The 71,739-nt window shown below is 44.8% G+C and overlaps 1 protein-coding gene across 1 annotated transcript; it reads right to left on the bottom strand.

Moving 5' to 3' along the window:
- Positions 1–45,874: 45,874 nt before the first annotated feature.
- GPR139 (G protein-coupled receptor 139) lies at positions 45,875–64,253 on the bottom strand. Its single transcript, XM_042798962.1, has 2 exons — positions 64,091–64,253; positions 45,875–50,329 (listed from the first exon to the last, which is right to left on the bottom strand). Exons 1-2 carry the CDS (start codon positions 64,209–64,211, stop codon positions 49,395–49,397), a joined length of 1,056 nt encoding a protein of 351 aa, XP_042654896.1. The 5' UTR covers positions 64,212–64,253; the 3' UTR covers positions 45,875–49,394.
- Between the last annotated feature and the right edge of the window lie 7,486 nt (positions 64,254–71,739).

Genomic DNA, 71,739 nt, shown 5'->3' with positions numbered 1-71,739 from the left:
TTCAGGTGGTTGCCTTCATTGGGGAAACACACATTTACCAGCTTTTGGTTGTAAACCACCAGGATGAACTGGGGCATCAGGGCTTCTGCCCCCAAACTGCCTGCTCATGTGTGTAAGCATGACACACAGTGTGTGTCATGAACTGCAGACTGGCCCGTTTTAATGCATTTCCAACAGATGGTGCTGCAATGCCACCTAAAGCTCAATTCATGCATGGTGGAGAGGTTTCAGAGGTGTTCCCTATTCCCGGTACTTTCCCTCAAGGTTTCCCAGTTGAATTGCAGTGGTTTCTGTTTTCCCCACAACAATCTGCACAGACTTTCCCTGCCTTCAGTGTTTATCCCCAACAGGACACTGCCTAGCAGGAGCCAGCTGGCAGATCTTCCGTCTTTCTGGTTACTCCATTTAATCCACCTGCTTTTGCAGATGAGCTGTGACCCACCACAGACTCATGGTGAGCTTGATGTGGACACCACTGCTGCAGTCTCCAGCCAGTGATGTGGGAACAGTTTGCCACATGCCATCAGCACGGGGCCTTCAGCTGGCACCTTGCCACACTGCGTGGCTGTGTTTTGGCATTGCCCTCCTTCTGTCTAAATGTTATTTATGTTGTTGAGTCTTTTCTTTCTTGAGATAGTTGCAGGGCTTTTGATGCCACAGGGCTTTGAAGTCTCATGGTTTTTAGGGCTGGCAGCAGTGGGGTCTTCTTATCAAGCTGTGATGGACAGTTATGTTGCCACAGGAGCCCCTCATATTGGAGGGGTGGCAAGATCCTGTTGCACGGACCTTCCCCAGGACACATTTCTCTAGCTCTGGAGCCACTGTGGAACAATAAAGATCACATACCACCTGCAGCCTGAGGGAAGGCTGCCTCTCCTGCCAGGTGCTTGTCAGGGCCTGAGCACACTAATAGGTCTTAACTGGCCCTGACCAGCCTCACCTGGGGTTTCTGCTGCACCAGCTGTGGCCTGGGAGCTATATTTAAGCTCAGCCCAGGAGGTTTAGCTCCTTCCTGAGTTATGTTGTAAGGATGGTGGTCTCTGGTTTGGCGACAGCCATACCCTGCCTGGCTAAGGAGCTTGTTTCATCTGGGTGAGCTTGTCTGGTGATCTCAGCTCTTGCTGGAACCTGGCTGTGGTCTCTGTGCCTGCCCTGCTTGCCGTGCTCAGGTACTGCGGGGTGGTCCCCTGCCCTGTTGGCTCCTAATGTGCTTGGTTATAGGGGTGCAGCTGGCCTTCTCTGTGCCCTGACATGGCTTGTGGTCTATTTCTGAACCCAAGAGATGCTGCAAATGCTTTAGGGAGGGAAGAAGCTGTTTATGTGGGGAGGACGGAGGACGTGGTTTGATTTCATCAATGCTTGGGGAAGGGAGAAAGGTATGTCCACATGTGTGCTGTTAGTACTTAGCTGCCAGATCCCTGCTGTTGTTACTTGTGGGAGCTGTGCTTGAGTGGCTTAGTGTCTCCTTGCTGTTGGCTTTGTTGGAGGTGCAGGGTGCCTGTCTGCTGCCCATATCTGAACCTGCTCCTGTTTCTTCAGGACTTTAGAAACTCAGTTCCCCTCTGATGTGATCTGGCAAATTTGTGCCAGGGAGAAAAGCTCATAAAGAATTTGTGAATGGTGGAGAGCTTCACCTTTGGCAGTGGGGGAGTTGCTTTAGGGATGTGTTCTGGGCTGAGCACCCAGCATTGCACCAGGCAGTTGCTGGGGCCCCACATGAAAGCTTTGGTGCAACATCAGCTGTTCACTTTGAAACACTGTTGGGGTCAACATGTGTAAGTTTGCTTCTTATCTTCTTAATTTAAAACTGATATCCTTCTTCTATTTCCTTTCCTTTGAAAGATTTCATACTTTCAAAGCACTTCACAAACAAATCATGTAATCTTTAGGGGCTGCCAAAGAATGATTCTGGGAAACTGAACTGAAACAGAGCTTTTTTTGATAAGAGCTGGAGATTCAGCTTCTTGCCTCGATCTCAGAGGGTGCACAGGTGAAGCCAGCAGTGCTTCAACATTGCTACATAACATTTCTGCAGCTTTGGCTCTCAGGAATTTGTGGCTGCACTTAGAGTTCCTGCTGGCTTTAGTGTAAGCAAGTAGGTACCTGTTAATCCCCACAGTCTTGCATAGAGCCTATGCTCTCATGCTTGAATTCGGAGACACATAGTCATGTGAAAGGTTATAAATGCTCCATATGTCACCAGCCCGGACCTCTTGGCTTGGCTGCAGAAGGGTCTGGGCTACGTGATCCTGTGTGGCAGTAAGCAAGGTAAGTGACATGCACTTTAAAGAGGAAGGGCTAGTTAAATAAAGAAGCCATTAAACTCTAAGCAACAAGAGTGGTTTTGCTGTGAAGTTTATAGCAAAGAGTTGCTGTGGGTGCAGGGCAAGGGACCGAAGGCTGGATCAGCGCCTGGCTGCCAAGAGGGTGGTGAAGGCCGCCTCGTGTCACGTGGCGGAGGGGACAAGGTGTCTTCAAGAGTGCAGTTAAACTACTATATCCCGGGGAATATAGTCATGTTGTGTTTAACACTTAATCACTGAGACTGCAGCCCAGCCAGGTAAAGCTGGCCCTGGTCTGAGAAGGGATGCATGGACCTTCCTGTCCTTGCTCGCCCCAGCCTGCCCTGGCAATGAGGTGCTCCCTTGCCTCGGCCTGGGATGGTGGGGACACCTGTCTCCCTGCACAGTGAAATCGTGCCTGCTTTTGGCACAGGCTTGCTCAGGAGTATCTGCAGCCTGATGAGGCCTTGGGGAAGAGGAGAGGAAGGTGTTTGCCCAGGGAGCACGCTGTAGACATGCTGTGTGTGATGTGGGAGAATCCCATGTCTAGAAGGGTCAGGAGCTGCTGGACAGGCTTGTGCTGTGACATCCACTGTCCCTAGAAGTACTCCTGGTCTTTCTGTGGGTGAGACTGACAAGTCTGTTTACCCCTTTCTAGTCCCAAACATGTGTCATGAGCATCTTGGTGTCTAGTCTTGCTGTGGGGTGATGCTGAGCTATGGTGACATTAATCCTGGAGAGGTGGTAATGCAGAGACAGCAGATGTGGCAGGGGTGGTGGTGGGAGCAGCAGCAGAGGGATGTTTTCTGCCTTGCTTGGGTTGCTGTTTGCCTGAGTGCAGACCTGCATAAACACTCTAACCTGCTCACATGGCTTCCTCATGCTCCCTGCGTGCCAGTTTATCTGGGCACAATGTCCTTGCATTCTGCCTGCACTGCACAATGAATTTGCTATTGAATAGTACTAGTGCTTAAAGAAGACAATAGGGAAAATATGAAAATACATCCAAATAAAGAACTGAACATTCAAATTCACTTTACAGTAGTTCATTATGTTGCTACCCAGACCCTTGCAAAGCCTGTGTGGCTCCTGTCACCAGGAAATATTGCTGAGATGAGGTGTGCTGGAGCCATGAACAGCCTCTCAAAGCATTGGTCAAATCCAGTTATTGAGATCCAAAAAGCAGCTTGGGCATTGATCTGTGAGCTGACAACACTGTACTGGTTGGCCAGGACTTGGAGCTAAATGAGCACCCTGTCTTTCAGATCCAATTTAATTCTCTTGTGAAAAACTGAAAGTGCCCTTTTGTATCTCCAGGCTATGAAATTAAGTGATTCCTTTTCAGCCCTGAAAAGAAGAGACTGGGTTGATTTTCCAGAAACCCAGAGGAACCCTTGAATAAATGCACAATCAGGTAACCAGTTCCCTTAACTAATGTTGACAGTAAAATGTGATCCCCACCTCTGTATATAGGAAATGATGTTGAGATCAGTCCACTCTAATTTAGTTGAAATTACCTGGATATATGTATGGTTGCAGTTTGGAATAAGAACAACATTCTGACTGTATTCTCATATGAATATTTTCCCAGTGGATGCAGTCTTGTTGCATTTAGAAAAAGACTTTTGAATACTCTATCCCTTTTAAACAAATGTCTGTTAAAATTATCCTTAATTTCTTGGGCTGAAGGACCATCCTGGAGGGAGAGCCCTGGTAGCGGTGATGGGGTTTTTCTGTATTTTTGTGGCAGGTAAAAAGCTCAGCAAGGTGGCGGTCTCATTTCTTCTGTTCTTCTGCCTTTGGCCTTTGAGCTCCAGCTTTGTAGCACAATGAGACCGGAGGAAAATACCTGCACAGCGGGGTATAGAGCAGTAATGTATGCCTAAGCCAGCTTTGTCACATACCGCAGCTTTCAGAAGAAGCAGGCTGCCTCATCTTAACTGTTTTCTTGCATCCTGCTGTTACAGCAGCATCAGTGGGTCATGGCTCTGGTCTCAGTGGGGCTGAGGTTTCAGTCTGCCTCCTGCTTTTCAGTATTTGGCCCCTGCCTGCACAGGGAAACACTGAAATCTGGCAGGTCTCTGCATAGGTCCTTGCTCACGCAAAGCACCAAAACTCTGGGGCTTGCTCACACACCTGGTGCTCTGTCAGACTTTGGTGGTTCGGATCCTGACTAATGCATCCAGGATTGATGTTGTTTGCACTCCTGGAGCAACTGTGTCATTATTCATGTGGCTCTGCTGCCCCAGTCATCGGAGCGGATGACTGTTTGTCATGCGTGGACCTCCCACGGATGGGCCCCTGCAAGACTTTCATCTCTGGTGTCACCATGAACTTGTCTCCTTTTGGCCCAGCATGTCTGCACTGGCCTTGAAATTCCAGTCCTGCAGCCTGTTAGAGATGTTAAACCTCTGATTCAGGGAGGTCCTGGTTTAGGCTGAGGTAGAGCTAACTTTTCTTCTTAGCAGATAGAATAGTTCTGTGTTTTGGATTCAGTATGGAATTTGGTATGAGAAGAATGTTGATAAATACACTGATGTTTTCAGTTCTTGCTAAGAAATCAAGGATTTTTCAATTTCCCATGTCCTGCTAGTGTGCAGATGTACAAGAACATGGGAGGGAGCAGAACCAGAGCACTAGACCCAAACTGGCCAATTAAATATTCCATATAATGTAATGTCATGCTCTGTATATAGATGAGGGTGGGCTGGGAAGCTTGGGCTCTTCCAGGAGTATGACTTTGAGATTTTATCCCTTCTGGGATCGCTATCCAGGAACAGACTAGGTATCAATTGGTGGGTAGTGAGCAATCATGTTGTGCATCACTTGTTTGTATATTCTATTATTACTATATTATTTTAATTTCATTTTATTTAAATTGTTTTTATCTCAACCTGTGAGTGTCCTTACCTTTACCACTCCAATTCTCTCCCCCATCCCCTGGTCAGAGGAGGGTGAGCGAATGGCTATGTGGTGTTTGGCTGAGGGCTGGGTTTAAACCACAACACAGCTAAATTACATTCTGCAGGTTTTCAGGCCTGCGAAGTGGAATTTTAGCCTGTTGCTTCTGTCTGATCTGATTTCTGGCTACTCCTGAGTTGTGATCCTCCTGGGGGGCTGGATGTGGTGGCTGGCCCTCCTGGGAGTGCAGGGTGTCTGCAGGGAGGAAGGTTGAGTTGTGTGATGGGAGGCTGAGTTGTAGTGATGAGACATGATCCCTTCCTCCTCCCCCAGGAAGGGCATGGGGAAGGCAGGCGGTGGGAAGCCAGGTTACAGTCGTTCCTCATGTGAGTAGAAGCATCTCCACAGCTGCACTCTCCAGAGCATGACCTGGGGCCCCACAGCTTGGAGGAGTTGTGGCTGAGGGATGGCTCCCCCACTTGAGCACCACCTTCACCAGCGTGACTGTGGGTGATAAACCCCAGCCCACCGTAGGCTGTTTGCAGAAGAACCATGCTAACAGTTGGCCTGGGCCGGATGCAGTTTGCCCAAGAGGATGCAAGTGGAGCATCACTTTGTAGCGAGACCAGGGCTGTCCCATGACAGGGCTGGTGGCACTAGGTGGCACCATTGAATTAGGAGTGAGGAGATGGGACAAGACTCAAAAAAAAAAAAAAAAAAAAAAAAAGGTACCCAGGGACAGCTGCTCAGGTGTATCTTCTGCCACAGCTTCAGTCTGTCTTTTCTTAGCACTGAGGATATGTGCACCCCTCATGCTCAGAATAACTGAATACTAGAGCTGCCTTGCACCCTGGCCTCCCTGTGCTGTTGGCCCTTGGCGCTTCCTTCTCTTCCCTGCCGAGCAATGTGGGGAGGAGCTCTGGGTTCATCTGAGTGGGAGCGAAACATGACTGCTGAATACTGCTGCTGCCTCTCCATCTCTCACCAGCACCCCTATGGTCTTGCTGGGTAATTAGCTATTCTGTCAGCAACTTGTGGCAGTGGAAAGGAGAGGTTTTTGCTTTTACCTCTTTTACTTTATCGTCTTTCCTTTTCTGGCCTTTTATCTTGTTCTCATCCAGCATTATAGGGTCTTTGCTATAAACTAGTGCTTTGCTCAAAGCTAACCTGTACTGAGAGAACTTGCCATGGGCATACTGACAGTGAAACAAGCAATAACCGTAGAAAGAGCTACTCCAAAAAGATTTTTTTCCTGCAAGATTTTTATTAAAATATAATTTTAATCAAAGCATTCACTGGAACATCTAGTTTTTGAAAGTGGAAACCAATAGTTTCTGGGGGTATTTTGGTTGTAAATATTTAATGTCACACTTCTGCTGTAGAACTCGTGTGAAGTAATGGCAAAATAGTGCTGAGTGTAGGAAGGGATAATAGACTACTCAGAAAATTTGAGACTAATTATCAAACCTAATTAAAATAAGTTGCTATAACTGAATAGTGATTGATTAAATGTTCTATTGTGTTATGGGAACACACATTTGTAAAACATTCATTTGTTGCAGGGAAAATGATTGTTGCCCACTTGTTCCCCCTTACTAACGCTGTGATGATCAGGAGCAAACCCAGTGTAGCAGGGCTGTACTAGCCTGCTGCTGGAGGGAAATGGGTCTTGTGTTTCTGGAGGATGCTAGTGCAGGGGATAGAATTAACTGTGCCTCCTTTGGGAAGTGCACACAGCCTGCGGTGAGCCCTGGGGCTGGTGGCAGCAGCAGTGTGTGGGGCAGTGTGGCCTTGCAGATCCACACACTGAGAATCCTTATTTGGGAGTCAGCTGCACCTTTTGTTGCTGTACACATGTTAAAAATGCTGCTCTTCAGTGCAGGCTCATCAAAGATTGTGCTGATGAGGCTCCTGTCAGGTGGTGGGGCTCAATGTCCTCTGATTTGTACTGCTGGAAACTAAGAAAAAACTTTCTAGGCCTGGTTATAATCCCAGCCTAAGAAGGGTGGGAGAGTAGGCAGCTTGTGCGGGGCCTAACAGCCAGTGAGCCTGTCCTGCTCTTTGCACTCAAGCTTGGGAATGCTTGTGCGGTGGCTCCGATGGGGGCCTCTAAGCTAGCGAGTACCTAAGTGCCCCTGGAGTGCAGGGGAGCTCTACACTGGCAACCTGGGTGGAAATGAGCTGCAAAGATTAGGGCTGAGCTTTTTCCAGTGCCTGGGTTTGTCCAAGTTGATGTTCTGGTTTGGATGAGAACCAAATGTTCACGCATGTGGCTGTGTTTCAGCAAGTATTGCTGTTGATCTGTACGGTGTGATCCACCTAGCAACGCATGGTATCTAATACAAAGTGCTGGTATCCAGTGTCACAGGACCTGTTAGACTGTCTCAGCTGGGAATAGTTTCCTTGCCGTGGATATTCAGGGTTTCTAAACCCTGGGGAGTCTGCCAGCTGCTCCCAGTGTCCTGGAGGTGGGAGGGGCTCTGGCAAAGGGGACCCACTGCAGCCATGTGGCAGATAGGAGTGTGGTGGCGGCAGGATTGGATATTTCCCTGATGGATCTAAATATCTGTGTTTGCCTAGCTGCCCCTGTAGATACTCTCTGCAGCTGTGCTGAGCAGACATCAAGCTGGGAATCCCAAGGTGACCTGAAGGGAGAGAGTATACATCTTCCCTTTCTGTGCTGCTGGCTGCAGCCTGAGCTGGACCAGTCCCAGAGCTGCCTGGGAAGGACCTTGGGCTGACTAAGAATGCAGTGTGAAAACCCTGTAGTTACTGCTAATGTATTATTCAAAGCTTAGGTGGTGGTTATATTTATTATATAAATACATAATCCTATTACCCATTATAATACTGTAAGCATATACTAATATCATTAGATGCTTAGGTGAGTGTTTCTACCCCTGATTCAAGCTTGTCCTTCTATGCAAAAATCACTCTGAGCTCTCCCCTCCTGGCCTGCCTGCTGTCTGCTCCTGCCTGCCCAGCACTGACCCCAGCCTTGCCTGACTGCCATCCTGCTTCCTTTCCTTGGGAAGGGCACTAGCTGACATAGAGTGCAAAAAAGCTAATTTCCCCCTAAAATATAAAACATGTGATTTAGAGCAGTTGCTGATGTTTCTGTAAGTGCATGATCATTTAGGTTAAAATGTGTTCAGCTTTTTGACTTCCTATTCAGAAAACGTGCGACAGACTAACAATTGATGAGTAAGCACAAGTTTTGGCAGCTGGAGTTAAAGATGTTGCTGGAGATTTGGCATCAGGAGCTTTTTAGAAAACTTATGTTATCTCTTTAATGCCATAAAGTATCAGTTAATGCATTGAATAGACTGTCATATAGGGTATCAGGACCATGATTAGGCAGTTTCTCAGACTTTGCCTGTCAGCAGGAAGGTATGCTCTTGGCATCTCTTCTGAAATAGTTCACTGAGACTTTGTTTCGGGAAGAGACAGATAAAGTTTTCACTGATTAGACAAGGAGGACGTAGAAACCAAATGGCAGGAGTGATAAAAAGTGATGCATGATGGTGAAGAAAAATGCTAGAAGCTGCAAGGGGTAGAGATAGAGACTCAGGTGGGGATGAAAAGAATCTGAAATGTGCTGAAAAAAATAATTGGCACTGTTTGTTCATCCTTTCTTCCCATTTTGCTCTTTGCCTAACCCCCAACTGATTAGACACTGACCCATCCTTATACTAAAAGATTATTTAATCTAGAAAGTGCAGAAGAGACACTGAAATCAGAACTCTGTGCAAGCTGGTGGCAGTATTTAGTGCTACCTGATGTCAGTGACACTGGCTGGAAAGTCTGTAGCTGCTACTTTCCAAGGGAATTTGAGCTTGCTGGGTGTTTTCTCCTTGTCCAACCTTGCCTGAGCTCTCCTGTCTGCTGTGCAGTTCCTCTCTTTACAAATGCATTGCTGGGTGTGACCCTTAGTTTTGGGGAAACCAGTGTTCAAATGAGTCCCTGGGGGAAAAACTTGGAAATACTTCCTTGTTGCTGTGTTTTGGGGGAACCAGGGTGAGCTTACCAGAGAATGGTTCTGTAACCTGTCCTCTTCCACACAGGTACCCGGGCTGTGTGTGTGCCTATCTTTAGTTCCTGAGCCTTCCGGACATTACCACGGCTGCATCAGTCATGGGCCAGTTTCACTTCATCTGCTCCTCAGGAGAAGCATGGGCAGTGAGTGTCTTCAAAGGTAAGTTGCCACTGGTTCTTATATATAATCCTTTATTAGCAGAGGCAAAGCCCTGACTCCTGGATTTCCTTGAATGAAAAGCTTTCTGCCAGTTCTATAGGCCAAGCAAATGTATCTCCCCATCTCAGCCTTCATCAAGGAGTGGAAGGTGATCTTTGAGCATGGTGAGGCATGGAGTGTATGAAAGATACTGTTCTTGAATGTCACTCTTAAGAAGCCAGTGTATGCTGGTGGACACTGGGTAGTGTTGCTGGAGAGGTGCACTGCAGTGGTCTGTAAAAAAGAGGCTTGAGTTAACCAAGGTGATCCTGAGGTCCCTGGGGACTTGCTTGAGGGTGGCAGGTTTGACAGCGGGTAGTACTTTACCAAAACCATACAAAGCACCAGGCACTTGTCCCAGTGTGGGAATGGAGGCTCCAAGGAGAGCACAGATGGCTCGGTTTCCCCATGGAATGCTGGTGTTGGTGTCTGACAGCTGCATTAGCCTCAGCAGGATGTTGCACAGCACATATGTCTTGGTGTTTCAGGATAAAGGAAAAAGAAATAATGGTCTTGTCAAGGCCACTGTCTTAAAAACATCCAGTCTTGTTCCACTTAGACTCTGATACGCTGAAATTGATAGCTCAGCAGCCACCCTGATCTACCCAGAAACAGCCTGTGCTGCTGAAAGCCTCTCCAATCTCATTTTATGCAAATATTCCCCATTCTCTGCATTAACATGCTGTCCCATTTTTACCTCTTGTCCTTTTGAATAGTGCCTGTTTTCAGATCATCAGAAAGATGGGAAATGGGTGAAAAGACCTTGAGATGTGTAAATGCTTCACTAAGGGCCTGTCAGTCTGGTCTGAACTAGGATGAATGCTCTGTGCTTGACATGTGAGATGGGCTGCTGGTTTCTGAGAGGATGATAGTTCATTGAGAGGCTGCACCTGATTCCATTGTAGCCTTGATTGGCACACCCTTCCCCCCCTCATTTTCTTGTCTAACTTGGTTAGACTTTTATTGTTACAGTGTGAACCAATTTGCTAAGTATTGTTCTGTGATGTACAGTCCATCGTTAGATTAATATTAACTGCAGTATTGTCTTCTCATTATTTTTTTTTATCCACTGAGATATCCTTTATAGGATGCTACAGTGCAAGTGATTTGATTCTGCTTTTTAAAATTTGGCCCTGACCCTCTATTCTGAAGTCAGTGGAAGCTTTGTTCCCCTAAGCCAATGTATATATGCAACAAATACTCTGAACGCAGTTTTCAGTACTGCTGGGTTTGGTCCCAGTACAGAGTGCCAGCCTCAGGTGCCTGGACTCTTTTTCCTGCTGTGATGTTGGGTCAATAACTAGCAAGTGTAAATGGTCTTCCCAGCGCAGCCCTCCCTGTGGCTGTGCTAACCTGCCCTGTTTCTACAAATCTGGGGCCAAGTGTGGTGCTTCAAGGTCAGCCTGTGCTGCCATGAAATGCTTCCAAAGAACAAATGGGGGCTGTTGCAGCCTGATGGGCCTTCCCTTACAGTACCTAGCCAAGGGTGTTTTCTTCAAGCTTCATTCAGGTGGGTATTTTATTCAGGGCTAATAACAAACTAAACTTACCTAAAGATGGCAATGACTAGAAGAGTGGTGAGGAATTGTCTAGAGTGAGGATGACAAAGGATTCTGTTGAAGAGATTGTGTACCGGAGGGCAGTTGATGGCAGAAATCATTAAAGGCTGATTTTGATGGCATTGAATTATACATTAATGAAGTGGCACAATGTTATGCTTACAAAGTTTCTTGATGGAACAAGAAACTGCTGCCTTCTGGAAAGGGGAGGGCACTATTCCTGCCTGCGCTGCCCTAAGCTGACCACCTGTGGACAGACATGTCAAAGACAATAGGTGACTTATCTCTAGAAACGGAGTCTGAGTCCCTCACTCTGAGTTCTCCAGGCCAGGTCTGGCATAGCTATGCAGCCATGTAACTCTCCTGATGTTTGCTTCTCTGCTTGGTCACAAATAGAAGAGCCAAATGGGGACCTGGCCCTGAGTGGGTGGATGGACCCATGGCGATGCAACTGTTGGTTCTGAGGCAAACCACTCCTCAGGTCTGTGGGTGTTGCACCGTGGAGCTGGAGGACTGAGTGGGATGTGGCAACTGGGGTTGGCCTGCGCTGGAGGAATGCAGCGGGAAGGTGGCCTGTAGAGCTGATCTCCGTTCTGCTGGAGGTGCAGGGAGGTATGCAGCAGCTCTTGCTATTGTGTGCAGGTCACCTCTGTGTCTCTATATCACTCTGCAGCCTGTAAGTTGCCCTTTAGTGTGTATCAATCCTATTCTCTCTGTCCTGGATCAGAGCACTTACCATGTGTTCCCAGGCTGCTGGAGGGCTTTTGGCAGTGGTGCCCCTTGCCCTGCCCTCTGAGGGCTGTGGGACTGCCCCACCAGCTCTGCTTCTTTCTCTATTCACTTTGTGCCATCAAATCACAAAGGGATGAGGGAAGCAGAGTCCTTTGTGCAAGTGGCTCACAAAGCCAGGACACCTGAAGTGTTTAAGAGTGGTTTAGAAGGGGACTAACCTTTAGACAGCAGGTTTGGGCTTTATTAGAACAGCTGGAGCTACTCTGGCAGTCAGCTTCCTGGGCACTGAAGATGGATGAAACAGATATGTGCCACTAATTGCAGATGCTCATCTTGCACTGTGAGCTGGTATCTTTTAAGTGATCAAGCCACCCCACTGCCTTCAGTGTGGGCAGGGCATAGCAGGTCACTACAGCACGGAGATGCAATTAAGCAGGAGGTTTCTGCATCCCTTGCTTAGCAAAAAGTGCTGGAGGAACTTTGGCTGTTACTACTTGTAATACGGCTTACTTTGTTATAGGAAGAGTTCAGTGCAAATGTAGAGAGGGTTTCGATGCTTCTGGCACTGTGATTGGGAAGTAGGGCACTCAGAGCTGCCAGGAAGAAGTTCAGCTCCATGTCCTGATGGTCCTTCTGAAACCGTGGGGAGGTGTATGTCTTATGGCTGATGGTGCCACATCAGACAAGTCTGGGTTACTTTGCAGAGGAATAGGTGAAACTATTTTCTGGATGTGCTTTGCTATGCTGATCTCAAGTGTGATACAAATAAAATATACTTATTTACTACTAATACTGTGTTTTCCCTACTCAGTCACCCTGCTGTAGTGTGAACCCCATCATGTTGTTAATTAGGAAGGGACTAGTGTGACTCCATTATTAAAATTCTTCCTACTTCTTGACTTTTAACTACAATGTCTTTGGGCTTGTACCAGCTTCAGTTTTAAACCTTTGAAAAATCTCTAATCTGCACAGTGTAGACCAGGCAATTATTTTTTTTTTCATTATAAACAGTAAATTTCCTTTGAACATAGATATTTTTGTTGCTTCTGAGGATGCCTTAAAATGAGATCCATTTTTCACTCTCCTGATAGGGTGAAAAATACTTAGGAGATGCACTTCAATCAGCCTTGTACTAAGTGAGTGGGAGAAAAGGTGGTAAAAGAGCTGCTATTTAAGACAGGCCTTTAGGCTGGATGCATCTAAGCTGGAGATTTATAGTGCATTCAAATTAGAAAAATTTTTCTGGAGAGGTCAGATGCTGTACATTGTTTTTCTGTTAATGCATATTGAAAATATAGAGCAGAGCCGGGTTGTGACTTTTTCAGGATGAGTATCCTTGTCAAAGCCTGATGCTGGGCTCTGGGGTCAGATGTGAGCCATGACATCTATTGAGAAACAGAACTCAGTGGAGTTACTAAACACAACAAATCCTACACTGCTTTGTTGTGTAGGATTTGGGTTTGTTGTAATTTTATAAGAGCTGAAACATTTTAAGTGAAACTTTCCATGTCACCTTTGCGTTTTGGGAGAGGAATTAATTTTATGCATTAGGGAGAAAGAACTGAGATTAAAGTAAAATCATGCATGTCCTGGATGTACACAACCACCTGATGGTATCTCACATCACTTTAAGTATTCTTTAAACTATAGCAGATACTACAACTTTGGTTCCAAATGTAGTCTTTCAGAAAGCTTTCTTAGCTGAAAAGGCAAGTTTTGTTCTCTTGCATTTTCTTATGTAAGCATTGCTACAGATTTGTTTTTATTTTATTCTTGGGGGATTTGTGCTGTAGCAAACATTAGTTGGGGAGTAGATTTGTACAGGTAAAGGACAGGAAGGCTCAGATGTAATGCAGTGGAAGGAGCAATGCTGAGCTGTGGAAAGGTATTTAAGCCATTCATGTCTGTTCTTGCTTTGTAATGTGTATGACTGGAAAGCAATGACCTAGCAAAACTCCTGAGGCTGGAGTCAGAAAAGCTCTGGTGACACTTCCCAAAACTGGTGCTGAGACCCTTTATAAAGGTGTGATAAATGTACCTTTCTCTGTTCTTCCCTCTGAATCTAACATTGCATCAAGAAACAGTGGTCAGCAACTGATCCACTTAAGATAAAGCTAAACTCAAGAAAATGCATTTTCACTTGTTAAATAAGAACTGTAAAGAGGAAGCCAAAGGAAGACTAACAGACTGTCGTGGTTTAGGCCTGATTGACAGCCAACCACAATGCAGCACCTCTCTCTCCCTTCCCCTCCGGCAATGAGAAGGGACAGAGAGCCAGGCTTGGGGTTCAAGATAGGACTGGGATGGGGGAAAATCCCCCTTTTATGATCATGAGCAAAAGGCAGACTCGTTAGGGGAAGAAAAAAAGAACATACATTTATTACAGACACTAACAACACATAACAGAATAGGACAGTGAGAAGCATTGCCACATCTTGAGAACACCTTCCCCCCACCCCTCCCTTCTTCCCGGGCTCAGCTCTGCTCCCGATATCTCTACCTCCTCCCCCAGTGGCGCAGGGGCAGGGAATGGGGGGTGCAGTCAGCGCTGCCACTTCCTTCATCTTCGGTGAGGGGAGTGTCCAAAACTTGTTACCCCCTGCTCCATCGTGGTCCCCCTCTCACAGGAGACAGTCCTCCACAAACCTTCTCTGACTTGAATTCCTCCCATGGGCCGCAGCGTTCCCCACACTGCTCCGTCATGGGTCACTAACTTCCTCTGACTGGATTCCCTCCCACGGCTGCAGCCTTTCCCGAGCTGCTCCGGCGCGGGACTCCCCTGCATGCTGCAATCCTCCCAGCACTGAATTACAGCAGCGGGGCTACCTTTTCCCATGAGACCCTGGCCTTCTTCGGGCACAGAACCTTGATCAGCCGAGCAGGAACAACAGGCTGTAAATCAATGTCTGCTCCACCGTAGATCTTCATGGGTGGCGGGGGGGGCCGCCCTGCCGTCTCCCCACAGGATACAGGAGGGTCTCTGCTCCGGCACACCTCCCCCCTCCTTTCTTCCTCCGTTCCTCCACTGACCTTGGTGTTCATGGAGCTGCAGCAACTCCTCCTCACAAGTCCCTCTGCCCATCACCACGTCCCTTCTTAAATACGTTATCGCAGAGGCGCAGCTGATTGGCTCAATTTCCCAAACAGAAGTGGAGCTGACGTGGAGCTGGGGGAGCTTCGAGAAGCTTCTCACAGGGGCCCGCCCCGATAGCCCCCTCCCCTGCCACCAAAAAACTCCACCACTCACTCAACCCAGGACACAGACCTGCTCTTCTCTGCCTGCTTTGAAACTAATGGCACTATATACTTTTCTCTACTTCTGCCATAGGACTGTAGCTCTGCGCTCTTAGAAGGATGTCAATCAAAATGCTTTGTTGAAATAAACAATAACTAATTATCTTGACAGCTGATGGCAAGAGTTAGGAGGCTCAAAACTTTCCCAGAGGAGTAGGTAAGATGAGAGCAAGCAAACAGAGGTAATAGTCTCCTGACCTTCTGCCTTGATGAATGGAGAACAGACATGATGAATCAGGATGGTGGGTCTGAGGGCAAATAAGAAATGATGCCATCATGGGACCTGCTGAGGCTGGCATCACAGGAGCGAGTGTGGCTTGTGCTGACCTCCCTGAGTGGGCTTTGTCAGGGCCAACTAATTTATTGCCAGCAGCATGGCTGCAGCAGGAAAGACCAACATAAGGTAACTTGTCAGGTACCTGCCCTGCTCACCAGATGGGCTTTGCCAGCCAGGCTCCCTCCTGTTCCGGCTGGCTTCTATTAATTCCAGCTCAAGATAGTTTAAAATTAGTTCAGGTACAATCTTGACTCTTACACCTGAGTCATGCATAGCACTTTCCTCGCTGTTAGGGAAGATGGTAAGGAGGTTAAGAAACCATGTTTGCAATATCAACTTGAGCATTTGCTGTTTATTTAGCCTGCCTTATCAACACAGGTGCTCACTGAGTCCTGAACCCCCAAATATATCCATGCTGATGTTAACACCATATGTAAAAAAGCATCAGGACTCAGTTCTGAGATGTTTGTTCTGCTAATCTTTTTTTTTGTATTGTGTGAATATCCACATAAACAATCAAATCCTTCCCCAAAGTGAAGTCATCCTCGGCAGTGGTCATCTGAGGAAGCCAAGAAGACACAATTAACAAGGTGACTTTAGTAGACTTAAAAATAGGTCTGTGAAAATGCTTTTAATGACCTGGAAAGACTTATGTCATCTTGGTGGGACACTGGGGGCTGTGTAGGGGAGAAAGCTATATGGAAAGGTAAAATGGGAAAGTAAAATGGAGGACAGTTCTTACTTAGCTGTTACTGATTGTTTTAAGTGTTTTGTGGTTAGCAGAGATCCGGGCTTTTAATTTGATTATAGCACTGAGCAGGTAGTTAATCACACAAATGAGAACTTTGTGATGCTTTTAAATAAACAATACATACAATTTAATGTTTGTGGCTTGTAAGCACTACAAGGTTTGTTACTGTCTTTAGAGTTTGGATGTGTGGTTTATAGATTGGTGGCCACTAGTGCTCTTAACTGAATGGGAGTTGCACTAATGAAACTTGGATGCTCCTATGTCATCGGGGCTGTTCTCCCCAAGAAGAAATTGTTCTGATGACTTTCTGGATCTTCAGAAGCTCTCTGTGTAAAGTCCTGGAAAAGTCAGGTTTGTAGTTAGATGTGTGTATGGACCCAAGTACTTTGAAAATAAGACACTTTAGGTTGTTTCTGAGCATGTGCTTTTGAGGGAAAGATCCTGTTTCTATAGCCTTAACATGCAAGTGACCACAGTTGGTGTCTCTGGTACAGGACAAATTTAATGTAGTTTAAGATACATGATATGCAGGTAAAATACTGACATGGAACTTTGTGGTGTATTGTATGTGCTCCATGAGCAACCGAAGAGCATGCAACTTGTACATGATTACTAATTCACCATCAAATGGAAAACATTGTATATATTCAATCTAGTGTGATGGTGTGCGTCAGCTCATTAAAGTGGCCATTTTCAGCTTGGAGACAAGCAATAGGACAGAAGCAGAGGCTGGATGTTGGTGGGTGGATCTGCAGGTATCTCTTTGCAATGTTTCCTGCCCTGTGTGTTAGTTGCCCTTGAAGCTGGGGCCATCAGTGAGGCTTCTGGCCTCACTAAGGCTTTCTGTGCATGATCTGTGGCCTCCTGCTCTTCCCATTCCCTTTTCTCTCCAATATGCTTTTTTTGTTTTTTTTTTTTTTTTTTAGGCCATCAGCAGGAACTAGATCATGCAAAGATAAGCTGAGACCTCCTTTGCCAAAGACCTGCTTTCTCATCTAACTTCTCCAAACTCAGCTGCTGTTCTCTGTAGCTTTTTACTTTCCCTTCTCTCCGGCTTTCAATTCAAATCTCTAAGATACTTTGTGAAGAGGTGGACTTTTGTTGCTTTGGCAACTGGAGCCAAAGTACTTAACCAATTGTGTTTTGTTTTGTTTTTTTTTGTCCCAAGCTTGCCATAGCTCTTGTGTGGGACTGCCTTCCCATCAGGTTCAGTGGCTCTGCAGGTTAAGACTAGCTGGTGATGGGGTCTGTGGGCAGAAGCTGAGCTTCAGGGCTCTTGTGTGCTTCACATGGCCAGCACAAAAGGAAGAATTTATGGAGCTGAAGATGGTGTCGCACAAAGTTTGGTCCCAGTTCTGTGTCTTGGTGGATCCTTGCTCTGCTGAGAACAGAAGGGGCACCTAGGCTGACCTCCTGCACTAATGCACCCTGTGCTGCTCTTGCCTGGCCTGTGCTGGAACTGCCACATCTCCTTTAGGCTAATGTCACTGTTGAGCTACTGGCTCTGGATGGTGAAGGATTTCTTCTTAAGCCAGTCACTTGTTAATTTTTCTTTGCTGATAGTCAATGATGCTCTGCTATGTCTTCAACTTGCTGAAGTAACCAGTCTTTCTTGCGGGCCAGATGCTGGTGGTTGGTATGTGTTGTCTGAGCACAGGCTTTCTTCCCAAGCTCTGTGAGAAACACTGCAAGTAGGAGTAACATCACTGAATGAGTTGGCGGGAGAGCTGGGTGTGCTGACTGTAATTTCCCAAGCCAGTAATAGTTAGGCAGCTTCAGCAGAGGTCTAACAAATTAGGTGAGTCTCTCCTTCTCTTTCTTTCCCCCCTCAGGCCCTTTTACAGTAGTTTGCAATTTATAGTGAAGACCAGAGCCTTTCACCTTGTGCATCATGAGGACGTCTTTGCCCAAGATGTATGGTACCCCATGTGCTTTGTCATCTGGCTGGTTTTACTGTATGAAACAGATCATAAGAATGGGGAGATATTCCAGCACAACGTTCTGTTTTCCCAGAGAAATGGAAGCTAGCAAATGAGATGATAAAACATGTTTCATACCAGCACAAAAAGAGTAAAATGGAGAAAAAAATTAAAGTGGCAGGAACAAAGTAGGAAATTAAATCAAAAAGCAATTGAAACCCAATTCCTCCGTAATGATTTAAATTAATGCAGTATTTATTTAGAGCAGTTAATGGTCTGAAGTCTGGGTCCTCATTCCCCTGGAGACAGGCAGTGGGTGGGAAGGTAGAGGAGGTCCCGGTATCCCCCAACAGCAGTAGTGTTAGTGAGAGGTGTGTAAGCAAGAAACTGAGCTGGGACCAGAAATGCCCTCGACTTCTGTTCGTCCAGCACTGTGAGTAACCTGTGACTGCTGCCCTGGTGTTGCAGGGCAAGCCTTTACCCAGAGGCAACAGTTTGTCCTATTCCCAGTCCCACAGAATCACTCAAGCCTCAGTTCTTCACTTTCACCTTTCTCTTGGGGTTAAACACAGCAACAGGAAACAAATTTACAACCCATGGTCCTAGTGCCAAGGTTCTTCCTCCATCTCTTGAGTGTTATCCTTTTACATTTGTTATCCTTGCTTTAGCCACTTTCTGCTGCCAGTAAATGTCAATGCCTAACTGTGCCAGATGTAGAATTATATTTCGAAAACTATTTTAAAACTTGGTTTATTTTAATCTCCATTAAAGAAGATTTTCCTTGAGAAAGAAGACACAATAAATTATGATCTGGGGATAAAGGTCATACAAAGAAAGGCAGCAGCTTTGAGTTTCCTGGTGAGTAACATCAAAGAGCAGCTAGCCCAGTGCTCTCTGTATTCCTGCTGTGCCACCACAGGACTAGCAGTCAGTCTCAGTAAGTCCCATGTTGCCTTGTTCTCTTGCCTCAATATCAGATCAATATGCCTTCTCTTGAGCTAGCTTTTGTTGATCTAGGGTATTTCCGCCACTCTAAACTCTGGGTTTAATGAGATGAGTCTGGAGGACTCCTAGCCTGAACTGTTTTAAGAAGAGCTGTATTCTCCCTGCTATGCTCAGCTGTCTCTGCCATGTCCTTTGAGTGGCTTAACAGATGGGATGGACAATGTCACCCTGGACCCTGCTATCCTGAAAGCTTACCTGGGCTATGAGATGGTTTCCAGAAGCCTGAATGTGTGAGTACCCTGCTAGATAGCTAAAGATCTAGTGCACTGCTGGGAAACATCACCATGAAGGTGGAAACCTGAGCAGTTCACCCCAGAAACACCAGGACACAAAATTTTCTGGATATTTTTTTTCCCAAGTAACTTGCAAGCACATAACTATTTTACATTGTTGAGAAACAGGCAGAACTTATGAGCAAATCTGAAGCAACCACTGGAGAGTTATCTTTTAGGGTTTTTCCTCCTCTTTATCAGTCAATTTTTCCATCAAAGTGGTCCTGTCTTATTCAAACTTGTAAGAAATATAACCATACATTTCATCTCCCTAGGACAGAACTGCAAATTGGGCGCATACAGCTGAATTAACATCCTGAGTAGAATCACGGGATAACTTTTCATTGGAAAGGGTGGCTTTGGTTGCTCTTTTATTAATTTATTTTTACAAGACAAGCCCAATTGTTGGTGTAAGTGAGGCTGACTTGCAGATGAAAACTGAGTGAAATTACTGTATTAATGAAAAAAATGTTACTAGCAAGTTGTGAAAAGTACTTTAATCATAATTAATAGGACAAAATTAGAACCAAACTTTAACTCTTCTTTGGTATTTTAATTAATAACAACATTTAATATTCATTATGGCACATCTTTGCATGCTCTGAAGTACCTGTGGCTGGGGACTCAGGAGAACATAGAAGTTCTAGAAACTTCTATGATGATACATTCATAAACTTTAGGCTGGAGGGACCTTTGATCTGCTTGTGCCATCCTGTGTAAATAACCAGTCCTATAAGGTCAGTGGACTGAGATAGTTGGTAGAAAGTGAGCTTTGAGTCTACAGATGCAAATATTCATCCTGGGATGGTGATTGTGTTATCTAGTCAGGGGGAAACCACTACTGAGTTACATGTCAAATGTAAATGGTGCACCAAAGATTTTGAATTTCAAATCTCAAACACTTGCAATCAGTGCTCATAAACAAGCTACGGATCAGGAATTAGTCACCAAACCCATTGTGACTAATTTAAATAACTAGTTATAATGGGGGGGTGGGAGGGTGGAGAAAAATCTGCTCAGATCTCACTTGCAAGCTGAAGAAAACAGTCTAAAAGTTATTCATCAGGCTTTATTCTTGAGTAATGTTGTGTCACTAGCAGGTGGTGGGAGAAATGGCACAGCATACCATAATTAGTAATAGCCATGTATTTTTGTTACTAGTTTATCTGTGATTTATGTCCAGATGGTTTTGAAAATGGAGTCAAAATAAAATACAACTTCCTGGATCAGAATTTGCTTTCCAGTTAATGAGTTAATTCAAAACTTGTTACTGTTTCACTTGTATTGGATCACTAAGGAATAGTATAAAATGTTGGGATCACTTGAGCTTTACCACTGGATTTTTTTTTTTTTTTTTTAGATCAGTATTGCACATGAGCACCACAACAGGGATGTGTTATGATACCATCTTTCTATCTGCCTGTATACAGAATTTTTTCTGCTTGGTGCAGATGATTACTGTGTAGCCTTGGCAAACTAACTGCTGACCCTCAAAAGTTACCAATGACTTATAAAGAAGACATTTGGCATGATTTATGATAGGAAGCACTAGCAACCTTGTTTCAAATGATGCATAAATAGCTGGTTTTCCATCAAGGATTGTTGGGTAGCATAGTAATGATCTGGAAACAGCAGGACCTTCTTCAAATGAGCCCAATCTTTACTAAAAGAAGCAATGCTTATTCATGAAGTATGCTTGATGGGTCACAGACTTCTCCTTTACATGTCTGTTAGCTTTTGCTGATACAATTTTGCTTTCAAGTAGCCTTCAGTTCCAGCAAACATCTCCAAGTTGTGTCTAAATCTCTTGACCTGGTATACTTGGACATCTTTTGCAGCAGTCACCCCAGATTTCCAGGTGACCACAGTTGGTGACTAGTTGGTATTTAAACACAGATATTAACCTGGATTTTTGATTAATGTACTACAGTGGTGAACTTTGAGTTTATATCAGAAACTAATGATGCTTTTCTTTGGGGGAATAAAGGGATGGGAACAGAAATCCTGTGTTGTCTGGGGTTCTCTGTTACTGTGTGCCAGCTAACAAAAGTGAGGAAACCTGCTGTTAGGCGATTTGGGTATTTGTCATGAAATGCTTGTTACTGGGAGACAGATCTTCCCTTGGTGCAGCTGAGGAATATCATGTCTCTTCTAACACTGGCAGGGAGGAAACACCGAGAAGCACTCTAGATAGATAGGACTCTTCAGACATTGTCCTTGAATGCAGACTGCTTGTTAGTCTGTTTTGAAAATTGGAGCTCTGTATTTTCAGAGTGATTCCACACACTTATTTCAGTGATTGTCACTTCAGCTTATCAAGAAATCCATAAGACTGAAGTGGGTTCCTGGCATGAGAAATGTTTCTGAATTTGCTATTGGAAACTTTTCTTCAGGTAGAACAGGTATTTCAGAAAGATCTATTTCCAGATAGGAGTATATTTGACTCTTAATCTTCCTTTCATGCCCAAAGTAATTTCAGTTGGCCATGTGGGACACAGTGCCTCTCACCAAGGAGCATGCTGTGAGTTGTTGGGTTGGTTCCTGGTGCTGACCTCCTTTTCTGTGCTGAGACCTACTTTATGGTCAGTCTCAGTGTGTGCAGCACCCAGCTGTACTACCCTAGGTAGCTGGTTCTTTGGAAGAAAATTAGAATAGCAGCATATATAGAAAATAATATATAGGGAATTGTAATGTAGATGTATGAGGAGGTTGATACTATGGGCACATTCTTCTGGAGAAGTGTCATTACAAAAAGAAATAACCTATTGCCAAAAATACAGTTACATTTTGGGTAAGAGTGCTTAAAAACAGTTTAGTGAGACAAAAATAGCCTTTGTATTTGGCTTAAACTGCAAAATGAATCCAGGTGAAAATGTTTTACAATGAATGATCAAATTTGTGTGGGTTGTGAAAGTTAGCATCCTTACTCAGTGAAGAAAGAGAAGGTATGCTTCAATTTGGCATCCCTGTAAGATGGTGTCTTTGGGCATAGGGCTGCTCTGATGCCATTGCTCAGCTCCGAGTGAGAGAAGAGGGACCTATGTAAAAGATGAGTGTTTGCAGCCCTTGGGGGTTATCCTTCTGCCTTGAGCTACTGGAAGAGAGACCAAGTAACAAACATGTACCCTTTCACAAATGAAGCTTGTGAAGTTTGTTCACAGGAATGCAAACCTCTGGTGAATAATTCGTTCCTGGGCAGAACAAGAACAAAGCAAAAATAACCTGTGGAAGGTGTCCTCCTGGGACACAGGGGAGGGAGCAAGACACCTCCCTGGAAACAACTGCTATTGTAGCAAAGGACATTGTACTGTCTGGTATTTTACAGGGTGAGCAAATGCCAGCTCACAAATCACATTAGTGGGCAGGGTGAAAAATGCCTCTCAGATTGAACTGTGATTGTGTGGATTTGTTTAATCCAGCTAATGTTCCTATTCCTGGAAATTTTGGTGCAAGAAATGTTGTAGCTTCTAGGAGAAGCACGAGTGGATGTGTTAAAACTAAACTTGGGTGAGATTGAGAGGCTAGAGACAGGAAACCAGGGAGAAGGAAATGACAGGGATATTTCTGAGAAAGTGGAGGGTGGGAGAAATCCCCGTATCTCTGGACCTGAATTTTGAAAGCCCACAACCTTCAGGTTCTCCTAAAGCTTTTTCAGTACCTGTTACTTTCAGCTGAACTAAGATGTGTCTTTGGAAACAGGTTAATACAAGTTAAAATAGATATGGCACAAGTCTCTGTAAAACATCTGCCTTATCTTTACACAACAAATTAACAAATATGAGCTTGAAAGAAATGTAATAAATTATTCAAAAAAGTCCTATGCTTTTGAAATGCTAATAAGTCAAATCCTTTGAGACTGCTTGATCAGATTATGGTATATCATACAGTAAATCTAATTGGTTATATCCAGTCCTGAATTACCCGATTTACTAGTTTGGCCAAAATAATTTAAGGAGGGCATATAACATAAATGCGTCTAGCTGAAATAAAGCCAAATGATTCTAATTAAAATAAATCCACTTTTACAAAATAAGGAACTCTACCCAAAATCTCTACAGTTTGGGAGCTAGGAAGCATTTGTTATTTTACCAGACCTCTGCTCAGCAGCAGTGCTCATGGTTTCCTTCTCACTTTTTTTGGGTGCCCAGTTTGAGACTGTAGGTGACCCAATTTATTGAGGACATCCCTGGGACTTTGAGAACCAGACTTCTTTTAAGGTAAATATACAACCACAATAATGACTAAAAATACAAATGGAGTTTGAATTTGTTTAATTTGATTGCTTCTGACCTAAATTTTAGCATGATGTATATATACTAAAGTAGTTGGCTTCAGGGCCAGACACATTGTGTGTGGGAGAAATAAGCTTGTTGCAGGACCCACACCTTAGCACCTTCTACATATATTGGTTAGGACAGATCCCTGAACACAATTCACTTGCATTTAGGTCTGTGAATCATGTTCTTCATAATGACCTAAACCGGAAAAGTATTTAGGTGTGTATCTATGTATTTTATTTAATACAGCTGACTTTACTGAACTAAAGCCAAAGAAGCAGCAGATGTCTTGCTCTGAAGTACATAGGCTCTGTCCTCTCCCTTCAACAAGAGTTTTTAGGGTGCAGCTTCCAACCAAAGTGCCTCACAAAGGAGAGGGCTGTGCCTCGTGCTGACTAGGGAAATATACATATTCCTTGAAAACCCATGGGCATGGTGGATGTTACATGGGGCTCAACAATACTTGTTTTCCCTAGAATATTTTCCTGACTGAGCAGAATATGTAAAATAAGGTGATTGCTTCCAGAGCTGTTCAGTTGTCTGACAGACTTCCTTCAAAGGTTTTAGCTCTGTGTATGGGCTTGAGTTTGTGTCCTGGCAAAGGGATCCCTGGCACTGCTCAGCACTTGGTTCTTTCTCACTTAATGCTTTCTTGCTTCCCATCTCTTCCAAACCTTTGGGCCAGGCTGACACATATAAGAGCACTGAAGTCTTACATGGGACACAAAGTGTGTGACCCTGTGCTGGTTCCTTGTCCCCAGAGCGGGGAAGTGAGTTCCTGCTACATGGCCCTGCTCAGGGCTGCCAGGGACGGGCATGGGCTGTTCATCAGATCCATCATTTCTGACAGGGTGTTTGTCACATCTCGCCTTCTGAGGCTCAGAGCATCTCTAGGAAAAGCTTTAATTATTGCTTTCCCTTCTGTGGTGGTTTAACACCAGCTACCAACTAAGCACCATGCAGCTGCTTGCTCACTCCTACCCCCTCCCAGTGGGATGGGGAGGAGAATCTGGGGGAAAAAACCAAAATAAAACTCGTGGGTTAAGATAAGAACAGTTTAATGACTGAAATAAAATATAATATTGAAAATATTATAAAAAAATATAATAATTGTAATGAAAATTAATATAGCAAAAAGAGAAATAGAACCAGACAGACAAGTGATGCACAATGCTCACCACCTGCTGACTGATGCCTGAGCAGTAATCTGTGCCTCCCAGCCAACTCCCCCTAGTTTATATACTGAGCATGATTTCCTATGGTATGGAATAGCCCTTTGGCTAGTTCAGGTCAGCTGTCCTGGCCATGCTCCCTCCCAGCTCCCTGTGCACCTGCTCGCTGGCAGAACATGGGAAACTGGAAGATCCTTAAGTAGTGCTTATTGTAAGTTAGCAACAACTAAAACATCAGTGTTATCAACATTATTCTCACACTACATCCAAAACACAGCACTCTACCAGCAACTAGGAAGAAAATTAACTCTATTCCAGCCAAAACCAGGATACTTTCTAAAGCAAAGAACACTGCTTAAGAGCCTCTTCTGTGCTTTTGAAGACTCTTGATGGGATCCTCTGGCAATCTCTGTGTGAAGAAATAATAAGGCTTGAACAGTAAAAGCATTCCCCTTTAAAAATGTGTTTTCCAGTTCTTCACCTGTGCTGATTGATAATACATTTGCTGAGTGAACAAATTATTCTTTACCAGCCTTAGCAATTCTAAGGCCAACTGCATTTGTTATTCAGTATCACTTGAGACTGACCAGTGCTCTTATCTCATTGCTCGGTGAAGAGGAAGAACCGATTAATCAACCTCATTTATGGATGGTAAATGTTCAGGCTTGGAGCACAAAAACTAGGGGGAAGTTGCTGTCCTTTGCTCAGGCTGGCCACCCTGCATGGGGACAGGTTAGGGCTTTTTGTGTCTTGAGAGCAGAGGGAAGGGAAAATACTAACCACAGCTGCACCTAGAAATGCAATTTCCTCCTTCAGCACCTTTGTCCAGACCCTTCAGGTAATTGATGATGTGCCAGTATGCTCAGGCAGCAAATAATATTGCTTTTGTCAACTGCAGAATGTGAGAAATTAGGATTAAAAACTGAAATGCAGAGGAGCCCTTGGATGTTCAGAAGGCTTTATGTTTAAATGAGTAGTTGGTGGTAAATTCTCAACTCCTTGAGAAGCTCCAATATGAGGAATTTGGTATTGGGAGGAAGCAGGGTTTCAGTGTAGAGCTCTCTACTGTCAATGCCTGTTTCTGGAGGGAGGTGTGGCAGTCACCTAAATAGCAAACTTGCTTCACAGCCTTGACAAAGACAGGAGAGCCAGGCCATCCCCCTCCCTCTAGCAGTCAGCCCTCATCTGTCAATGCAGGAGGGTCACCCCAGGATCATCTTCTGGACCTGGTTTCTGAGCTCCTGCTGTGGTGGTTTTGCCTGAAGTTAAAACCTGGGGTCTGGTGCAAACCAAAAGTGGTAAATGCTGCTTTGTTGGTGTGATACAAGGATCTTGGCTTGAATAAGTCCTTACTTGGCATATGATAATGCAGTGCATGAGGCTGAATGCAAAAAGGAGAGTTGATATAAACCAAAATCAGTTCGTATGGTACACCTCAATCCCCAGGGAAGAGGCTCTGCAAAGACAGCACTCAGCAGCACAAAGAACTAACAGCTTGTGTGTAAACAGAATAATGTGTAACAAGACAGCTAGACAGACGGAGGCACAGGCAGTGTGGTTTAAGACAGGCTAGGGTGCTAAAGGCAAATATTGTGATGAGCGATAACATAGTACAGGGAGTGCTCCAGTACAGTCAGTGCTTAGGAGCAAATGCAGACCTACAGAGGGGTCTGAGATGCCTCCTGCTGTTTTGGAGACAGGTCAGACAAGAAACTTGAACAAATAGAGGAGAAAAAACGTATTGGTTTTCCGTCCTGAGGTGGGTATATTCTGAGTATTTATTATATTCAAAAGTATGGTGTAGCCCTCAGAGGTCCCTGATGTAACTTGAATCCAGCTCTGCTGCCCATGGCTTTGTGGATTTGGGTGGGGCACTGAGCAAATATGAAGTGGATGCAGCCTGAACTCCTAATTTGCTCTGCTGATGCCCACGTCAGGGTGAAAGGCTTGTTCTGGGTGTAGCAATGTGTTGTGTTTCTGGCTGCACCATGGCCAGACCTGCTGCAACCTCCTGCTGCTTCCTTGGAGGCTGTGAACCAGCTAAGATGGGGCCCTGGCTCTGACCTGTAATACACTGGTGTTCAGTATGTGGACAGCTTTGTTGGCCTAAAATGAGCTGTTTTTTAAATGAGGCTAGGGACAACTTTGGCATTTGGGCACAGCCAGGTGACACTACTGATCCGAGGGTGTGAGCCAGGACCTGCACCCATGGACACCCCCGCAAAGCCAGGTGGGGCTGGTGCTGCAGCTGGGTACTGCAGTTGTCTTCCAGTGTATTTGCCCATTTTGCAATTGACTTTTTAAAAAGCATGAATGCTCATAAGGATATCTAATGATGAATGGTAGGAGAGAAAACAAGCTTGGGTGTGTTTCAGTAATGTCTTTTAAGTGTCAGCTGAAGAGGCAAAGCTGGTCTCCTGCCTTCAGAGCGAGTCATGGTTAAAAGCTGGCCATCTGCAGGGAATAGCAGGCAAGTGGGTGAGCACCTGGCAGATGTTTAATCATTTTGTGCATTCTGCCCTTTCCACTTAATTAACAATCTGCCTGGTTGCAAACCTCCATTGGAGAATACAGCTCTTTCTGCACTTCTGTTGGGGAGAAGTTTGTTTTTTTGCCATGATGAACGCTCAGATTGTAGAATAATGCTTCAGCCAGACAGGACTGTGATGAACTATAGAAGTTTTGACTCACAGTGACTGAATATTACTTTTGTACATTGAACTGGCTTAGCTGGGCTGGCTGTCCCCATTCCACTGGGTGGAGATGTTGGCCAGGAGGCACTGCCTGTAGATATTTTATTGCTTTGTCTGTGAAAAAGCCTGTGAAATGTTTGTATCTTGGGGCAGGAGAACCCTTTTGTAGAGGGTTGGAGTGACTGCAAAAAGCTCGAGGTGATGAAGAGTGTAATGGCTGTTTAAGCTGGAAGGTCTCTAACTTTGATAGTTTTCCTCTTCTGTTTGGTGCCTTAGGCTGTCTTTAAACCCCTGTGTGGCAATGGGATTGGACCGTCTCTTGTGAAGATAGATCTGGCAGAGCTGCTGGAAATCAGTAGTGAGGTGACGTGGTGTGCAGAGTAGGTGTCCCATGGTCTGACTGCATGGTGTAGTCACAGGTAGAAGTGGGTTGTGCAGAGGGGGTGACACAAGTGACTGCAGCCCAGGATTTGTGCGCGCTGGTTCTTTTGGCCACCCATTGCTCGCTCTGACAGGGGTGCTTGGCATTCTCATAGCTTTTTCCTTTTGGATAGGAAGTGATAACTCTGTCCACTTCCCAAAATGCTCACTCAGGTCAGTTTGACAGCCTGAAAAAAGAAATGCATCCAAGCTGCTTGCAGAAGCTCACAAATCCCTAGGTTTTCTCAACCAGCCTCCACAGAGCTATAAAATCTGTGGAGAATTGCATTGGAGAAATGATATATGTATCCCCAGCTTAAAACTCAAAAGTGCCAAGTTCCAATTTGCCGGAAATCGTCTGGCCATGACAGAGGTCTTATGTGCTGTCTGCCAGGGTAACCACTGGAAGACAAGATTTTCCAGAGCAAAAGAAAAATAACGTTCTTCTGCCTCATGTATTTTTCTGCCAAAATTACTTTTAGGTCATTGTTTAATCTTTTAATTCAACCCCACAAATGTCTGTTTTGAGTAGACAAGGGATTCTCTTCTCCGTGTTTTAAACAAGAGTGGTAAAGGCAGAGGTATGTTTTTCTGCTCCACGTGATGGCACAGGGACACAGGAGGCCCAGAGCTGCTCAGTATCTCCTGCCCATCCCAGGCACTGGTGTGAGTGGAAATACGTATAAAGCCACATGCTTTGCACTCCACACACAGAGATGGGAAATACTCTGCTGTCCTGCCTGCATGACTGCTGCTACCACTGCAGCCCCTGTACTAAGAAGGGGCACCTACTTCTTCTCCAAAGGAGAGTCTTGCAAGGGAGGTGAGGAAATATTGAGTTGACCTCTGGACATGGCTGAAGTGCCAGCTGCAGCTTTTCTCAGTGCAACTCTTAATCAAGAGGCGGTTTTGTTTTACAACCCCATGTGGTGTGAGAACCAGACATTAATGGTGATTTGCTGCTGTGTGGGCTGTTAACTACTCAAAATGAACTGCTGCATATATGCTCACTGAAGATGTCACCATGTCTTGCTTTATAGGTGATGTGAAAAAAATATAAAAGCTTCTTTAGGCTCCTACTGGGGAAAGATGCTGGTCCGAATCTTCAGTTAATGCAAATCAGTGCAACTTCACTGAAATCCATAAAGATTTATTGACTGCCTGTGTTGGAGGATCTGCATTGCTGGCCTTTACCAAAATCCTGCTGAAGCTACTAGGCGCTTCACACTGGCTTTTTCTCTGGGGAGGAACAACTGAGTGGTTAGAAGGCAGTGAAATAGTGATTTTGAAACACACCAGTAATCAGTTTGTCCTAATAATCAATCCCAGAACAATATTAGCATAAATCAGGATTAGAGCAGAAACGGCACGTCATGATAAAATGTGTTGCAGACTGCGCTGGCTGAGAGACTCCCAAGATGGGTTTGTAGATCTGCATGATGAGGAAGGAGCCCTGAGTTGGGGAGAGAGGGATTGAGGCTTTCAGGTTCAGTATTGGAGAGGCAGGCTTTGAGATGCACAGGAAGGTTTTGTATTAAATTGAATCCACATCAACAAAGATAATGCAGTAAACTTCTAAGTTTGTCCCTGTATCCCGATCCCCACTTGTTATGGGTGGGTTGAAGGCAGAGCTCTGATTCAGGTACAGAAATCTTGATTTGGAACACTGGCTTCCTACCTTTCCTAACACTGTCACATACCACCCCTCCCGCAACCACCCAGGCTGTCTGGCTCCCTGTCTCCTTTCCATGTTATTTCTGAGGCAGAACGGGGGGTGAATGCTGTGAACCCTCAGCGTGTCCCAGTGCTGCTCCTGCTGTCAGCGGAGCCCAGGGCAGCAGCGTGCCTGGGTGGCTGCACGTCGGGGAGTGCAGGAGGTGGCTGTAAGGTTGAGGGGGTGTGGACGTGACCCCAGACAGCACTGGGGAACAGTGGTGCATGTCAGAGGAGACGTCTTGTTTATGTTTCCTTGCACTGTCCTGGCAGAGAAGTCCCCTCCCAGGGTAGGGGAGAGGCTGATGCTGCCCTCCCTGGAAGGGCTCTGCTGGGAGCACAGGAGGCTGCTAGTGACACTGCCCAAGAGGTACTAAATCATGTCTCAGGTGCACGGCACCTTCTCCGTGGCAGGGTCTCCATTTCATGTAACTCTTACTAGTTTTATGTCTGTTATCTAAGGCTTTAGCCTTATTCCTTTCTTTTTTTCAGAGACTTCAATTAGTCCTTATTTGTCCAAATAATTATATTAACATCACATCACAACCAATAGACACATAAAATGAGGTTGTTCACGAGATTTCTTGAAGTTACAACCATTAGAAATCTGGCTATAGAAAGATAGCAAGATTAGTCTGGTGATTTACAAATGATGGGGTCCTTGGTAATCTAAACTTCACAGAGGAATTATCTTTAGCAGCTGACTAATTCAGAAACAGAAAGAAACTCTGGCTTTAGCCACTGGCAAAACATTAGTTTGCCAGGGTCCCTTTCAAACTGTATTACAGTCTTTGATAAGATATCTCATCACTTCAGTAAGTTTAACTCAAGCACACAGAGAGAGCAAATCAAACCTTTTGTTTGTTGCTATGACTGGAAGGGAAGGTCTCTCTGAGATGCCTGTAGAAAAATTGCTGAACCCTTTTCAGTAGACCACACAATGCATAATTCTTTTGTGATCTAAACTGAACTGTGTTCAAAATGGAATTTTCCTCCCCTTTTCTCTGGCATCTCAGACATGTCATCATTAGGTGATTTGACAGTCAAACTATTGAAATTTGATCCTGTAGACTTGAATCCATGACAGTAGATACCACCTTAAGCACTGTAAATCACAGCTGGGTGATTAAGGTGTTATCTTGAATGTGTGTGTGTATATCCCTGAAAATCTGTCTAGCCTCATCATGGAGTTGCAATTTTTACTTGCATTCTTTTTTTGTAGGGGTTACTGTATTGAACCATACCAAAAGTCCATCTTTTGGCAATCTGTTTCTGTCACTGGTTAGTAGGTGGTTAAGAGTCATTAGCTGCTGCTTTCCTTACCTGTTATCTGTATATTTTTGAAAGGAATGGATTAACAAATCCTGTATTTAGCATTTGAAGTAGACTCAGAAAATGGAGGTAGTGTTTTTCTTCAAAGCTCTGTGGTGATCACTCAGGCGTTACTCATTCTGTGCTCTTTGGAAAGATGCATTTGCAGGAATGAACCTTCCCATCTTTTATCATGTTTTTTACTGTGTTCCCTTTGAACTCCATGCATGTATCCTCTTCTCGCATACATACAGCTATGGAAAGAGCTATGTGAATGTGTAGTGGGAGTTAGTCTTCTGCATGTAAATAATAAATATATATATATTTTATTTTTTTTCCTCATGCCTACTCATTTCACACATACACACCCAACTACCATTTTGCTGTTACATGTTTCATTTTTCCCCAGATCCTGCCAATAATTGATTTGGGACTTTTTTTCCTCATTTGTTTCCTTCTTCAGACACAGTAATTTTCCCTTGTCCCAGGATCTATATTATTGATCTTGCATGGTCCGCTTCACTCTGGCAAATGTTTCTATTCCAATTCCAATTGGATTGACTTTGGTTTGCTGGCCAATTTGAGAGCTGGCAAGCTCCTAAGTGACTCCTGGTGTCTGTGTAATACAGCGAAAAGCAAGATGCAGCTGTAATGATTCTGAAGGGGGCTATTTATTAAGGCCACTTGGTGTTCAGAGGATCTTGTACCACTCTCTGACTTTCTAGCCCTCAGGCAAATTAAATTGTTGACTACTGTCAGTCTCCCATAGTTTCCTTTGGCTGGGCTGGGTCCTGGGGACTATTTAAGTTACACAATTTACCTTGTGTCCTTAGAGCAAGAGCTTAGCCTGAAAATCAGGAAAAACTTTCTGATGGTAACTATATAGAACCATTACAAAATTCTTACATAAGGCCCATTTGTGCCAAGAGAAGATTTCCTATACAAAATATCTGTCTTTTTCTATTAAAAAAAAAAAAAAAAAAGTGGTACTGCATTTAATGGCTGTTGTAGTGATGATGTGGTTGGTCCCTTCCCAGGTCAGGAAGCACGGTAGGGCAGGAATGGGATGAAGCAGTTCTCAGCCCACCAGTGAGAGCAGCCCTGATGTTTGGATGAGACACTGAATGGCTGTTGCTTTAACTTCTGCTCCTAAGCTGATGTTTTGAGTTTGCACTCTGAACTTCTACTACTTTTTAGTTTAACTGGTAGTTAACTGGTACAGACTGGAAAAACTGTCTTTGTTTCCCCAACCTGAAGATGTGCAGCTCTGTTAAGGGGAACTGCATCCAATCAACCTCATCACTAAGAAGTTTCAACAAGGGTCCATTGAATGTGTATTTGTGTTTTTTCAAGGGGAAGCATCAAGATCAAAGTCTGAGAAAACCATTTGATCTTCCAGCTGTAAACAACTACTGAAAGAGAACATGTGCTATATTTAATTACCTACCCTCCACTGAGGTGCTTGTATCCAAACTGACAAGCTGTTTGAGTTTCTTTTTTCCCTTATTTGAAGCAATGGGTACTTAAAGGAGATGGCCACTGTGAGAAAAGATGAGTGAAGAAGGTAGAAGAGTTGAACAAGTTTCAGTCCTTTAGCCCTTTTTATTTCCTGCTGGAAGTACCAGAATGCAGCTGGGACATTGGTTTTGCTTTGGGACTGTACCTGTGGGTGCTTGCTCTTCCATTCCTGTATGCACTGGCTGTTCACAAAAACATCGTCCAGAAGGCTCTTGTCAATGAGTCCTTATTCTCAGAAGTTTTCTTTTATATGTCCCCTCCCAACAATAAAACTGACAGGTGGTTAAATCTGAACAGTAGTTCCAAATTTTATAGTTAATTATCAAAAGATCTTGCTTTGCTTCCCTCCCTCCCCTCCCCACACTCATAAAATACTTGAACAAGATGAAGCAGAGACCTGATCAAAACTGCAGGGGTTTTGTAGTGAAGATGGAGTCAGGCTGGTCTAGTAGAGAATTTGTGTGTCAAACTTATCAGCACATCAATCCCTGACCTTAATGGAATTATCTGTATGCTGAAGTTCTCATCTGGCTTTTACATTTTAGACCAGCACACAGATGTCAAAATTTAGTAGAAAGCAGTGGATTTCCTAGTCATTTGTGTGAATTATTGAGTCATTATTGTAATGAGGAGTAATTACCTACGTTGCCTTGGAAGGTTGATTCACTGGATAACTGATCAATCTGGAATATTTCCAGTAGCTAGGAGCACTTTAAAAAAATAGGCAAGCAGATAAAGATCCAATAAAACAAATGTGTTTATCTTTCTCATGAGGAGACCTACTGGATTTGTATCAACCAAATTTACAAGATTCAAGGTTTGACAAATTCTGCCTTAGTGTTTGATACTCTCAAAAAGTGATAGTAAGTAGCTGGCCTAAATTATATCCCTGAAAACCTATTTTTCTTCTCCATTCCTCCCTCTCCCAAGCTTCTTAGGTATGATTTTGTTCCAAAACAATGATGCATAGCCATGAAATGGCTTTGCCCTCTATCACTCCAGCATAGGAGAAGATAAACCAAACAGACCTGTTTATTCATTTTGGAGGAAAAACAAAATTAAAAGGCTTCTGTGTATTGTGGTAATGTAATTCCTAATCAGTGACAGTGGGTTTAACAGAGATTTATGGGTTTTTAACTTGTAAGATTAATGGCTGCATACATTAATGCTGTCAACATGACAGTATCATGGTCACGTACTTCATGGAACAGATAGCAACATCCTGCCAGACATGTCCTTAAGGAAATGCAATTATTACTGCCCATTTTACAGTGCTTAACTTTTTTCTCTTGGTAAGTGACAACAGAATGGGTTTTGAGCATAAATTAATCTTTCTAGATGAACTGTTAACCATTCATTCCTAGCAGCTAGTTTTGTTAACTCAATGCCTGCATACTGTTTTCTGGGGTGGCCCTGGCAAACAAAATAAAGCAGTGCCAGAAGTATCATCTGGAGGCTTGCTGGAGCCCTTGGCCCCAACAGCCATGTGGAGGATCAGATCTGCAATGTGATTGTCTCATACTGGACTTCTTTACTGGAGTAGTCATTGACAGTGCACTTGGCAACACAACTTTTCCAAATGTATAAGTACACACACAAGCATATCATAGAATGGTTTGGGTTGGAAAGGACCTTAAAGTTCTAGCTTCAAGTCCTCTGCTGTGCCAGGGACAACTTTCACTAGACCAGGTTGCTCAAAGCTCTGTCCAACCTGGCCTTGAAGCCTTCCAGGGAGGGGGCAGCCACAGCTTATCTGGGCAACCTCTTCCAGTGCATCATCACCCTCACAATGAAGAGTTTCTTCCTTATATCTAATTTGAATCTACCCTCTTTCAGTTTAAAACCATTACCCCTTGCCCTATCACTACAGTCCCTGATAGAGTCCTTCCCCAGCTTTCCTGTAGCCCCCTTTAAGTACTGGAAGGCCACTAGAAGGTCTCCCCAGAGCCTTCTCTTCTCCAGGCTGAACAGCCCCAACTCTCTCAACCCGTCCTCATACAGGAGGTGCTCCAGCCCTCTGATGATCCTCATGGCCGCCTCTGGATGCACTCCAACAGGTCCATGTCCTTCTTATACTGGGGGCCCCAGAGCTGAACGCAGTACTCCAAGTGAGGTCTCATGAGAGTGGAGTAGAGGGGGAGAATCCCCTCCCTTGACCTGCTGGCCACACTTCTCTTGATGCAGCCCAGGACACAGTTGGCTTTCTAGGCTGCAAGCGCACATTGCTGGCTCACAGTCAGTTTTCCATCCACTAATTGCCCCTAATTCCTTTTCTACAGGGCTGTTCTCAATCCATTCTTTGCCCAGCCTGGATTTGTGCTTGGGATTGCCCCAACCCATGTGCAGGATCTTGCACTTGCCCTTGCTGAACTTCATGAGTTTCACACAGCCCCACCTCTCCAGCCTGTCCAGGTCCCTCTGGATGGCATCCCTTCCCTCCAGCGTGTCACTGCACCATACAGCTTGGTGGTGTTGGCAAACTTTCTGAGGGTGCACTCGATCCCACTGTCTGTCAACAACAAAGATGTTAAACAGTGCTGGTCCCATCACTGACCCCCGAGGAGCACTACTCATCACTGCTCTCCACTTGGACATTGAGCTGTTATATACACATGCATGTATATGCACATATATATATACATAAAGCATAGCAGTAAGATTCTGTATATTCAACATTCTCCAGGCAGGTAGCTAGAGAGTGTGCATCTGGAGGCATATCTGCTCTGGCTGCGGCAGTTCCCAGGACAGCAAAGTTAGAATGTCTGGTTATGTGTGATTACAAGATTATCTGCCTGCCTGTGTCCCAAGAGCTGGATGAAGTGCCAGATCTGGGTCACAGTCCAGGCCGAGAGCTGCCATTGGTGTCACCGTTCTGCTGCTGGTTGACTGAGATGTTCCATGTTTTCTTGTGGATCTCCCACCTTGTGCTGGGCTGCAAGACATGCCAGCAGTCTCTTCTTGGAATTGAAAATTGATTTTTGATAAAACATATGTGAAATGTGGTGAAGGGTCACGTAGAAGTCTTAGTGGTGGCTTAGAAATCCTAACTGACACCTTAAAGGTCAGAAGGAGGACAAGAGGCATCCAGTGCTAATCCCAGAGTGCTTGGTCCCAGATGCTGGTCCTCTGTTTCTGAGCTGGTCTGACCTTCTCATGTTTCTGCTTCTTCTGTTGCTGTAACTCCTGAGTACTTAAACTTCAAGTCCATCACTTTGGTTTTAGGCCATTTATTTTTTGGGAATGATCATGTTCATTTCATCAGGCATTAAAGTACTTCCAGTTAATAGCCTGGTGGTGGTTTCAGACAGGCAACAGAAATGTAATGAAAAATAAGACTGTATTTGTCCAGAAGAAGAATTTCCATCACATGATTGTTGAAACACCTGTAGAAACAATTTTTGAATATCTGTAGGTATCTTATCAACAATCAGTCAATGAGTTCCTGTGTTGGGAAGCAGACTTTTCTCTGTAGGTAGGTCATAAAAATATAACTTATAAGGAAATCTGCTGAGAAAACACAGCCAGGGATGTTGGTGATAAGTAACAACACTGGAGTGCTTTAAAGGTTCTGAGAAGCCAGGAAAAAAAGTCATTGATGGTTGAGGGACTTCATTCAGCATAATTTCCTGCCACTTTTTCATGTCTAGGGTACTTATCTCTCAGAATTGAAATACCTGAGTGTGAAGAAAACTGTGGTGTCCTAAAAGGCTTCTGTGGAGGGAATGAGCTTGAGGGACATGTTCAAGGTTATCTGAGAAGTCAGTGGAAGAGTTGGTAACTGTCTGAAGACTTAAATCCTCACTGGCACCTTTCAGCTGGTATTCCTTCATCATTTTACATGTAGCAGTGCTACAGGGAATTTGCTCCCGTTATTGACACCTGCCAAACTTGATGCGGAAAGTGGCTTTTCTCCATGTGGGTTGTTAACACAGTATAAGGTGAAGTGTTGGTTCTTAGAACTGAACAAAGTTATTTTGTGCCCAGAAACAGAGGTTTGGTTTTTTTTTTTTTTCAAAAGTAAAGTGGGAATTGAATTCTCAGTCACCTGTGTTTTTGATGGTAAATGGTCCCCTATGGGCAACCAGGCTTCCTTGTTCACCTGACATTTTTAGCATTGTCACTTCTGGCAGGATGCAGCAGCAGAGATAGGGGTCTCCAGCTCTTATTTGATATGAAATAAAGCTCAGGCATTCCTTTTTAATGTATGAGAATTTATAATTACCCTATTCACATTTAAAACTGCAGTTGGTTTTCTTGGCTTTCCTTATAAGCATAATGATGCTTTAAGATGGCAAGCAATTGTAGACCTTATTTTTATGCTTGAATGTTATGTTTGTTCAGGATTTGCAAGGTGGTTCTCTCCCACTGTCCCCCCAGGGATTTCAAGATGCTAGAAACTGCTAGAATGTGTTAATAGCCATGCTGGAAAAGTACACTGTGTTTTACAAAAGCACATTGGATTTTACAGCCCTGGCTCCGTTTTCAGTTGGTAGTCTTCTGTCCATTTGTAACTTTTCTTCATGTTTCATATTCATCTTTCACATGCATTCACTGTAAGAAGCATAGTATGAAGTTCTTGGCCTCTCCCTGTTGATGACCTGGTTTGATGCGTATTAAGGCCTGTCCTCTGGAGCTGGATGCTTCTTTCAGAGCAGAAGACAGCAACGTAACGAGGCCAGTGTGACCTAAATTGCTGACCTGGATGTTGGTATACATTTCTGGAAATATGCAGATTTCTTGTTCCTGAATCTTTAAACTATTGAAAAAAAAACAGCTTTTCCTCTTTAAATAAGCTGTGAAGTCAGGTGTGTTTGCCACAGGAACTTGTCCCACATGACCAGGCGCGGTGCTGGCAGCATTTGGTATTGATGGAGCCATGTTCATCTCGGTACAGCTTTGTCAGGTAACCTTGGCGTTAGCACAGCTGTCCCTGCATGCAGGGCATACGTCATGGCTGCCTGACGGAGGGCAGGGGTCTTCTGGAAATCATGCATTGGCTTTAAAGTGGCTACTAAATGCCAGATTGTCTATTTGCAGTAATCCTTAGTGCAGGTTTCTGCATCAGTGCAGTTCTCAGAGCAAGGTATTTGTAAAAAAAATCAAGGCAGTGCTCCTGAGGAATATCCCCACAGCCCTGGAAAGCAGCTGTCTATCCTAACCCCAGGTCTTGAAGCAAATCTCCATACCTGCTGAGAGGCCAGCCTGGCCAGTGAAACCTTAGTGTGCACAGTTCATTATAAATGGCATTCACAAAGCGTTAGTGTGCCTGCAGGTATTGTCATGTCCCTTGTCTGACTCTGTATTAACTCAGCCTTCAGCTCTTGCTTGTTTATTTACATGATGGAAAAGTTGGGTTTAGGAATTGTAAAAATGAGATGTCTTGGCAAGGACAATGTGATTTAAAAAGCTAATTCAGATGAGCTGCTTCTGAAATAGCACTGTGATAGATATTCTGATCACCCATTGCTTACCTGGGAGTTCACTGGGCATTAGCAGCTCACATTTCTGAGCCCTTGTGCAGTTGAACTGTGTCACAAACTTCATCAATGAGCATCGTGTGGCCGGTGGAAATGTGCTAGTGCTGACTGAGGCAGTGGGGCTTTGCAGGTGCAGGAAATGGCTTTGCCGGGAGGCAAGGTCGGGGCAGTGGCGCTTATCACCGGTGAGAGGCTGGTATGGCGCTTTGAGAACCCACAACAACGTTCATTTTGCCACCTGCTTTCCCCATAATGTGAGATCTGTGTTCGAGACTGCCAAACTCTCATGGCCCACGGGATTCATATTGAGTCAGTTGAACTGTTTGCTACAAAAGGCTGCTGTGGCTCCAAGTAAGGGTGGTAGCTGCTTATGGGGAGTGATGGATATACAAATCAACTCTTAAGGACAAGGTCAGAATATCTTCTGTAAGAATGCAAAAACTGGATTTTCCCTATCTAATACCTATGGCTGTAAACTATTGGTTAACAAGAAAGGGGCCTATGTTCCTCTTTGTGAGCCTCTGATGCATTAGAGAAGTGAATGGGGAGTGAACGTGCTGTGGTCCCAGACTGGCCATGGGTAGGTGTGAGGCTCATGAACCAAGAAGGATGTTGAGTGGCCTGGGGAGGAGGAATGATGGCACAGAAGTGGGTGGAATTTATGGTGAAAACTAGCCACACACAGAGCTTTGCCTGTTGGATAAGTAGACAAAAGAAAATATAGCAAAGTCTTTTAATTCAGAATGTGTTAGTTTTTCTAGTAATTTTATGAAAAACAATGTGTACGAGATAGATTTTAAGTGCTCAGTATCTTGTGAGCATGTGAAAATGAGTTTTATTGAATCCATTTAGTAGTTAATACTTTAATCTCCTCGAACATTTAAAGTTTTAAACCCTGGTATTGCATATTGTAAATGCTACAACAGAAGCAGGAAAACTGCCTTTGTTTTTTTTTTTTGTTGTTTTTTTTTTTTTTTTCCCAAGTCTAACATGGAAGTTCATCTTTGGAAAGGAGGTTTTTATATATATGTATATATTCATATACATAATATGAATGTATTCAATGTAGAAAAGGAGGAAGATCTTTTCTTAGTGACAATTCAGTCCAGCCCTGGCTCCCTTGCAAACATGAGAACCCAGATGTTAACAGAGGTTAATATCATAATCAGTGTAAGCACCATGCCCTTTCATGTGGAAAGTGTAGGGTAAGGGATAGTTTGTCTAAATTTTTTTCTGCACAGTCCTGTGTCGATGTCTGTTGTTCAGTGGCTGCTATGAAATCAAGGCTGTGGTTATCTCCCCTCCATGCTGACACCCTGTGTCAGTGCTTGGGTGGGCCTTGCACCTTCATGCTTGAGGGTCCTGTCGGAGGAGCACCCACAGACTCCAATCAGGTCTGGAGCCACAACAGTTTGTAGGTTATGCAGGTGCATGTGCTGATTCAGAAAAGAGGAGGGGTTTTGGCAGTCTGGTGCACAAACAGAAAGTGTTGGTGTGTTAGGACAGGGACATGGATTTCAGAAGCTTATAAACATGAGGTGAGCAATCGATAGAAGGTCAGGTAAGAGAGACAATACGTTATATGAAGTTTTTATATACTTTTTGGCATGAAGTATTAAAATTGTCCAGCTGCCCCTTAGTCTAGCCATTATATGTGACCCATTTCTTAGAGGCACCCAAGCATGAGTGGGGCTGGAGAAGCAATTTCCCTTTGCAGTTAAGTTTATGAACGTTTCGGTAAAGTGGAGCACCTTCACGCCCAGACTCAGAAGCAAATCTTTGCTGAGTCAGCAGCATTTCCACCCTCTCTAAACCTGAGAGGAAGGAATCTTGCCCAGTTTTGGGTTTTTTCTTGACAAGCCATGGACGTGTGGTACCGATCAAAACTTCCACTGATGTTCCTGAGTCTAGGACTCGCTGATGGGCTCAGCTTTGGCCGATGGCGGGTACCTCTTGGAGCTGCTGGTGTTGGCTCTATCAGATATGGGGGAAGCTTCTAACAGCTTCTCACAGAAGCCACCCCTGTAGCCCCTCAGCTACCAAACCCTTGCCACGCATACCCAATACAACATGGAAGCAGTGCTTTCCTTCATGGTGTTTTTCTTCTACCCACTCTGACCCTGATTAAGAAAAGACTGTCCAAGCCCCTCTCTGGCTGAGGCAGCCGTGGGGCAGCCCCTGGAGAGCTCCTTCTGCGTGGTCTGTAGCACCCTTGGACTCTGCGGGATCTGGTAGGACCCCTCTGAGTTGGTGATCCAGGGGAACACTGGCCTTTCTGCTGCTTTGGGCTACAGTTGGACTCTGATATTAAGGATCTTTTCCAATCTAAATGATTCTGTGATTGTATGGTGGCCTAATTCTTGCCTTTGTGCCTTCTGGATTCTTTCCTCTAGAAACCCAGTGATGTTTTTGAGATTTAGATTTCTTTGATATATACTGGTGGACTCTTGTATTAGGTGACAGCTTAGCAAAATGGCCACTGCCTTCTGCCTGTGGCTTCCCCTGTGCTGTTTTTCAGTTTTTGCCACTTTGATAATTCTTAGTAGTTTAATTAAACTGCAAATTTCATCCCTTCCCTATTCATTCTTCTCTCTGAATCACTGGTGCAGTTGCTCACATAGAGCATGGTGGTTTTGCATGTTAAGCAGGTCTCTTCAGGGACTCTGCAGATGTGTATCCTTATCTTCACCCTACAAGTGCTGCTGCCCTCTCAGTGCTCGCAGATGCAAACACAAAGTGCCGTTCTCCTCTTTGGAGTATGCTGGGTTTGGCTGTGAGTGGTAAATTGCCAGGCATGAGCCTTCCCGCACTCAGCTGCTGAGCTTTAGTGCTGTTGATTGCTGGAGTTTACACATACGCACTCCTGGAAAAGGTCACACCAGTGCAATATTGGCTTAAATGCAAATTGGTTTATTATGCATGTGGCTCTTCCTGCAAGCAGCTGATTAAGCAGCCAGCTGTGGCCAGATGTCTGCCAGAGATCCTCCGGGATGCATGCAGCTTTGAAAGATGGTTTGGATGACTCGTAGTTGAGCCTATTTGTCAGCTCAGTTGGATTCGTGGCACTTTTTATCGCAGTCAGGCATGGCACTTCTCACCAGCATGCACAGGGCTGCTTGTCGCTGGTGCCACTGGTGTGGGGAGCATCAGAAGGGGAGGAACCACCTGAGGTTCACTTGGAGTGCATGGGCTGTGCTGGACGCTCATTTCAAACACATTAATCTATCAGGATATATCAAGACCAAAAACTATGAGAAGTACCTTGATTCTCTTTACTTAGTCTGTACTTTTCTAACCTGAGTCAGCTGTAATCTGTAAAGCAGCTTTCAACTAACTTTTCCCCCCACAACCTCTACTAATACTTGTGATAAATAACAACAGATGCTATTTTAAAGAGATTATTTTACCAGATCAAAAAGATGTAGATAATGTGATTCATTTGACATCTACAATGTAAAATAAAAAATAGTAGCAACTTCTGGTCTTGGTTTCTGCACACTACGGCTCTGTGCCTTCTAGTTTAGCAACAAGGGGCTGCTCATAGCAGCACCTCCCCAGATTTTCCCATTTCCCCCAACATGAAAACATGTCAGGTAGTAAACTCGTGTGGTGTCCCTGCCAGGCAGCGGCCAGACCGGGGGACGTGGTGCGTACAACCCAGTCGCCCTTTCTGGCTCTGAGTGGGGGGACGGGGTGAGGAGGGAAAGGGGGTGCGAGTGGGGGGTGCTGGGGCTGTGCAGGTGAGGAGGAGGAGGACTGGAGAGCAGGTGGCTGTGGATGGAGCTCAAGGGCCAGCCCAGGGCACGAGCAGGGCTGGTAGCTCAGAGCGAGCCGGAGCTGCTGGGGGAGCCAGGCATTTTGCACGTTGTAGTTCAGCATCACTAATGTGGACTTCTTGTCTTAAACGCAAGCAAAGCATTTACCTAATGCCATTCGACTCCCATTCAGTAGGACCTATTTAGGATTCATACCGTGACATGGGGTATTGGGTTGTTTCTGCTTAAACTGAGCCCCCCAGCTGAAAGATGAGGTAATAGAAATGATCCTCCTGCTCCTGTGTTATTTGGCATAGTTATCCCTTCCTTGCAGCTGCCTGCAGGTCAATTAGGTAGCTTTTTGTGGAACTCCTGAGTAGACAAAGGAGGAAAAAGTCCATGGTGTGTGCTCATTTTTCTTCATTAAAGGATTTGGGGGGTGGGAGTGTCCCCTTAAAAACATATTGAATAAAATCAGGAAAGGGATCTCTGCTAAAGGCTTTTCTAAACAACATTTGCTAAAATGCACGATTTGGTTTGGCTGCATCCCGGTGTGATTTTAGTATAGTGTGTGGTCCCAAGTACCTCACTACCTGAGATGTGTGGCAGTCAGAGGCTCTGATGGATTTCCTCATGTACATAACATTCCAGATTTAGGTTTTTATTTTACTTTTTTATCTGAGAAACATAGCAATGTTGAAGGTCTGTACCTCTAGGACAGAAACCTGTGAGAGCTCAGTCCAGCAGAATCGGTTACATTTACAAAGATGACTGTGACAGATGACTAGGAAGGTACTGCTGGAAACCACTGCCCATTGCCAGATTTATAGCAATATTTAATTCACAAGGTTGAATGTCTCTAATCCTGTTATTGGAAAGCCTGGCTGTCCTAAGGCTGGGCTGAAAACTCCGTTATAAAATCCAGCAGGCAAAAGTCTCAACTCATTTAAATTTTGTACCCTAAGCTCTTTTCCAAGTGGGCAGCATGGCTGGTGGAGGCAGGGCTTGTTTGCCCTCACTTGTACAATGAAGGCAGCGACTCAGGGCTGCGGCACTTGGCGCTCTTCTGCTGGGCTTTGGGCACTTCCAGTGGCCAAGATTAATTTCTCTCTACTGGTCGGGATGAGTGGCTGATAGGGAGCTGTCTACATGACAGACATCTCCATCTCATGAGGTGACAGTGACCCTTTGCTGCTTTTTGTTTGGGGATGTGAAGGTCATTGTTCACCTGCAGTGCTGTGCCTGTACCTGGGGGTCACTGCCCCCTTGGGAGTCAGGCTCCAGTGGCAGGACCCATCCAGGGGGGTTTCTCTTCTTGCCGTGGAGAGGACAGCATCATAGGGCGCTTCTCTCCATCTGTTCCATGTTATTTTACTGTCTCTACCATGACCTGTTTCCAAGGCTAACCCGCACCTGATGGGCCTTCTGGAGCACTAGGCTGTCTGCTTGGACACCGTATGTCCCTGCAAAGTCCTCAGGCCAGGGGCTGTCTCATCATGCTGCTGTATAGCACCACCCAACACAAGGTTCCGTGCTCAGCTGAAGGTCTTTGGTATGCTGTGTTACAGCAAATTAATCTTCTGACTATAATATTCAATATCATACTTTTGCCCGCGGTTCATCTTGTCAATTTAGTCTGCTAAGAGAAGGTGCTGAGTGAGAAATAGGTGGAGCAGGGTTTCCAGCCTGTTGGTAAGGCAGGAAAATATGAGCCTTTAATTTTTTTTTAACACAATTTTGTAATGTAATAAATATTTATGTGTCTTTGGTCCACTGTAGCAAGCTAATAGTAAATTCATTTGTGATGCCTATTTATTACAAAAGGCTGGAGCCTTTCAACCCCCTTGTTTTGTCTGGCAACTCCCAGGAATTAATTGCATGCTGTCAGAAAGGCAGATCTTGCAAATCCAGACCCAGCCTGCTAATAGTGGGATTATTATTTAACAGTTCAAGACGGTGTGAAGCTGCTTTTTATTCTACTCTGCTTGGTGGGTTTAAAGAGGCTTTTAAAGAACTGAACAACTGAGGCAGAAGTCAGTGCAAGTTCAATAGGGAATGCATTAGCAGCAGTTCCGTCTGCAGCATCCTCAGCCAGTGCTGCCGAGTTAATTGGGGCTGCACACAGGAATCGCTTTGAACAGCTCTCGCGGCTCTCCTGCTGGCCATCTCCCTCGGAGGAGCACCAGTGGGTGAATGGACTTGGGGGACCTCTCTGCTGTCCTTCAACCTGAGTTAGGGACCTGCCAAGCTGCCTAGGAGGTGTGGGGGGCCTGTGCAGGTTAGGGTTGTGGGACTGCACGGTCCCCATCAATCCTGCTGCCTGCTTTGTCTCATAATCCTGTCTGTTAATCCACCGCACCCTGTTTAAATCCAGTGGGGAGATCTGGGCTGCTGGAAAGGCTTTTGCTGAGCCTCCCTGCTTTGGTAGTTAGAGACTGTCTTCTAACTTCCAGGGCAAATTTACCTGAGAAAAGTTCATAACCACTTATTCCTGTTCCAGTTTTGTTTCTTTATTAAGTTCTCTAACTACTGCTATTTATTCCTTTATATGTGTGTGTATATATATATATGCATATGGCACATGAAGTTGTAAAATGCAATTAATACTATGCTGTATCTTTAGAAATGTCTGTGATTAAATTCTGGGATTTTTCTCAGCTGCTTTCTGTTAGTGACTCATCATCATTCAAGCCCAGCTGGCACAACTGGGTTCTTGGTTGTTTCTGACTACTGAGGTTTTATAGAAAATGTATTTTTACAGGCAGACAAGTGGAGAGCCTTGTGTTTATTACTATTGAATTCATCCCATTTATATCGCTTGAATCTTCAAGGTCATCTGGTTCTTACATTAAATACCTTTCCTTCAGTCCTCCATCAGCAGTACAATGCCTTTTTAAATAATCTGTACACATCAGGACTTCTCATGACGTGGCTGTTAATGAAGGTACTGAGACAGGCAGATCCCAGGCTCCCTCTGTAAGGAGCAACTCTGATAAACTCCATCAAATCTGACACTGCCCCTTTCAGCAGTGCCCCTTTCCCCCGACTCGTCTCTTTGATTCTGTCCTTTAAAATCTTTTCCCAATCCTTTCACAGCAGGGAGATCTGACAAGTGAGTCTGGCATTACCTGGATCGTCCTCTCCTCCGTGCATTTAACCCTACACTTCTTGATCTCTGAGACACTGGACTTTTCTGATCAGTTCCACCTCTATTCCACTCTCTGCTTAGTTTTAATATATTTTTTTTTAATATACTTTTAATGTTCTGTTACTTCTCCAGAGAAACTAGGAGCTTGATCCCACGAAGTTTTACATTTGACAGGGTATGAATTCTGCATAGCGTTAGTATTTTTCATTCAAAGAAATGTTGGGCTTCCTCCACATGCAGTCCCCTGAAGTCCTAAATCCACTTTCTATCTCTACTATTTTGTATTTTCTCATCGTATTTCTTTTTTTTTTCACTTTCTAATTCTGGCAACAGGTATAATACATTTATCATGTTCATATATTTAACAATATACACATCTGTAAGTGTGGTGTTTCATGAAGGATCCTTATCTCTGCAACAATCTGAAATATCCTACAGGAACATATGAAATCCAAAATGTTTGGGATCACCAGCTGATGGAGCAGGGGCTCTGGATGCCCATCGCAAAATGGGATGACTTGCAAAGATGGAAGGAGACCAGACGAAAACACGCAGACCCTGTGTACGCACAGGGAGAGTGGGCTGGGAGGATTTCCTTGTTAATGCCCCATTTTGTTCTCCAATTTGAATCGAACTGCCATTTCTCCCATTTGCCCAGATCCTGTAACTGAATACAGCCTATTTGCAGGGAAGCTTATGCCGTTAATTGTCATTGATTGACGGTGGGAATTAGGGTTACATGTTTTTCTCTCCTGGGCCTGACTGTCTGGCTATCTCCTCACTTGCCATGAACAGGGGCATCAGCCTGATTTTCTGGCATCACACCTCATCTGGACAGGTGTCAACAGTCTCGGGTCCAACTTTCCACTGGTGTTGGGGATTGGGATTTATTGACCTTAACAGCTAAACTTAACTTACAGCAGCTGGAACTGTGGTTCAAAATGAAGATCTGGGCCAGTAATAATTTATACATCTTATATTTCAGATTTTTTTTTTTCAACAAATGAATGAACACCCATAATCCAAGGCCATGTTTTACTGAGCAATGGTTGCCAAGGACTGGTCTCATTTTTAGTATATCATAATTACCTATAATTCAAAAGTATATAATAAGAATCTGTAAATAAAATAATAGCTCCAAACACAGCAGTAAGTTATGCACCATCTCATAATTTATTATAATACAAACAAGTTTGTCAAACACAATATATTGTCTACTTATGAAAATATCAATATTCACAATTTAAATAGGTGATAGGTCCCATAATTTTATATACCAGCAACTCATCTAAAAAGTATTTTGTTCCTAGCTGTGGTCTTCAAGGACATATACCTATAAGTAGTTGTAAAACTGTCCATTCACAGCTTATTTCTTCTAATTGTAGATATTTGAAATAGAAATTAAATAGAGTACAAAAGACCATCTCCACAACAAAGATGGTTTTGTCTCCAGGGTACTTTTTCTCTAAATAATGACACTATATGTGCTTGGTTAAGTTTTTACTATTGGAAAAATAGGAGGTACGAATAATACAGCAAGACATTGGCTAGTTAGCAACAGTCATTGCAAGATGCTTCACACAACCAAAAATAAGGCAAGTATTATCAACAGCAGCTCCCATATGGCAGACTAAAAAGTCAAGGCTTTATTATCCAAACTGGACTCTAAGAAGGCTTCAAATACCTGTTAACAAGATACAGCTTCACCCAAAGCTCTCCTAAATTGATGGGGATTGGAAAAACCAACTACAAAACCCACAAGAAACCTCCCCTTTGACTTCAAGGGGCTTTGGAAGTAAGCTCTTAAAGCCCTAAATTATCAGAAATGAAATGATCAATCCACCGTACATGAAAATTGCACCTTGTCATTTCTAAAATGATATGGAAAAGGGTTGCGAGTTTTTTCAAATGAAGTTACAACAATTTAATGGGTTATTTTTAGTGGGAAATAAAATATTCACACAGAAAGATTTTGGTTTTAAATATGGTAATTTACAAAAATACATCATCAGGACAGGAAAAATCAGATGACACTGCTAGTTTGCAGGATAAGCATTATGTTACAAAAACTGATAAATCACACCATGTGAATGGCAGCATATGCCATGCACTTAATTGAAATTTTTTAATAAATAAAAGCCCTAAACATTCACTATTTTCTGTAAGGTTACTATTATATTAAATAGAATAGTGAATTTCTTGTATAAATAGTTTTTTTCAGTAGATACATTCTCAAAAATGAACCACTTATCTATATAGATATTGCACTTTAGACTCATTCACGTGTAACTCACAAGCATTCCTCATAACAAATTTAGAATAAAAATAAGTTATAAATACAGTATTTTCCCAAAATGAAACATACAGTACCTTTTTCATAAGGTAACTTTGGTTACTATCAACTGACAAAGACCAGAGAGAGGTTTCTGAGAGGAGGGTAGAAGACATGGCCACAAAACCGAATTTCTGTAAAATTGGTAAAGGGAGCAGTAATTTTAACCTTGCCGTGACAAACACAGCAAGGCTGAGCATCCCTCTTACACTTTATTATTGCAAGTAAGCATGAAGCTTTGTTGAGATCACGGGGACAAACAGCCTACAGGATGAGGGGGCTCCTCATTTGCCCTTTGAACCTGGAGAGATTTCGGTGGGCAGCATCCCCTTGGTCGGTGAGGTGGGAAGGGTCAGCTTTTGCTCTCAGCTCCCCCATTCCCCAGACGTGCCTCTCTCCTTGCTCTAACCAGCGTGGTCCCTGGGGTGCTCCAGCACCCTGCAGAGCACTGCTGTGCCACTCTTCCCATTGCTCTGCCAGCGGGAGAGGACTGGGTGGTGTGTGCTCCCCGAGGTGTGGGCATCCCGTCTCTGTGCCCCTGACCAACCTGAGTAGCCGCGATCTCTCCTGAGAAAGCCCCTCCACGCACGAGCCAGCTTTTGCCTGGGGTCCCGGTCTTCATGGCTTGTGCCTCCTGCTGCCATTCCCTCCTGGGGAAGGCATGCTCAGGTCTGGCGTGGGTTTTGCTTTTGCAGGACACCAGTACGAGTTGGTGTGCAGTTGCAACTTTTGTGGCAGAAGGGAACCAGGCTGTTGTCCTTAGCAGGACTTTTGCAGACTTGGTGTTTCTTTGGGGAAATGTACCAGAGCTGAGCCATCCATGGGTTTGAGAGATGCTTTCAGCCCTCAGATCTCACCAAAGTGGGATTGACTGGATCCCTTCTCCGAGGACCTCGTTGTGTTAGTCCCTGATGCAGCACAAGCTCCCCGCTGGTAGTGGAGATGGGCACAGGCACCAACACAGTGCTAGCACCAGACTACTTCTTATTCGCAGTTACTGAGAAGCTGCTGTGTCCACTGACCACATTGTGCTTGTGTTCATGCAAGAAAGTCTGCTCTCACGCTCAGTAACGCTGCATTAAGTGCCCAATACAGAAGTAAAAAGGTTGTGGTACGTGGCTCTGAGAGACCACATGCCAAGATCTGAAAAGGAAAGAAATTAAAAGAAATGCATTTTCAGCCTTCCTATAAATCTCTTTCCTCCTCGTTTTCTACACTCAGCATTGTTGGGATGCTGGTTTTTGAGTGTGAAGGAAGAGAAGTTAAGCTGCTTTAAATAAGGTAAATGTTCAAAAGCTTTAGTCCAGGCTGATCTATGTTTTTACTGCTGTCGGGTATTTAATGGATTTCTTTCAGAAATAGTTTTTTAAACAATTAAATGGAAAATCTGTAATAGGATGGCATAATCTGTCAGGAGAAAATCTTATGTTGAGGTTTTTATATGCTAATCCCTAAAGGCCTGAACAAGGGGGATAACTGAGAATCTTTATTAAGAAGGAACCTGAAGGCTGTGTCCACTTCAGTCCTCACAGAAGCAGCTTCCGCGGGAGCTCTGCATTAGGCAGGACTTGGCCTCACACTTGAAAGTCTTTAGACACCATAACTGAAATAGCTGAGAAAAGATGCTGCATTTGTTCTTGGCTCTAGAAACCTCCCTCCCTCCCTTGAGCTCCCCTGTCCTGGTCGCATTCTTAAATAACAACTTAAAACACATGAATATTGGCAGCTTGCAGCATAACTTTCCGTGCCAAGGCTGCAACAGGTATTACATCGGTCCTTGAGCCTTGTTCAAATGAGCCAAAAAGGGCTTGTCACAGTTTGTGTCTCGCAGGCTGCCTCCTGCAATGAGGTCTTGACAGCAAGACTGTGTGTGGGGCTATTTCATGTCAGAAGCAACACATCATTTTTGGCAAGTGCACACACCAGAAATGGCACCTTCCACAGTACAGAAAAGCATCCGTTTGCTCTGTTGCTAGTGAACTGCATGGTCAAGTAAGGTTTTGTTGCGTTTTAAAAGGTTGTAATTAAACACTGTTGTGGCTTCCCCCGTCCAATGACTTTGGACTGCACTTGGTGCTGGGATGCAAAACATTTGAGTGCAACTGAACACTAAGACTTGAACTCTGAAGCATATTCAAAATGCTACGTAAGAGACGGAGGCGTTTGCCTTCTCACTTTTGCTCCTAAAATCAAGTACTCCTGTTCCCTCCTAACAGTCTGATCTGCGCTCGGTCTCCCATGGAAATGAAATCAAATGACCACTCTTCAAAACAGCCATTTCAGCAAATTACATCCTGAAGATGTAACCACTTGAAAAGAACTTGCACCTAGAAACTCCAACTATTGACCTTTTCATGGTGATATTTTTATAGGCTTTCCATTCTTATCATACTGGTAAACAAGCATTTTGATGCAGTGAGAGTTGGCTGGGGAAATCCAAGGGCTGCTTGTTATGGAAAAGTTATGGTTTGTATAGAATTGCACAGGTTGCTTCTGACACTTAAAGAAGGCTTTCAGAGTGGCAGCTGCCATTGTGCGAAATCTTTTGCTAATAAAACAGTAGAGGAAGAAATTAATTGCAGTGTTCAGCAGTGCTAGCATATTGGCAATGTCCGACACAATATGTACCACCCAGCTGTTGTTTATAGGTGATACGTAGAGGTGATACAATATCATGATTATTCTTGGTGCCCAAAGTATGGCAAAAATAGAAGTTATAGTAAACAAAATGGCTGTTGTTTTCCCTGTGGAGTACCCTCGCAGTCGGAAATTACTCTTTCGCCGCAGCTTGTAGACGATGATGGAATTCAGGATGAAGAAGATAGAGCAGGGCACTAAGTAAACAGTGAAGCAGTGGATCCAGATGAGGACGTGATGCATTGATGTGCTTATGTAGTCTTCAATCCAAATGTTGGGCCACCAGTAGTAAGGGATGCTGGTCAAAAAGCAGGTGATATAGACACTTACAATGACTTTTCGAGTACGAGCAGGGTAGGAGACTGTGTGATACTTCAGCGGATGGCACACAGCTATATACCTATCAATCGTTAATGGAACCGTAATCCAAATGGAGGTGTGGATGGAAGAAAATTCCAAGACCTCAATTATCTTGTCCAGTACCTGAGGCATCTGTTTGTTTAAGATGAAGTCTTCCATGAGGAAGTCAACAAAGACGATGAAGAAGAGAACCAGGATGTCAGCAGCAGCTAGAGCTAGAAGATAGTTATAGGAGGACTTCTGCCTGCGAGCCACGAGCTGGGAAAGGATGATGACTGTCAAGATGTTTGCTGCGGAGACAGAAACACAGAGTCAGGCTATTAAGACATAATACTAGCTTTTCTGAGCACTGGCTTGGTTGGAGCCGTAGCTCTGTTCAAGCACGTGGCAACACGACCGCCTTTATTAAAGTTCAAGAAACCAAAACGAAAACACTGCAGTTGGGTCCCTCAGAGAAGCTGTTGCAATGAAAGGGGCATGTGGCCCGGCTCCCAGCTGTGGGACACACGGGCTTTCAGTGTCCTAGCAGAGCAGAACGAGGGACAGAAAGTTGGGACCTTCACTCCAGACACAGGGTTAGGTGGTGTCCAGCAGCCCTTTGCTATCTCCTCAGAGTAGATGTAGAGGTAGTCATGGCCCTGGCTGTGTTGCTGCTCTCTGGTCAGCCCTGCTGCTGCTGCAGCACGGCAGCAGCACCCTGAGCAGGGGGTGCTGGGAGGCAGGGGGAGCAGGGGGAAGAACTTAATCTCTCACACACACTCACTCTCCCTTATTTATTCCTTTTTTTTTTTTTTTTTTTTTCATTTTTTCACAAGTGAGAAGGGTGGGGTGGACTTTAGAGAGAGACATTTTGTTCCTCATCCCAGCTTGTGATGCCTGCCTGTTTTAGTTTTGAACTCCGTCTAAAAAGAGCTGAAATCAAAGCTATCTGGATTAGGCAATCCTCTCTTGACTGAGTGGGATCCCAGATGAGAGAAGGACTTCCAGGGAAACACATGTGCTCAGCTCCTCCTGAGAGCTGGAGGTGCTTTGCAGCATTCGAAGTTTTCAGCTCTGCCCAGGATGAGTCTCCTGTAACTCAGTCGTGTCTGTCTGATCTGCTCTCCTACAGATGGGCTCTGGGGAAGGATCTCCCTTCCCGCCACTGAAATGATCTGCTCCATAACAACCTGCTTGCTTATCCAGAGCTGCTCTTTAGAAGTCCTTCAACTGGAATGTGTTTTTCCTCTGAAGTGAGACACCTGAGCCTTTAAGGAAAACCTATTGGTCACATCAGGTATGATGGATGTTCTGATTCAGTCCAAGTGTAAACATCTCTTACTTTCCTGAAAAAGCATCTATTTGCAACTCTCTGGCCACAATACAGACCCACTAGCTAAACCACACCTAGATGTATTGCATGACAGTTAAATAATATTGTGGTGAAGTGCTTAAGTGTCTTGTCTCTGCTGTTTCACTGTCTGGTTTGCCTCAGTCTTCTAAAGCTGTGATTCAACTTAAAGATACACTATAGTGACTGCTTGAACCATGCTGTAAGGGATGCTATAGGAAGGGCTCAGTCCTACAATTTCCTGGCCAGGCAGTGCTCCCCACCATGGATACAAACAGCCTTTGCAGTCCTTGAGAGCCTTCCTGGAGCATTAAGGTGCAGCCAAACTTTAACTACTTGCTCATGTTTACTAGAACCTACTGTGTAGTCTCGAATTGAAAAAAAAAAAAAAAAAATCCTATTCCTAATAGTGGTATGGCTGGAAGAAGACAGACAAGATTGTTCCCATCAGAAATTTCTATCACTTGGCTAGAGTACCTGAAGTAGTGCTTAAAAAATCAGAGATCTGGTTTACTGTACAAGAGACTGCCAAATGTTTGTATTTGACATTTTCATAAGTGTTCTATAAATCACCTCTTCTTGTGAATTCAGTGCTTCAAACATTTCTGCCAGCTTTGATGGATTTCCCAAAACAAATCAACAGTAATTGTAAGGATTCCTTTAAATCAGAGAGAAAGGAAGTTGCTGACGTTGAGGTAACGGTGACCTAGGACATACGTCCTACAACTGAAAATGCTCTTTTTTTTTTTAAACTCTTTTTCTTGGCACTGGAGAAAACTTCCTCCTTCATAAATGCCTTCAAAGCCTGCTATCTGGGAGCAGATTTCTGCCACCAGGGAAATGAACTGCAGCAGAGTGAATGATCTTGAGTAATAGCCCTCATAAGTGTCACCTATTTTTGTATTAACTTAATATATTAATTTTGTATCTTGGAACAAAACTAAACCAAACATGACAATCAACTGACTCCTTCCCTACATATATAAAAAAAGCATGATCTTTCCAACAGTATTGTCTCAAATAACCTTCAGGGGAATTTTCCCCAATTCTGCCCTCTGTTAACATGAATGCAACTGCACTGATTTCAGCTCAGAGCAGACGTGGGAGACAGGGGATGATATAGTCAGAACTGCTGTGTCATTTTCACTTACTTGCTTACGAAATGCCTCTGTTGTGCGGGCTGATGAGCCCTAGAGGTACAGTGAGTGATGTACTGTCAAGGAAATCCTCGAGCTGGAGTGTTTATCATGACTCTGCAGCCACTGTTGGTTTTGGCTAGCCAGGCTGAGTGGCTCGACTTCACAGATATTGGATGTGACCCATGGGGTTGTTCATCTCTTTAAATCCTCTGGATTTGGCTCACTCCAGCAGCAGCAGCTGGAGCCAACGTGCAGCAAGGGGGATGCCCGAGGACATTGTTGGTACCTCTTGCCTGACTGTCAGAGGAGCTTCTGCAGGGATGCTGAAGCCATGCCACGTCCAGGCACAGCAGCCCCGCTCCCCACCCCTTCTGCCCACTGTGGGGGTCCTGCTTGTTGGTTCTGACCTCACACCCATTTTCCTGAAGGAGCGGATTTGTGAGTAGTCCTTTCCTCTGTACCCTCTCCCCCCTCACCTTTCTCAAGGATGCCAGCAACAGCAGTAACAGCATGTACTGAAATGCAAGTTACTTGTCTAACACCAGCGAGCTTTGCTTGGTGAGCCGGATTAGAAAATTGATCTGACAAAGTACATGCAAACTCTGTCCAGTTTTTCTGCAAGGGTTATGGTATCTTGTATTTGAATTGCTTTCCCTGGGATCACATTAGGGCTTTTTCTGGCTGGATGATAGGGAATATAGTAATACCATTTACTTTCTGAAACCAGATATATACTGGGGTGCAGCAGAAAATCGCCAGTATGACAGTATCTTAGCACAGACTTTGGGAGTATTTTTCCTGCTGCGTGCTGTAGAGGGAAAGTGAAGATGAGGTATGGATAAGTCTCAGTCTTTCACCAAATTTCCTAGCCAGTGTTAACTTGGTCCTTGGTGTGTCCTCAAACACTATGTAAAGCTCAGTGAAATGGGTGGGAACACTGCTCTGTGTGAAAAACTGTGACCTTGTGCCAGCATCTCGGTGACTCCTGGGTGCCTACTCAGTGCCTCACAAGCTCTCCCGTGGGCTAAAATTACGTACTGCGGGTGAAAGGTGATGGAAGAGCATTTATGACCACAATTTTAACCTTGTTTACCCTAATTTTTGCACTAATATTGTAGTCAGTGATGAGGACTATGGCAGAGATTATGATGGAGATATAAAAATATGTCTACTGTAACTTATGTGGAGCTACAGCTGCTGGATAGGTCAGTGCCCCTAAATTGTCCTGGATGGTATACTGCCCATTTCTTGAAGCATTTTTTCTAGATACTAAGTAGTTAAGATCATCTGAATTTGAAAGAGATTGATCACTGTGCTGGGAGTTGATTAGAGGATGACAGATGGGAATTTATGCCAGCAATGCTTGCTGCAGTGCAGTATTCTGAATTTATAAATATCTGGTTGAGAACCAGGGCTTGATTAGGGACTTGCTGGCTGAATCCCTGAGATGCCACTGGCAGATGATGAGAAACAACTGCAAGAAATGGCAGTCTCAATTCTTTCCGTTCAGTCAGGAACATGCCTTTGAGACACAGCATCTGAAGGCCTCTGACATCCAAACACCATTGATTCATTCTGCTCAAAATACAGCAACCTTCTAACTCAGCCAGACTTCGCCATGGGACACTTACATCTCTCCTTTGACATCTCCTCTGACTTCATCAGCTCTAAGCATCAGTGAAATGCATACCATTGGTCCTACATATCTGAGCGGGATCATCCTTTAGGAGTCACCTTGGTTCTCATGTGGACTTGGGTTTCTTCCCGTACCAAAGGCATGCTGCCTTGCCTGCAGAGTGTGGGCAGTCTTCTGTGCCTCCTCAAAGCAGTGCCCGTGACTCTAAGGGCACAGTTTTTTCCTCAGCTTCTTGTTTCATCAATTACAGTCATAGTTCAGATAGCGTCTAACCATGGCCTCTGCGGGAGACTCACAGAGCTCATCTGCTGACTATTATCACCGTGTGTGAGATTAAGTAAGAGCAATTGTATCTGTCTAAAGAAGAAATAGGCATGTTTCTGGGTTTGGGTTTTTTTATTGGGAGCGTTTTGCACGTACGCAGCAGCCTGTGCAGTGAAATAGCCTTTACAACACAAGTGGTAGCGCTGCTGCGTTGGGAATAGGGCCCGCTGTGTAGTTCAGCATCATAAACTACCTAAATGAAGTAGCCATGAGTGTTGCTTACCAAGCGTGATAAAGATTAGGTCACTGAATATAATGGACACCTTTTACCAAATACAGTTGTTGCTAGGATCCCTACAAATTATTGTGCAATGTATGAAACTACTCTGCAGGCCTTACATTAGTCACTTGACTGACACAGAGAGAGACAGTTTACAAACAGGAAATTTTAAATTGCTTTAGAAAATATGTTAGTAACACCCCTTTCTTAGATTTAGAAACTCTGAGACTGTAAGTAGAATATGCTAAAAATGTACAGTGAAAAAAAAGTAACATTTTGGCTTGATGGGAATAGATGATTTCCTCTAAGCTAGAAGGCAGTATTCAAATGTAAACGGGTACCGTGGCCAGCAGCCAGATCTGACCATGGTCACTAACACAGTCATTTGCCAATAGTTACCAGATTAGAGATGTGGATGGCATTCAGCCCTTACTTCATGTGGGAGCTCTCTGGAGAAGATGATGACAATGCTTGATTTCTGATAGAAGCTATGTAACAGGAATTATTTTTTTTTTTTAAGTGATGTGGCAACGTAAATGTATTTATTACTGATGTAGGCTATAGCTGGTTATGTGGTCTTTTAAAATGACCCCTGGATGCTGTTTGCCCTGAAAGACGATAGGGCAGTTCTGTGTTTTCCTCTTACAGCCAGTATGCGTCAAACTCAATACAACAGCAGATGGGGACAACTTCTGTGAATGGTGCCTGCTCATGGCTAACATAATTAGTTCCTCTCTTATTATCGTATCCCGAGATCCTTCCTTAAACCATTGTGAAGCGTAAAGAGATGCTTTATAGAATATAATTAGTGCAAAACAAGTTTTTCCTTTCCTGAGAGTTCCTGTGAGGATTGATTTTTAAAATAAATTGATTTATTTGTTGTTCAATTGTCTGAGCACTGCTGAACGGCATGCACCCACTCACCCTCAGAGGGGAAGAGCTGTCAGCCCCTTCTACTGGTGCCTGCATCATCTCCCAGGGGATGGAGAGGGATCTAAGCCAAAAAATGAGCATCATAAAAACTATGGCAGGCATGGATGCAGGACTGCCACTGGAGGAGGTTTCAGACTTTGTAAGAAGGCTCTCATGTGGTTTGTGCTTAGAAATCCCATGCACAGGGACAGACCACGCCAGCTCTGAGGGTGAAAGTGAACCTGGGATGTAGAGGATGATCAGGCTGCTGCCCAGGACAACCCAACCCCTGTCAATATGCAAGACACCGGGTTAGTGACTGCTAGAGAAAACACGGCATGGCCTTGCACTTATAAGTCACAAGAGAATTAAAGAGTTAGTGTCAGCGGCCAGATTCTGACGATGAAATCTGGCCTCTGGGGCTGTTTTTCTCACTAACATCATTTATTAGCTAAGGTGGCTCTGAGGAAGGCTGCAGTGAATGGGGTACTCTGCTCCATGGCTGGCATTAGTTGTCAGTGGGTCATGAAGGCCAGAGAAGGATTTTAATCCAGCCAAAAGCACTTCCTTGTTGTTGGAGGGCATGGACACGGTAACGGCATGGAGTCGCCAATGGCCGGTATTCACTTTGAGCCCTGCCAACCACTCAGGCTTAAGTGCAGTAGCTTGTCTGGCAGACAGGTGTAATTACATTGCGTTGGTTCTGGATTTCCTAGACTGTTGGAGTAGGCTTTTTTCCCTAGTCTTTATAGATTAGGGCAATTTCTGCAATACAAGAGTGGCCAAGAAGGAACACTAGGCTAAGACTCGGGGAGGTCCAATACATGCTTACTGGTGACAAACGTGTAAATGCAACAGGGATCTGGTTCTCCTCTTGCTGTCTTCACCCTCCTCATCCACCTTTCCTGATCTGGGCCTACAGTGCAGAAGGCCTCTAATGACTCAGATATTCTCCCCCACCCCAAAGGCTTTCGTAGGGGCACCCACAGAAAGATAAAAATGTCTAAAACTCACATCTCAAAAGCTAGCCTCGCATCTTGCTACCAGAGCAGTAAAGCTTTCTAATGGAAATTGGTGCTGGGAGGAGAAAAAGCAATCTGTAGAATAATGCAGAAATCATAAAAGAAATTTGGTTATTCATGCAACGTATCTGGACAGACAGAGATTTTCAAGGCAATTTGGGTATCTCATTTGGCAGGTGTCTGTGGCTTCTAACTGTGGGCTGTCAGTGAAGTTTAAGAGGTCTCAAGCTGAGTAACTTGAGCTTGAGGATGACAAAACCATTCTACTCTTTTGATACCAAATGCCAAAGCGCTGAGGCAGGTGCCAAAGGTATTTGATGGGATGACTAGGATGGAGGGAGGATGTGATTTCATAAGGGCACTGGCATGAATTCTTTACTGAGCATGAATAATTAAAAGAATTTTACCTTTGATTGTGGTTTTGCTAAAAAAACAAAGTCTTTATGTCTTCCTAAAGCATTAGCTAATGCAATAGGAGCTCATGCTTGCAAACCCCATGGCCAAGCTTTCTCAGAGACTATGCCAAGTTTATACAATACGCAGGAAATTACAGACTATGTAAAACCATCTCATTTTGGCTTTATTTCCCCCATGGAGAATATACTGCATCCACACTAGATATATCACTCTTTGGTGTGCTAGTCTGGACATTGAAGAAAACACACCTGGAATGAACAAATGTTTCTGAAATATCCTAGTCTGATGTAACCTGTCTGACTGACAGGTAATTTGTCTGGAAAAAAGTGACTTCTAGTGCACCTATCCACGTAGTCAATATACCATGTGATTGAAAAAATGGAGAAGTTAAATGACTGTACATTCCAGAGATTCTCCGTTTCAGGTGGTAGAAGAGAACAATTTCAGTGAAAAAGATGTGTTCGGTCTTTCAATAGGCAGACTTCTCTCTTTCTATGGATAAAGGGATACAATTCCTTTTGGTCATTTTCTTTACCACTAATTCTGGTCCTACTTGGTTGCCTCTACTTCATTTCTTCTGCACAACCATACTGGTGTCCTGGGGGGGCAACCCAACACCATCTTCTCCCATCAGGTTACCCCCAGAATGGCACCAGCAGAGCTCCAGCCACTGTGGTTTAGGATCCTTACCTATGTACGTATCTTTATTCTGCAGAATTAAAACAGAATTGCGTGCAAGGTCTCCCATGCTCAGGGGGTTCATTTTGGTTTTGTTTCCTTTTCTGGTGTCTCAAAGTTAATGGGAAAAGCGATTAAAGCCTCAAAAAGGCCCCCTGAAACAGAAGGTGAATGCTTTTGTGGCCAGGGCTTGCTTTGCACTTGGCATGTGAAAGCAGAGAACGCACCATGTCAGGACATCTTCATGTTGTTTGTTTGCCTACAGCAAATTGTTTTGATGTATGCGGATGAAGGCCTTCTCCTGCTGGCTCATTTCTGCTGATTCACCCCCATTTTATGGAGGGGAGCAGAAAGAGGAGGAGGAGGAAAGAACTAAGTAAGGGGGTGGATGAAGAACAGCAGGATATTAGGCTGCCTAGTGCTTCTGAATGGCTTGACTTCTTAACAACTGGGGGCTCTGCATTACCCACCTACCGTGAAAACTGGCTGTGCTCTCTCTTTTGTGTCCTTGTCATTTCAAGGAAAAATCTCCTTTGGAGTTTTTCCTTCCCAATCCATTTCAGCAGCCTGCCATGCGAGGTTGTGCACTTCATAGTCTACTGAGCCTCCCAGATACTGCACCTCGTTATCATTACAGCCCTGACAGTGTTGTTTCCTACTGATGTGGCAGAAGAAAACCAAAGTTAGCAGTTGTGCTCTGTAGTGGCATTCAGAGATGCACAATCAAGTCCTTTTCTGCGTTAGCATGGATTCAGCCACACGCTGCCCTTCAGGCTGCAAGGGTTTGGTGGTCACAGCCTCCAGATGTACTGACCAAACTAAACCGCTCCCGTCTGCATCTTGCTGTCACTGGTTCTCTGCAGGAACGCTGTAATGAATCAATTCTTTTTTATAATGATTCTTCTTTCCTTAAAGAAAAAGCACTCATTTTACAATAGGAAGTGACTAATTTTAAGCATGTCAGCAGCAGTTTTGTTCCACACTGTCCTGTAGTGCTACTGTAGTGTACTGCAGTGCCCTTTGGTTGCTCTGATAGCTGAGCTAAAGTTCTGCCAATTTATTTGTCCTCCTTTAGAAGGATGCAATGTACTGGTTTTGTGTGCAATTCAGATTTTAAGTCAGAGAAAGCATGGTCTTTGAATAAAAGGGGGGCTGAATCAGGCCTCAGGAGGGTTCAGTTATTATTCATTGTGTGAACTCTACCTAATGAGTGACAGCTGAAGAGTGCTGTTTTTTCAAGGTCATAACTGCATGTAACAATTCTCCCACTCATATTTTCAGATCTTCCTTTAGCACTTCTATTGTTCAAGTGTGCTGTTATGAGAAAGGCTATTTATTCAGGTGTTGGAAATGCTCTCTTTAATCAGAAGCCTGTACTGTGATTGCAGAAGAATATACTAGGCAGTAGACAGCAGGAATCCAAAACAGGTCATACACACTTGTGTACTGCTGTATGTACACCTACCTTCTGCTTGCTTTGGTATTTACTGGGTATTACATGCCATGTGAGTCATCAACAAACATTGCTAACTGTCCCCCTTCCTACTCATCGTACTAACTAGGTCGCAGCTGTAAGCACAGAGATGGTGATGCTCTTCAGGTCTCGTTCCCCCTGCACCGCCAGGGAGCAGAGGGAGCACAGCGGGGCTGTTTCATGGTGGTGATGGTGTCTCAGATCAGGGGTGCTCAGCCCACAGCACACCGGCAGTACCTGCCTTGCCAGGACGATGACCCTGGCTTGCGTACCTCCCCAGTAGCCTCCTTATTCCAAGCTGCATATGGGGAGAAGTCTCCAGAAGGGCTGGTTCTCCATCATTTCACCTTGACTGTGACTGTATTGCAGTTTGCATGGGTGCAGTGCAACTGCTATACACTTGCATGTCAATCCAACACCCTAGAAAGCATCTGGCTTGTTGTGCAAGGACAGCCAGTCTGCCATCTGTTAGGGAAAGGTCCATAACTTGTAGCTCTTTCTTGACAGTGTGCGAAAAAGGCTAGGCACCCCTGCTGAGCTTACACGTTCCTCTGGGTCAGGACTACAGCTTCTCTCCCTCTGCACAGAGCCCGCTGAGCGCACTCTGCGTGGCTGGGCTTTGAATGACCTGGCTTGTCCCCATCTCCGTGACACCTTGTTCAGCAGCAGGTCTGGCAGGAAAGCTACCTGTTCGCGCCCTCCAGCTGGGAGCACCCAAGTGTGTCCAGGCTGCTTTCCCAAGCTTGCAAAGTTCCGAATCTGCATTTAGATCAGTGTGATCAGCTTTAAGCAGAAGCCTAAAGCATGAAGAAAAGAAACATTTGTGGACTAGGCTCTCAAAGTTCGGAGTGGCACCTCCCTGGAGTGTGAGTCTGTTACCTCCTGGGGATGCTGTAAGGGTGCTGCCTATGTGCCTGTACTTTGTTTCAGTGGGATGTGATGACCCCTGAAGCCAAGTTGCTCCCCGGGAAGGCGACTGACCAGAGAGCAAAGAGGAAGCAGCAATCATGCAGGAAGAAAGCCAGATTTTACTCTGCCTCTCCACACTGTCAGGAGGAGACCCCTGGAAGCCCAGGTCAGGCTGGGCCCCAGTCTAGGAAACACTGCCACTTTGTCCTTTCAGCAGCAATATGCTATACCCGTGGCTGGGAAGGTGACTGCGTGCAAGACAACTCAGTGGCTGCTGCACCTTCTAATGAAGCAGGAATCAAGGTCAAAGCCAGGTATCTGCAGTGAGCACTGCTGCTTCTCTGCCTGACCTTCCTGGCCACATTTGGTGGCACTGCCATAGCAGGAGCTCTTCGGTGTAGCTGGTTTGTGCAACTCTTGCTGGCCTAGGGATGGACTGAGAGTTGGTACCTGTTGCTCTTTGCTTCCTCACCTTACCAGCCCACTCCTGGATTGAATCAGAGCCATTTCTTCCCTCCCCCACATCCAACAACACCTCTTCTCTGGCATCTTCTCTCAATAAAGCAAGAAACGCTTCCGTTAAGCCTTCCTGCAGCCCCTCTCTTGCCTCCCGACTAACTGGAGGTGCTTCAAAGTCCTCTCCAACAGACAGACAGGGGGGAGTGCAGGGATGGTAAAGCAGGGGCTGCAGAATGGCTCTGTAAACGCTAATTCCCCCCCCTCTAAATGGGAGTATGACCCCATTTCCAGGACTTCTGCCTCGCTTGGCTCACCACCCTTGCACTGGCAGTTTCTCCCTATCCCACACAGCCCGCTCCTGCAGCATCCCTGCTCCCAGCAGCAGGACTGTGCACTCGTGGGACACCTTTGCACATTTGCCCTCAAAACAAGCTTCGGAAAACAGCCTCTGTCTTGCCAGCCTCTGCTTAGAAGGAGAAGAACAAACCTTCCATCCCAGCTGATCTGAAGGCGCAATCACCTCTGGCAGAGTTGGAGCCACCTCAGCACGCGGTGCCTGCAGCAGCAGGGTCGGCATGCGGTGGTGCCTTGTGGCTGCCCCTCTTTGCAGGGCATGACCTGGCACTTGCCTCTAGGTGCTACTGCCAGAGCAGGGGTCAAGGGAGCTCACTTTGCCCTCTCTTGTGTCTGCCTTTTTCAGACTTTCTGGTGCCTGGTTGAACAGGGAGGAAAAGCCACTGCTGAGAACAGGATCTGCTGAGATGCCTGGGATACACTGGGGAGGGGGAAAGATGCTTTCTCTGAATACACAGTCAGGCCTGGCATTGCTTGGCCTCAAAGTGGAGTTGTTGAGTTAGTGAAATTTCCTTTAGACATGAGCAAGAAAAGTAGAAACAGTTAACTCGTTTCTTATCAGTCTTTTTCCAAGATTTGTGGCAAGGAGTTAACCATTTCTGTTTCAGCAAAACACAGCACTAGCGCTGTATTCGAGGACAGATCCTAGACAGTGTTTCTCTGAAATTCTTGTCACTGTTGAAAGCTCATTACTCAGATCCCACAGACTTCAGGGTTCTTTTTCTGACAGGTAGTACATGTGCTACCTTTACAGTTTTCTAACGTTAGAAAACTGAAGAGCAGCTTCAAATTAAAACATGAAAAGCTCTTTTTAGCCCTGCTGCTACCACATCCTCAGCAAAGCCTGTCCATGTGAGTCTTCCCCTAAACACAGCCAACTTGTTCTCATCTATGTGCAGTATCAAGGTGAGAATCATGAATTTCTCATGCACTCAGCATACTGTGCATTTACTCAGCATACTGTACATGTGCAGTGTTTTCAGGTGTCAGTGCTAATGTTATCCTCAGATAACGTGCACTGAAGAAGCTGACACATTCATAGCTGATGTAAGCCCACTAAACTCAGCAGTGTTGCACTGCCAAATCCTTTGGCTAGTTCTGTTAAGCCCCATCACTGGTGCCACTGCTCTAATCAACCCATGTCTGATTCCTTGAGAAATGCATGTCACCATTGCTAATTTGGATTGTGCACCAAATTTAACCATGTTCTTAGAATGACAGCATTAGATCTGTAATTACAATGTAGTATCCTTAGGGAGCTGGTGCAAGTATGTACAGAGCACTCATTAAGGGATTTTTCTTGTCTGTGCACGTAAGACTTTCCTCCCATTTCAGAGACATACAAAGGCAAGCTTAGCCACAGACTGCTTCGTAACAACTTCTTCACCTGCTAATCTTGAGAGGGTCTTGGTCAGTTCTTAAGGGACAAGTATTGAAATCAGAGCTTGTTATTACTGTGTGGATCTAAGCAGCCCCTAAGGAATTAATGAAGGGGAAACTAGCTCCTCATCCGTGCTGGCTGGGTCTCTTCAGGTCAGGGCTGAGGCTCATCAATGCTGTGGAGCAGACACTTGCCTATGCCCTGCATCCTCTGTGGGTAAATACAGGACTTAACTTTCCAGTTCTCTGAACTATTAGTCTGAAATATTAGCCAATCTGCAAATTTTAATTATAAGCCAGGGAGGAAAAAAAAAAATAGCAAAACCAACACAAAGACCATCAATTCATATGCAGAGCAGTAATTGCATGTGTGCTGTTCAGAGGCAGGCTTCTCTTCATGTCTGATTAAAAATTTTTCTATTAATTAATTGCTTGAAGAAGGAATTAAGGTGAACAAAACATCTAGAAATTGTAGACTATTAGCTATCATTGCTGCTTGCCATTTTACATGGCACTTTAAATGTGTAGTTGTAGAGAGATACAACTCTCTTGTACTGTACCCTTAAAATACCAATTCACCTTGGTGCATCAGATTGCTCTAACTTTTCCCTGGCTCATTCTGCCTGTCCTTGGAATCGCTGTAAGTTACTCTGAGGCTGGAGGTGTTAAGCTGGGGAGCATGCCATGATGTTTGCCTGCTCAGGCTGCACGGGGATGGCAGCTCTGCCTGCTGAAACCCAGTCCGTAACTGCAGAAGCAGTGCCGCACGAGCAGCTCACTGCGGTCCTGCGTGCCAAGGCATCTCACTGACAGCCTCATACAGCCCCCTCCAGGAGGAAGAACCTGCTCAGCCCTCCATCTCGGCTGAGACAGTAATGCTGATGCGATGCTCGATGCTCGTGTGGCATCTGTGCATTTCGAGCAGTGGATACCTGCATGCTGGCAATGGTGCCTCACAGGTGTTCACACCTGAGCCTGAAACATCCTTCCCTTCCCCATTTGGGGTCTCTCTTGCTTTTCTCATTCCTAGCATCTCTATATTGTCTTTGTCCCCTTTTTAAGTAGGAAATTTCGCTGAGGGTTGTACAGTCTGGAGGCTGGTGCCCGTGAGACGGGACTTTCTTCTGAGTCCTATACCTGCACTCAGGGATCTCAGTGTCACCATTACCACTGCCCTTGCAGGGCGCTGACTCCAAGACTGGACTTTCTAGATACTGTCCTGCTCCATCAGCTGTGGGGACAGGCTTCTGAGTAAGGCAACTATCTTCTAACCTTCTGATAGCATGCTCCTTCCCCAGCCAAGTTCCTTACTGGTGGCATGCTGCTCCTAAAGCCAGCCCTGCCCCAGGGAGCCAGGTGGAGATTTGCACCAGAAAAACTCAACAACTACACTTTCGATTACCGCCGGCCCGGCACGCAATCGGTAAGGGACAGACCCGGTACCGCTTTGTCTTCAAATGGCCAGATCGATTATGGCAGGAACTTCACGACAGGCTGAGACTTTGTATGTCAAGTTCAAAGTCAGAGCGCCTGAATCCGGGTGGGAAAGCGACCGCGGCGGTGCGAGGACGGGCAGCGACAGACCCCGGCGAGAGGGAAGGCTCCGGGCAGCGGGGATGCTGCCTCAGACGCCGGCGGGAGCCCCCCGGTGAGCCGGGAACGCGCTCCCGGCGCCTCCGGCTGCCCGCGGCCGCCCCGCACCGCCCCGCCGGCAGCTCCGCCGGGCCCCCCGCAGCCGCGCCCGGGCACGGCGCCCCGTCCCCGCCGGCTCCCCGCGGGCCGGGGCGCGGCACTCACCCGGCAGCCCCAGGCAGAGCAGCAGGCTGTAGTAGACGACAGGTGCGTATCCCAAGCCGCAGCCATAGCGGTGGTGCGCCAGGAGGGAACCGTTGTGGAGGTGGAGGTGGTTGTGCTCCATGGACCCGCTCTCCCCGCGCTGCCGGCGCTCTGCTCCGCCGCTCGGGCCGCGCCGCCCGCCCCTCACACGTTCAGCGGCGGCGGCGCCCGCGGCGGCACACGGCGCGGCCCCCGGCGGTGCGGGGCCGGGCGGGGCGGGACCAGCCCGGCTGCCGCCTGCGGGGCGGGTCGGGGCCGCCCCCCCCCGCCGCCGGCCGCCCCTCCGCGTGATGGCGCCCGGCCTGGGACCCTGCGGCCGGCGCAGGCGGGTGCGAGGCCCCGAGGAGGAGGGGAAGCTCGGGGGAGAAGGGCCTGAGGAGAGCCTGCCTCCGGGCTGCCCCCCCGGGACCGTCTGCCCGCCCCTCAGCTCGGGGGGTGCCCGGCTCTCACACCGGCCGCGGCGCCGGTGAGGGTGAACCCCCACGGGTGAACCGCTGCCTTCCCAGCGGGCCCGAGCCACAGCAGCGAGCAGGAAAAGGCAATTTTTCTCCGAGTTGGCACACGAGTCAGCAGGGTAACAAAAGAGCACAGAGAGGGCTTATTAGTGGTGTACCTGCCGGGCAGCCCTGGATTATGCTTCAAAACAGGCTGGGAAGGAAGCAGTAAATCCAGAAATGAGCACTGATATCTACAAAATTGAAACACAAACCTGGGGTCAATTACACTGTCACCCTTGTCTCCACAGTGCTGTGGCACGAGAGACTGGGGTGGACAGCAGTGACATATGCCATGGCCCCCCCAGGAATGAGAGGTGTGCATGATGTTCCCATGCAGCAAAGCAGAAGGGAAAACAACGATTTCGGAAATCTTCTCCTCCCATTCCTTAAAGTTTGGGTATTTCAGTACTTTGTCTCAGGTTTAACTAATAAAGGATCCAGAGTTACACTGTTGGTATGTTCAAGAGGTCATGGTTTAGTGATAAAATAGATGTTTGATGACAGTGCACTTCTACTGAGCAGAAAACAGGACTTTTTTTTCACCCGTATTGCGTAGGGTTGATCCCCACAGCCCTGCACTGTGTGTGGGAAGAATCCCCTGGGTTTCTGTGGCTGCCAGAGCTGGCCAAGGGGGATGTACATGGGCAATGCACGTGAGGTTGGACAGTGAGGCGTGTCTGTTGGGATACACACAAGATACAGCGGGTGGGTTACAAAACTAAATAAAGATGTGGCCCTTGCTCTCAGAAACCACCTGACCTTTTAGTATAGATAATGATATAGCATAAAAACTGTGTTACGGACAGGAAGGCACCATTAAGGCAAGTGCTGTAACAGACAATGAGGTGACTAAGTGAGGACGTGTATCTTGGGGTTTCCATGATCTTGTTTGAAAAATAGTTTAGCTTCTGTTTGGAAACACAACAAGGAATGAGCAAGGCTCTGGTCCTGCAAGGACTTGAGTAGGTTACTTTGCTGAGAGACTCAGTGAGATTATTCACATGCTTAAATGTTTAGTAGAAGAGGTCTTCGAACTGTACTGAAGCTGCTATTAAGCTTCCCAGGTTAAACATGATGCAAAAAATATACGTTTTTCCTGTTTTTTCAATTGATGTCTTTGTGAATGTGGCGTTAAAGATGGTTAGAGTCTGCTAGTATGGCCTTTAACTGAATGTGTTCCTTTTAAAAATAAATCTTTTGAAAACATTCACTCAAATAACCAACAGAATTGTATAAAGCAGTGGGATGTGTGTGATTGATTATATAGTACAAAGCACTGTGAATTCAACTCTGCCTGTTTTTTTCCAGATATTTAACCTACAGGGTTTTCTTCTTGTTATTTTCAAAAGTGTAATTTCTTCTCATGTTCCTGCAACAGACCTGATGAGGAAAGGGATCTTTTATTGCCTCCTGAAAGAGAAGCAATGTATCCTGGAACCTTTTCTTGGGCAGAGTAAGTGCATCAGCAGGCTGAAAGCATGACTCGCTGTTTTGAAGCTAAGTGAAGTTTATCAGCAAAGTAACGTACAAAAGAAGGAGGTTGTAGTGGAGCAGTAGCTGCACAAGTGATGGTTAAAAAGCCTCACATGCAGTTTTCAGCACCATGGGTCTCTCAACTTCCCAATTAACAACGGTGAAATCCAGCAGAAGTTGGAGGCTAAGGAAGCGCCTCTGCCATCCATTTTCTCTTGTGCTGCTGCCACTGTTCTGCCTGGCCTAGTTTTAAACATCCTGAGCAATAGGACTTCCCTGTAGAGGTTTCTATAATAGCAGCATTCGTTTCCTCAGAGTTAGAGTTGTCTCCAGGGCACAGTTCAGGTAGCTTCTTGTGTGCTGAGAAGAGCTTTTGGTTGTAATAGAAAGAATCTTTTCCCATTTTCCCACCCAGACCTCTCACTAGAGCCTTACAGCTGCAAGCGGCTCTGCTGTATCTGATGTGTTCCCATTGTACGAGGCGGAAAACTGAAAAATTTGGTCACATTCACTAACACTTCCTCCGGCCTGCCCTGCAAATGGAGAGGCCAGAGACCAGAAGCTGCTCCTGGTACCTCAGTTAGCTTGATTAAAGCTTGTTGAGGAACTTCCCTGCCTCACTGAGCCAAGACCTTCAAAGGCAGGATGGACCAGGTTTCCAGGTCTGATTTGCTTTTGCTTCACTGAAGTCAGATTAATTAAATACTTGGTAATATATCAGAATAAAGGGCCAAAGTAAATGTGAAGATTGCTCATGTTCAGTGTGTAAAAGATGTTTTGAGGGGATTTTGTCCTTCAAACAACTTAAAATGAGTTTTTGGCCTAAATGGAATTAATTTGGTTCCGCTCTCTGACTTGTGCAGTAACAGAAACTTAGACATAAAGAAATTTCAATAAAGCCAATTCAAAAGTAACCACAATGCTTGCTTCTACTTAAAGCTGTTTATTTTTAAACCTCTCACTTTTTCCTAGCTACTTTCTGAAGGAATGACATTTACGTGTAACATCAGGCTCACAGTAAGAGCAGCACCGGTCTGCTCCTGAATTAACAGTGAAGGCAGAATGCCTCTGGAGCTTTGAGGAGGATGGTTTCTGAATCTCATCTCAAGAACAGCCATATACTCAGGCAATGAATGACATTTATTCTTTTCCAAAGAGCAGCTTATTCTTTGTATGACACGCTACGCAAGAGGTGGATGTACTTTGCTTTTAAAATTCCAGAGCCACTTGAACTGGGTTAGGTTTCTGTTTTTCAGAGGAACTGAGCCTCCCTATAAACTGCTAGGCAGTGATCCTGGGGGAAGGAAGATCAAGTGGCATGTTAGTCACATAAAACCCCGTCTGCTTGGTCTGCAGAGCAAAGCAATGGTGACTTCAAGAGAAAAGAGTCATTGACTCAAGGAGTCTGGAAGAACTAAATGTTGTCTTGTTGCAAGACGCTGGCATGAGTAGCATGCCTGGAAGATAGCTGAGGTGAAACCAGAAGGCTTAACACCTGGAGTGTGCATGAGGGATTGGAAGAGGCAGAGGGATTGTGGAGGTAGAGAGGTCTCTCAAACGAAGGGGTATCGCTTGGCCAAGAAAAGTGGGTTAATAGTTACAAGAGACAAGGGGCATTGGCAAGAGAACTGGTTAATGGCCTGATCAAGGTTGTCATACCTGTGTAGCAGTGGTGCAGGAATTAATCTCAGAGCTGCTGCAGAGAAAATGATACCTATAAGAATGACAAGTCTTAGATTATACTTTATTAGATGCTTATATGTCATTTTGCTGCAATGAAACCCTTCTCTTCAAAGCAATATTTTTATCTTTACTTACTGTTAGTCTGCAGAATAATTGAGTCAAATTCTACTCCTTCTGAGTTAAAGGACTGTCTTTGTCAACACCATTCTGCAGGTCTCTCCAGACTTGGAAGGGGAGGGAGACCTTGCTGCGTTCTTGTAAAAGCCGTTAAGGAAAAAATGTGATTGTGAAAGTTCTTTACTGGAGCCTCCTCAATGCCTCTGAATAGTCAGGCTTCAGCTTTACAAGAGAACAGCGAAGATTTATTTATTTTTAAGGTGAGAAGGTTTTCTTGTGCTGATGGTGATTGCTGGAGAAGGCTGAGTGGCCACAATACTGGTGCATTGTGGCTTCTGCAGCTTGTGCTGCAAGCCTCACCCTGAGGCTTCACACCCTTGTAGACTTCTCTTCACCTCTTCTTCCTTTGGCCTCATACCTGCTTGGAGACCTCATGAAGGTTACAATAGGTCGCAAAGAGTGGCTGTAATGGAGCTTTGCATATTTGAACCATCTGAAAACATGTTTAAAGATTTTAAACATTTATTTTTTAACTCCTAAAATTACATGCTTATTCCCTGAACACTCTTCTAGGTTTCAACTTACAAATCTCATTGTAATTAATTTGAGCACTATTGTGAGTCTACTTTCCAAGGGAACAGCAAACAGATGTGATAAATGCCTGAACATGAGATTTAACCTAGCATCTGTTGTTTTAAAGAAGCGTTACAAAACAAAGGAGGGTAACTGTGTTTTGTTTGCCTTTAATCGGTAGGTGATACACCTGATTTTCCATAGTACTCTTTTCAGGTTACATTGAAAACGTGGCAGAAATGCGTGTTGAGATAAACTCTGACCTGGCCAGTTTGCAGTGGTTATTACAAATTAGTACTGGTTTTGCAACAGTCAGCATATTGATGATGTTTCAGATAAAATTAATCCATTACTCACAACAGAAATTAAACTCTTTCTGAAAGATAAGGAAGTGAAGAGAATCCATCAGAGCTTGTATGATGTACTCATACGATGCTTAACTGTAGAGTTAATGGGCTAATTCATATGTTTAGCATAAGCATATGCTTAAGTGCTTTGCTGGATTCAGGCATAAATAAATTAGGATTAAAATGTAACTACTTGACAAATACTTCTAAAGATGGAGGCTAATTTATCCTTTCCCCAAGGTGAAAAGAAAGCACATGAGATTCATGTCACAAACATTCTCTGCATTTCCCTTACTGGGGTTTTAAAAAGTTGAATAATAAAGTACTTTAATATTTAAATTTTTGCTTGGGATGGAAATTCCACATGGTTTAACTGTAGAAAAGGTAGAGTATCCTACAGGGGAATGCTGACAAATGGAGGTAAAACATTCAGAAATTAAGTCCAGCCTGTGAATGCCAGGGAATAGGGTGAAAACAGATTAGATTATCTCTTATTTTAAAATAATTGTACCAATTATTTATACAAATTATTTTTTAAAAAAATATTATTACAACGTAACGCTTTCATACTCGTCATGCTAAACCTCATTAGACCTCATTTCAGGATCAAGTCACAAAGTTACGTACTTTGTTCTGTAGTTTAGGGTTTCCCATGCAAATGCCATGTTTGGCTGGTTTCGTTAAACCCTCCCTGCCTATCTCAAGATAAAGCTTTGTGATTTTCATTTAGAGTTGGAGCTTTTCTTCACTTCAGGAAAATATATAATCCTCCCCTGTATTTACTTGTTGATGCCTTTGCGTTGCTGGAACGTAACGAGTGCCAGCAAAGTCAATGCGCCTCTTCATGAGCGCTGGGAATGGTTTCTGTGGGGAGCAATCGTCACCAGCTGGTAATGAGGCGCCTACAGAGAGCGTCTTGTCAGCATCATGGCTCTGCCACGGGCGTGCTTGTCACGGGCACGCACAGCGGCAGTCCCTGCAGCTGCGGGAGCCGGAGCGCTGAAGGCGGCTTTCCCACCGACGCGTGTGCGGCTTATTTCTGACAGCCTGGCAGAACTGAAGGAAGGTCTTGCAGCATCACCTTCATTTGCCGCAGAAAGGGGCGGGAGGCATAAAAGAGTGGGGCTCCATGGACAAAAGGGTGATGCAGACTCTGATCTTGTGGCCAATTAAATAGATTGCAAAGCCCCTTGTTAACTTCTGCCCGTGTACCAAATGAGCAGCCAGCCTCAGCAGAATAAGATTACTTTCTCATTTTACATAAGGCTTTCACATGCTATCCTCCCTATTAATTAACTAAGGTAAAGGTTCTGGCTTCCTTGAACTCCTCTTTTCTTGTCTGATACACTTTGAATTAGATGTAATCGTTATAAAATGTATCAGAAGCAAAAGACTAAATTTTTTTCTCACTTTCCAGGTATTGTGGGTATTTTTAGGTACCACACTTAGCAGATACAGCAAAAATACCTTCCTGCAAGTGGATGTTTTAAGTGGCCATAAAAGCCACTGTTCATCTTGCTTTATTTCTTTGATGTAAAAAATCCTAATTTGAATTTTCAGCAAGAGTAATTTGTCTGTCAATGGACACGTATTTTCCTGCTTTGGGCTTGACTGGTTTTGTTGATGTTACTGTTCTAGATAAAAAGAGCTAGTGTTTTTTCAAAAAGTAGTGCCATAAAAAACGTTAATGAGCTTAGTACCCAGTCTTGCTCTCATGTAGTTCCACTGACTGTCCCACAGTTTCTCTTGATTTACCTTGGCATGAATGAGGCATAATCAGGATCTGGCTCAGTTTAGCCACAGGTTTACTGTAATCCATAAAGCCAATGAAAGCACAAAAAGAAGGAAGCTCTGCATAATCAGAAATCAAATAATGCGCTCTCCCTACATCTCTTCCTGGTGATATCAAACATATGTCCAAGCTTACACTAGAGGCACAACAAGCAGTTGCCTAGGGGGAAGAGCAAGAAGACCACTTGTGTGTCTGAGCCCCGAGACTAGAAATGGTTTTGATTAAATTCATGTCATTTTACAGGCAGGTGCATCGCTCTGATATCCTCATGTTTATTCTGCAGCTCACCTAGTTCAGTCTATGGCAGGAGGAAAAGATGTTGAAACACGTCATTGAAGAAAGAAAAAAAAAAGGAAAAAGAAAACAACAAAAATTGAACTTGTCAGTATTAGCAAGGAGAGGGATATAACTGCAAACTGATGCGGTTCAACTCAACAGAGACAGTTGAGCAATTCTCTGTGCAGTGGCAGAGCTGCAGAAGCCTGTCTTCTAGGTGGAACCAGTTTCATTAACTTCAGTAAGATTGCTTCACTGAGTAGGATGAGCAGGATTTGGCTTTTAGAAAACTGCAGAGAATATTATTGCAGGGTTCTCAGATTTTTTTCCCTGTTTAAATTGGCTCAGCAGGCCTTTCAAAAATCCCTGTGGGTTTGAACAAAAAATGATTTGCAGTTTCCTAGAGGCTGACAACTGTTTCTCCTCTAATCAGATACTGCCCTGAAGGGAGCATTGGTCTCCCTGTGGATCAGGCAGTGGTAATCTAAAGTTACTTACATGGGGCCAAGTCCTCCTTTCCGGCATGTTTTGAAGAGGGTTGGTAGATTATTTTACACCTAAATCCACAAAGGCTCTGGATGATATACAGAGTGTGGTAAGATTACATGGCAAAAGTTTCTGTCCTTGATGATATTAGTGCTTGGGCACACTTTTGACAAAGACATATGGCTGTGATTTTCCTACCTTGAACTTGAAAGAGAAGTCAGGATTTAATTTTATGTCAGCACCCGGAGGCTCTTTATTTCTTGCCTTTGCTCTTTATTGCTCCCACACTGCAAAAACATACACCAAACTGAAGTCTCTAATAATACAGTCTATGGAAATCACAAACGCAAGGTCACACAGTGCTTG

This window comes from Tyto alba, unplaced genomic scaffold (genome assembly GCF_018691265.1).
Source record: "Tyto alba isolate M040663 unplaced genomic scaffold, T.alba_DEE_v4.0 Super-Scaffold_28, whole genome shotgun sequence".
NCBI lineage: Eukaryota > Metazoa > Chordata > Aves > Strigiformes > Tytonidae > Tyto > Tyto alba.
The sequence above is the reverse complement of the archived record's forward strand: the minus strand, read 5'-3'. Positions and strand labels throughout refer to the sequence as shown.

Coding starts and splice junctions, on each gene's coding strand:
- GPR139 (XM_042798962.1), bottom strand. CDS start 64,211: ATGGAGCACAACCACCTCCACCTCCACAACGGTTCCCTCCTGGCGCAC. Junction 50,330..64,090: donor GCTCTGCCTGGGGCTGCCGG/GTGAGTGCCGCG, acceptor CTGTCTCCGCAG/CAAACATCTTGACAGTCATC.